This window comes from Schistocerca cancellata, chromosome 9, assembly GCF_023864275.1.
Source record: "Schistocerca cancellata isolate TAMUIC-IGC-003103 chromosome 9, iqSchCanc2.1, whole genome shotgun sequence".
Classification (NCBI taxonomy): Eukaryota; Metazoa; Arthropoda; class Insecta; order Orthoptera; family Acrididae; genus Schistocerca; species Schistocerca cancellata.
In genome coordinates this window covers 449,274,582-449,346,670 of record NC_064634.1, presented here as the reverse complement: position 1 = coordinate 449,346,670, position 72,089 = coordinate 449,274,582, and positions in this window count along the sequence as shown.

Sequence of the window (72,089 nt, the reverse complement as noted above, 5' to 3'; positions counted from 1 at the left end):
ATTATCGACAATACGCAACCGTATGTTTCGTGACTGAAAATTAAAATATCTTTCAATTTAAATACATGGCACCTAGGTCATGTGTAACAAGGAGGGTGCAGACTCCCTGGACACCCCCCCCCCCTCCCCCGCCTTTGGCTACATCGTAGTGCCTTTATTGCTCGCTACCTAACGGGTCTTATAATACTCTAGTTTTCCGTTTACCTGGATATTTTTTCCGTAAATGCATTGTTTATCCAGCAACTGTGGACTTGATATCCGGTTGCTGTCCGTTACGAAGTGCAAGTACACGAAGTCAGCCATTTTTCATGCAAGGACTTTTGCCCTTAAAGTTGTAGTACCGCCTTTAGCATCTTTCATTTACTTTTTCATAATATGCGTGTGGAAATAACGAGTGAGACAGACTCATTGCCCTTTGTGCTACATGATGTGACCACGCGGCGAGTGGTTGGCCCTCTACTCAAATTAACGCATAGCTATTGCTTGTATCCGTGGTGGTTTAATCTACACTCCTGGAAATGGGAAAAAGAACACATTGACACCGGTGTGTCAGACCCACCATACTTGCTCCGGACTCTGCGAGAGGGCTGTACAAGCAATGATCACACGCACGGCACAGCGGACACACCAGGAACCGCGGTGTTGGCCGTCGAATGGCGCTAGCTGCGCAGCATTTGTGCACCGCCGCCGTCAGTGTCAGCCAGTTTGCCGTGGCATACGGAGCTCCATCGCAGTCTTTAACACTGGTAGCATGCCGCGACAGCGTGGACGTGAACCGTATGTGCAGTTGACGGACTTTGAGCGAGGGCGTATAGTGGGCATGCGGGAGGCCGGGTGGACGTACCGCCGAATTGCTCAACACGTGGGGCGTGAGGTCTCCACGGTACATCGATGTTGTCGCCAGTGGTCGGCGGAAGGTGCACGTGCCCGTCGACCTGCGACCGGACCGCAGCGACGCACGGATGCACGCCAAGACCGTAGGATCCTACGCAGTGCCGTAGGGGACCGCACCGCCACTTCCCAGCAAATTAGGGACACTGTTGCTCCTGGGGTATCGGCGAGGACTATTCGCAACCGTCTCCATGAAGCTGGGCTACGGTCCCGCACACCGTTAGGCCGTCTTCCGCTCACGCCCCAACATCGTGCAGCCCGCCTCCAGTGGTGTCGCGACAGGCGTGAATGGAGGGACGAATGGAGACGTGTCGTCTTCAGCGATGAGAGTCGCTTCTGCCTTGGTGCCAATGATGGTCGTATGCGTGTTTGGCGCCGTGCAGGTGAGCGCCACAATCAGGACTGCATACGACCGAGGCACACAGGGCCAACACCCGGCATCATGGTGTGGGGAGCGATCTCCTACACTGGCCGTACACCACTGGTGATCGTCGAGGGGACACTGAATAGTGCACGGTACATCCAAACCGTCATCGAACCCATCGTTCTACCATTCCTAGACCGGCAAGGGAACTTGCTGTTCCAACAGGACAATGCACGTCCGCATGTATCCCGTGCCACCCAACGTGCTCTAGAAGGTGTAAGTCAACTACCCTGGCCAGCAAGATCTCCGGATCTGTCCCCCATTGAGCATGTTTGGGACTGGATGAAGCGTCGTCTCACGCGGTCTGCACGTCCAGCACGAACGCTGGTCCAACTGAGGCGCCAGGTGGAAATGGCATGGCAAGCCGTTCCACAGGACTACATCCAGCATCTCTACGATCGTCTCCATTGGAGAATAGCAGCCTGCATTGCTGCGAAAGGTGGATATACACTGTACTAGTGCCGACATTGTGCATGCTCTGTTGCCTGTGTCTATGTGCCTGTGTCTATGTGCCTGTGGTTCTGTCAGTGTGATCATGTGATGTATCTGACCCCAGAAATGTATCAATAAAGTTTCCCCTTCCTGGGACAATGAATTCACGGTGTTCTTATTTCAATTTCCAGGAGTGTGTATTGTTCACTGAAGGTATATGCGATGGATGTTTTTGAGTTTCTCTTAGTTTTCGGATGGGAGGCCCCTTTGCTTATTTTTTGTTCTGGCACAGACCTCTTCCAGTGTTTAAACTTCATCGGTGATATTTTAATTATCATGCTGATCTATAATTTAACCACAACGATCACATCCCTTGCTCCCTTCTCCTGTTACTTCTCCAATGCCACTGTGGAAACGCCGGGCTGCTGATATACAGTTGGGTTTGGTATATGCAGGAAAATTGTTATGAGGACAGCAATGAGTACCATGCTAATACGATGTCTTTATAGGATTACGCTTCTCATTGTAACGAACTCGTATCAGTTCCGACTGTAAGAGGGCACGTATGAATTCCTATTTAACTACGGGCCTGTTTTAGATTATGTCTTTCTTCAATTACAAGTAATAAAATTTAATATTGATCTGCATTCATTATTTCACTGAGAACTCTTATATAGGGTGATTCATAAAGATGTGCAAATATTTTAGTATGTTATTCTACAACTAAAACTAAAGAAGAAAGTTAATATAAACATTGGTCCGCAAATGTTTAGTTACGGAGTTACGGCCAATAGAAGATTTTGCCTGAAATTTAGCAACTTCGGTAATATGAAGCCATCGCAAAACTGTACGAGGTTAAAGTAAAGCACGATTTCGATTCATTTTGTTACTGATCTGGTGAATCTAATAAAGCATGTCCGAGACGTGTATCTGCAGTAGTTTTCCAAAATTAATTTTTTTGTATTTTCCTTAATTTTTGTTTTCTTGGGGGATATACACAACCCTGACATTTGTCTTACAGCTGAGGGAAACCCCCTAAAACCTCAGCCAGTGTTGCATGTCTTTCCTGTTACGATTTCTTCTTTAGTATTGTATGTTGTTACTTTGTAGGTGCTCCGGTAGGTGTTTTCCTCTTGTGATTGTCTCTAACTCCTTGGTTTTCCGGGGTGTACTTTCTCTGTTGCTACTGCTGTGACTTGCGGTGGGTATGGATATTTGTATCTTGGTAGATTTAGGTGGAACTGTGGTTTGATGATTAGGTCCTTGATGTTTTGGTTCGTAGTCAGTCTGTTGTCTCCGCATGTGGGTATCTGTTTTATTAGGCTGTCTCCCATGGAGTCCGTTTCGCGTGGTTTTTTCGCTATTGTTCATCCTTCTGTCGGTGGATTTAACCCGTAACTGGTAATAATGGGGCTTCAAAGATTTAGCTGGGTATCTGACACCCAACATCACCAGATTGTCGTGAGTATATCATTTTCGGTTCCTATACCTTCAAGTCAGTTTGTTGCAAGTCGGCCTGAAGCGCGGTACTCAACAGAGCGGTGAGTTGTTTGGGTTAAAAATGCCCAGTAACTTTAAAAAATCGCGTATAAAATCAACCTCACCAGTTGCGGAACTTTTTTTGGAATATTATCGTATTCTATTTTATAGGTAGTATGGCATCTAGCAGGTTTCCTGTGATAACTAATAACCCTGGATGCAATTCTCATCAAAGCAGTGAGTTTCTTTGATTCGTTATTACTAGAAACTCGGCTTATTGATAATCACGTTAGTTACCCTGAGATTTTCTCGTTTTCCGATTTTCAGCTGACATCCCATTTAGAAAGTGGTCTATGAAACCTAGTGATCCTGGATTTGGTGACTGGGTGAGATCTATACTGGATGGGTCAGAGTGAATGTAGTGGGGATGAAAATGTTATAGAACAAGGTTTCGAGAGTGCCCATGAAACCGAATCAGAGCAAGAAGTATGTGAAGCTGAGAATGAAGCAAAGATGGCCTCCCGTGCTACACGCACCCCTCCGAGCCGCTCAAACTTCTGAAGGTGGTATTCCGCCACCTTCCCCTCAAGTTTGGTGGGGACTACCTTCGAGAGGAGCTAGAGGACATGGGCTTCGGCGTTCGGTCCACCGGACTGATGAAGTCTCCACGCACGCACCGCGACATGCCGCTGTACCAGGTTGTCCTCGCTGACAACCTGGAAAACCGGAAGATTTTCCAGATGCAGCGGGTCGGCCGGGTCAAGGTCGCGGTGGAACCTCTCCGGGCCAAAGGCAAGAGGGCCCAGTGCTTTTCCTGCCAGAGGCTCGACCACGTCTCCCGCTACTGCTCCATGTTGCCCCGCTGCGTCAAGTGCGCGGGACAGCACGAGATCAAGTCCTGCTGGCTTGCTAGGGAAGAAAAGCCGACGTGCTGCAACTGCGGCGGCACGCACGTTGCCAGCTACAGAGGCTGTTCGGCCTTTAAAAGGGGCCGAAATTGACAGAGGGGAGGGGCTGCTCCTTCTCGTAAGGTGCACCCGTCCACCAGCTTTGCTGCCGCCACCACAATCAGCCTCCACCACCCGAAGTTCGGAACAGGTGGCGGGCGAGACGCAGCACCCGACCGCGCCGTCCACGGCTTCGCCCGTGGGGGTGGCAACCCCCGCGCCCACGCAGAGCGCGCGAGTTGCCGCCACGCGCAGGCGTCGCCGGCGCGCGGGCCGGGCCACCCCTGCCGCTGCACAGCGGACTGCCGACGACACTCTGCCGCAGCAGAGGACGGCACCTCGTGCTGCGCCGCAGCCGCGACCGGCTGCCGATGCTCCACGGCAGTCGCAACCGGCCGCCCCAGCGGCCCCCACCGCCCCCTCGGCCACCGACGCAGCCGAGCTCCGATCGCTCTCTCGGTCGTTGTGCCAGCTGCTCGAGCAACTCCCGGTGCTCGTCACCGCGGTCACGTCGGCCCTTCAGGCCGGCGCTGCAACTCCACCGTGCCATGGATAATCGCCATATCCATGGCCTCACCGTTTGCGCTTTCAATGCATACAGTTTGGTCCCCCAGCAAGGGAAATTCAGGGAGTTCTTGCGCGACGAGGCAATTGACATCTACCTCGTGTGCGAGACCTTCCTGAAGCCAGGAATACATGTCAAGGTGGTCAACTATCGGTGTTACAGCACCGACAGGTTGATCCACGGCGGCGGGACGGTTATTTATATCAAGGCGTAACTGCAACATCATGAAGTTCAGCTACCGCCCCTCGCTGCAGTGGAGGCCACTGGGGTGGCTGTCACCACGACGGCGGGGGTCATCACCTTCGTTGCGGCCTACAGGCCGCCGAGGGGACTGCTTCAGGAGGCTGACTTCGACGCCCTGCTGGCACTGCGCGGGAAAGTCTTCATTGCGTGTGACTTGAACGCCAAGCAACCGCAATGGAACTCCCGCATCACCAACGCCAGCGGCCGCCGCCTCCTTCGTGCCACACAACGGCATGGCGCGATAGTACTGGAGCCTTACGATCACACCGTCTTCCCCCATCGCCGCCAGTCTGATGTGCTCGACATCGCCGTGCTCAAAGGTGTTGGGCACTTCACATCTGCCACCGTTAGATGCGCCATGTCGTCCGACCACCTCCCGGTGGTCTTCGACATGGACGTCATCGGTGTATTTATGCCGTCCGACCGCCACAACTTCCGTGGCATAGACGAGGCACGCTTTCGTGTCGAGGTCCTAGACCGCCTCGAGGGCGCGCCCGATCCCGCTGTGCAAGGGGCTGACGAAGCGTTGGCCTTCTTCACGCGGCACACACTGGCTGCAGCGGAGGCGGCCACCCCCAGGCGGCCAGGACGGCCGCGAGAGATGTCGCGCCAACTCCTGCCGCACATCCTAGAGGCGATCACAAACAAGAATCGCCTCTTCCGGGAGTGGCAGCTCACACGGCTGCCAGAGACGAAGCGCCGCCTCAACAGGGCGCGGCGCGAGATTCGGGCCGCCGTCGACGACGACCATCGACATCGGGACTGGGCGGGCCTTGTGGCCACCCTAACAACGACAGATGGTAGCGCTTGGCGGACCGCCAGCGAGTTCCGCCTCTCCATACGGGTGCGAACGTTGTCTGCGAGCCAGATGCGAACACGTTCGCGGAAAATTTTCAACCAGCTGATGAATGTGGTCGATCCCGACCACGTCCGTCCGTCTGGTGGCGGACCGCCTGCCGGTTTTCCTCGCTGCACGGGAGGAAGACGACTCGATCGAGCACATCACAGCTGAGGAAGTGGACCTGCAGCTCCGTCGACCCAACCCGAAGGAGGCGGGTGGCACGGATGGTGTCACCAACTGCCTGTTGAGGATGCTACCGCCGGAGGTACACCAATCTCTGGCGGAGATCTTTAACAGCATCCTCCGCTCTGGGACCTTCCCTTCCGCGTGCCATCCCCAAGAGCGGCAAGGATCGACGCCAGGCAGCTCCCGTCCCTCTCAAAAGTGTTGAGAGGTTGTACGTGGAGCGGCTGCTGCGCCACGTGACGGAACAGCAACTCATTCCCGAGGAGCAGTTTGGGTTCCGGAGCGGCCACTCTACCACGCAGCAGCTGTTGCGTCTCGTGGAGCAGGCGATGCGAGCGCTGGAGACGCGGGAGTACCTAGGCGCGGTGCTTCTCGACGTCTCCGAGGCCTTCGACTGCGTGTGGCACGACGGCTTCGTGTACAAACATTTTGCGCACGGGGTACCGACGTCGCACGTGGTCCTGCTGCGCTCGTATCTCTCGGGACGCACATTCCACGTCCGAGCAGATGGAGGCACTTCCACCGACCGGCAGATTCGAGCGGGAGTGCCGCAGGGGTCGGTCCTCGGCCCCCTGATGTACTCCCTGTACACCGCCGACGCCCCGCGGGTGGCACTTGCGGAGTTGGCGACGACGCGGCGTTGTTCACCCGCAGCATGATCGCGGCCGAGATGCGCCGTCGCCTCCAGCTCGGATGCGACGTCCTGGGCGCATGGTCCACGTAATGGCGCTTAAAGTTCAACGCTGCTAAGTGTTAGGCTGTAATCTTCAGCAGAAAGGGGCTGCCACCGGACCTACCGCCGGTCACGATCATGCGGGGCCCCATCCCATGGTTGCGGACCGGCAAATACCTCGGGGTGACGTTGGACAGGCACCTGACGTGGCTGCCACACGTCCGAGGGAGGGCAGTGGGGCGCCTTCGTGCGCTTTACCCACTGCTCAACCCTTCATCGACACTTCCTCCACGTCACGGCCTCACCATGTATCTGTGCCTTGTCCGGCCGGTACTGGAATACGCGGCCGTGGTGTGGGGTAACGCGGCAGCGACGCACATTGCGACGTTCCAACGCGTGCAAAATAGGGCGCTGCGACTTGTGCTCCACAAGCCGCCTCGCTACCCGACGAGGCTGCTACACGAGGAAGCTGGCGTCCCCTTCCTGCGGGATCGCTTCCGGCAAATCGCCAGAGTGTTCTACAGCAATGCAGAATCTGGCAGCCGCCTGATTCGTGGTCTGGGCCAACAGGTCCACCGCAGGCCAACAACACGTTGGCCCGACCTACTGCGATAGTAGTCTTCTCTTGCAGCCCGATATAGAAACAAATGGCGTCACAATCAACGACACCCAGTGAGGACAGCTTAACACGTTAGGTCCCACTGCACCCCAAAGAGGTCAACGCAGGAACAGCAGCTCCGCTGCTTAAACTGCCCACACACCTGGCATATGTAGCCAGTTTTAGAGAGAGAGAGAGAGAGAGCACATAGTTACTGCTTTATTACGTATTTAACAGTGCTCGAAAGTGGTTCCATGCTTGTAGCTTCATTCGTGATAATGGACAGCGATATAGATGTCTTTTTAATGAAGAGGAAATTTTTCTCAGCTGAAATCACCTTATGAAAGCGGAGAATCGTTCCTGAGAGTGAGTGACTAATAAAACAATTTACTTACTGCTAGTATTCACCTTTGAGAGTTAGTAGCACCGCAAGTGTCTTATTGTGATATAAAACAGAACGCCCCCACTGCACTCGTTCTGTGCTTTATTCATTTCTGACAAAGATTTCTACACTGTCCACTTTCTTGTAGGATCTCCCGTAAATGCAGAACAAACAACAGGCGAAAAAAATCGTAACGCTGAAGTTACATTTACCGAAGAAGAATTAATTTCGTAAATGGGGTTCTCGGTTACTGATCCTGCAACATCTAATGACGCAGGTAAATTTTCTTGGGATTATTGTTAATAGTAATACTGATGCCGTCGTTCTCATGAATACATGAATTTGAGCTTCATCTTTGTCTGCTTAAATGAATATATAAATACTTTTCCGTCTAGAAACTTCAGTGGATGTATCCAACAATACGCAAAATGAAACCACAGTCACTGCTTCCACTAGAGACGTCAGTACTTCACACTCATTGCTATGCGATGGTGCTAACTGTTTGCCAAACACTCTGGATAAATTATCGGCAGATCACGGGAGCAATAATGATGCTGACAGTGAAGGCGAAGAATTTTATGGTGACGTAAGCAGTGACAGAAAACGGGAGTCTAAACCACATCCTGAAGATTGGAAGAAAAATGCCAATAAAATTCTGAGAATGCGTGGGCAGGCGAATATTGGCTACAAAAGATGTCGAATTGGTAAAATCACTAATGATACTCCAAAAGGGAGGCACGAAAATTAGACCCATTATGTGCTTCAAAGATGTGCCAGAAATCGGTTCAAAGGAAGTGTCATCAGTTTTCTGCTGATAATAGGCAGGCAGTATTTAACACATTTTGGGATACGATGTCATGGTATCAGAGAAAGGTTTACGTTATCAACCTTGTAGACGTAATTACAACCAAACGTCCAGGGAAGAACATTGGCGGATCCAAAAGAAAAGGGACGCTCATTTATTGTTTGAGAAACGAGCTGGGGAAACATAAAGTATGAAGAAAAAAATGTTCCTTAATACTCTTGGGATTAAAGAATGGACAGTCCGTCGCATTACTGCAGAAAATCCTCCTCCAAGTTGTACCTTGAGCCTATTCTACAATCCATACAACAGCTGTATGGACTCTACGTGGAAAAATGTCATGCAGAGAAGATTTCACCATTAAGTCGGGCTACCTTTAACTTGATTTTAGATGATGGTAATATTAGCTTATTTTCCCCCAAGAAAGGCCAGTGCGACTCGTGTTGTAGTTAACAGGCTTGGTAACTTGAGTGAAGACGTGTGGAAGCAACACACAGAACGGCAAGAGCAGGCAAGGAGCAAAAAGATGCTGACAAGAAAGAAACCCAGCAGAAGCTCTGCTCGTTGTACACCATGGACTTACAGGCCGTGAAAGTAGCTCCATTTTTAAGTGCAAGTGCAGTTTTTATAAAACAAAGTTAGCTGTTCATAACTTTACAATGTATAATTTAGAAAGTCGTGATGCGGTATGTTACTGGTTCGATGAAACGCAAGGTGCTTTAGTTGCATCATGTTTTGCCTCATGGATCGTGGACATCCAATCCAGAACGATTAAGGAAAATCCCGTTCAAGTCATTCTGTATTCTGACGGCTGCATATATCAGAACAGAAATGTGATATTATCAAATGCTCTTTTAAGATTAGCAATTGATACTGGAGTATTGATTACACAAATGTTTTTGGAGAAAGGCCATACTCAGATGGGATGTGACTCAGTTTACAGTTCCATTGAGTGCAAGCTTAAAGGACGTGAAGTTACACTTCCTAGCCAATACGCTATGATATCTAAAGAAGCGAGAAAAAAGCCACAGCCATGCGAAGTCCATTACCTAGATTATTCCTTTTTCATCAACTACGCAGAGAAAAGTTTGTGGCTATACGACTCAGACTCAATTAGGCCTGGAAGAGCTGTAAAAAATGAGCCTACAGTTACCGATCTGAGGGCGCTACAGTACCGCCCAAATGGTATTATGTATTACAAGTGCTCTCAACAAGGTATGGCAAGAATTACCGAGGCGTCCGAGGAAAATTCTTGGAAATGTTTGCTTCCCGAAATCAAGAAATCCAAAAAAATGGTTCAAATGGCTCGGAGCACTATGGGACTTAACTTTTCAGGTCATCAGTCCCCTAGAACTTAGAACTACTTAGACCTAACTAACCTAAGGACATCACACACGCCCATGCACGAGGCAGGATTCGAACCTGTGACCGTAGCGGTCGCGCGGTTCCAGACTATAGCGCCTAGAACCGCTCGGCCACCCCGGCCGGCCAAGAAATCCAAATGGAATCATTTACAACAACTTAAATCTGTTCTTCCTAAAGATTGCCATAGCTATTATGACAACAGTCCTTATGAATGAAAATTATCTCGGAGGTAACAGTGTGACGAGTATCAGTGCAGGGTAATTCTCTGTTGCTGTTTTGAGTGACGTTTACGATTTTTCTTGAAGAAATGTGCAGACATTATTGCAACTATGTAAACAATCACTTTTATTGAAAGACTTCATAGAAACATTTTAAATAAATATACTAATACTCTAAAACGTGTTCTTACTAGCTTTCTCAGCACCAAATACCAACGTAAATGTGCCAAGTCGTGCTGGGAGACTGACAAACAAATACTGCGTAAGTAGCAGATCATGGCATAAATACCAAGACAATTCCGCGTATCTGCCGTAATTAAGCTTTCTAAAGCGTATTTTTTTTGTTTCACATTTTTATTTGATTCAATATTTCCTTGTAGTGCTACGATTTAAATTTAGCGCCGCTGTGAAATGTACCGGGTGATCAAAAAGTCAGTATAAATTTGAAAACTGAATAAACCACGGAATAATGTAGATAGAGAGGTAAAAATTGACACACATGCATGGAATGACATGGGGTTTTATTAGAACAAAAAAAAAGTATTGCTAGACGCGTGAAGGATCTCTTGAGCACGTCGTTTGGTGATGATCGTGTGCTCAGCTGCCACTTTCGTCATGCTTGGCCTCCCAGGTCCCCAGATCTCAGTCCGTGCGTTTATTGGCTTTGGGGTTACCTGAAGTCGCAAGTGTATCGCGATCGACCGACATCTCTAGGGATACTGAAAGACAATATCCGACGCCAATGCCTCACCATAACTCCGGACATGCTTTACAGTGCTGTTCACAACATTATTCCTCGACTACAGCTATTGTTGAGGAATGATGGTGGACATATTGAGCATTTCCTGTAAAGAACATCATCTTTGCTTTATCTTACTTTGTTATGCTAATTATTGCTATTCTGATTAGATGAAGCGCCACCTGTCGGGCATTTTTTGAACTTTTGTATTTTTTGGTTCTAATAAAACCCCATGTCATTCCAAGCATGTGTGTCAATTTGTACTTCTCTATCTACATTATTCCGTGATTTATTCAGTTTACAAATTTATACTGACTGTTTGATCACCCGGTATTAGGCATATTAGACAGTTTTTTGTCTCTCGTGTAAAATTCTTATTTTGCTACTTACGCGGTATTGTTTCTTCTCCGACGATATTCTAGATTAGATTAGAATAGTACTTGTTCCATAGATGGTGTCAGGTGAATAAAAGGTGTCTATACAAAGTCGGGACAAGTCGGGACGGAAGGGGGGACAGGCGCGAATGCACCGCGCAAATTACGCAAATATCTGGAAGCACGGCGTGTGTCAGCCAGGTGAGAAAGCTTCCGTCGGTCCAGCAGGACACTGCCACATCCCGCGCAGTCCCCCCGCCGCCCGGCCGCGCGCAAGCCCTGCGCCGGATAACAGGAACAAGGTGACAAGATATTACATGACTTTTTTGCGGGGTGGGGGGAATTACCTACTTAACTATATCCAAAATCTCCCCCCATGAACCATGGACCTTGCCGTTGGTGGGGAGGCTCGCGTGCCTCAACGATACAGATAGCCGTACCGTAGGTGCAACCACAACGGAGGGGTATCTGTTGAGAGGCCAGACACACGTGTCGTTCCTGAAGAGGGGCAGCAGCCTTTTCAGTAGTTGCAGGGGCAACAGTCTGGATGATTGACTGATCTGGCCTTGTAACCCTAACCAAAACGGCCTTGCTGTGCTGGTACTGCGAACGGCTGAAAGCAATGGGAAACTACAGCCGTAATTTTTCACGAGGGCATGCAGCTTTACTGTATGACTAAATGATGATGGCGTCCTCTTGGGTAAAATATTCCGGAGGTAAAATAGTCCCCCATTCGGATCTCCGGGCGGGGACTACTCAAGAGGATGTTGTTATCAGGAGAAAGAAAACTGGTGTTCTATGGATCGGAGCGTGGAATGTCAGATCCCTTAATCGGGTAGGTAGGTTAGAAAATTTAAAAAGGGAAATGGATAGGTTAAAGTTAGATATAGTGGGAATTAGTGAAGTTCGGTGGCAGGAGGAACAAGACTTTCGGTCAGGTGAATACAGGTTTATAAATACAAAATCAAATAGCGGTAATGCAGGAGTAGGTTTAATAATGAACAAAAAAATAGGAGTACGGGTAAGCTACTACAAACAGCATAGTGAACGCATTATTGTGGCCAAGATAGACACGAAGCCCACGCCTACTACAGTAGTACAAGTTTATATGCCAACTAGCTCTGCAGATGATGATGAAATTGATGAAATGTATGATGAGGTAAAAGAAATTATTCAGGTAGTAAAGGGAGACGAAAATTTAATAGTCATGGGTGACTGGAATTCGAGAGTAGGAAAAGGGAGAGAAGGAAACATAGTAGGTGAATATGGATTGGGGGACAGAAATGAAAGAGGAAGCCGCCTGGTAGAATTTTGTGCAGAGCATAACTTAATCATAGATAACACTTGGTTCAAGAATCATGAAAGAAGGTTGTATACATGGAAGAACCCTGGAGATACTAAAAGGTATCAGATTGATTATATAATGGTAAGACAGAGATTTAGTAACCAGGTTTTAAATTGTAGGACATTTCCAAGGGCAGATGTGGACTCTGACCACAATCTATTGGTTATGAACTGTAGATTAAAACTGAAGAAAATGCAAAAAGGTGGGAATTTAAGGAGATGGGACCTGGATAAACTGAAAGAACCAGAGGTTGTACAGAGTTTCAAGGAGAGCATAAGGGAACAATTGACAGGAATGGGGGAAAGAAATACAGTAGAAGAGGAATGGGTAGCATTGAGGGATGAAATAGCGAAGTTACCGGAGGATCAAATAGGTAAAAAGACGAGGGCTGGTAGAAACCCTTAGGTAACAGAAGAAATATTGGATTTAATTGATGAAAGGAAGTGCAAAATGGCTAAACAGGCATGGCTAGAGGGCAAATGTAAGGATGTGGAGGCTTACCTCACTAGGGGTAAGATAGATACTGCCTACAGGAAAATTAAAGAGACCTTTGGAGAAAGGAGAACCACTTGCATGAATATCAAGAGCTTTGATGAAAACCCAGTTCTAAGCAAAGAAGGGAAAGCAGAAAGGTGGAAGGAGTATATAGAGGATCTATACAAGGGCGATGTACTTGAGGACAATATTATGGAAATGCAAGAGGATGTAGATGAAGATGAAATGGGAGATATGATACTGCGTGAAGAGTTTGACAGAGCACTGAATGACCTGGTTCGAAACAAGGCCCCCGCAGTAGACAACATTCCATTAGAACTACTGACAGCCTTGGGAGAGCCATTCCTGACAAAACTCTACCATCTGGTGAGCAAGATGTGTGGGACAGGTGAAATACCCTCAGACTTCAAGAAGAATATAATAATTCCAATCCCAAAGAAAGCAAGTGTTGACAGATGTGAAAATTACCGAACTATCAGTTTAATAAGTCACAGCTGCAAAATACTAACGCGAATTCTTTACAGACGAATGGAAAAACTGATAGAAGCCAACCTCGGGGAAGATAAATTTGGATTCCGTAGAAATGTTGGAACACGTGAAGCAATACTGACCCTACGATTTATCTTAGAAAAATGATTAAGGAAAGACAAACCTCCGTTTCTAGCATTTGTAGACTTAGAGAAAGCATTTGACAACGTTGATTGGAATACTCTATTTCAAATTCTTAAGGTGGCAGGGGTAAAATACAGGGAGCGAAAGGCTATTTACAATTTGTACAGAAAGCAGATGGCAGTTATAAGAGTCGAGGGGTATGAAAGGCAAGCAGTCGTTGGGAACGGAGTGAGACAGGGTTGTAGCCTACCCCCGATGTTATTCAATTTGTATATTGAGCAAGAAATAAAGGAAACAAAAGAGAAGTTCGGAGTAGGTATTAAAATCCATGGAGAAGAAATAAAAACTTTGAGGTTCGCCGATGACATTGTAATTCTGTCAGCGACAGCAAAGGACTTGGAAGAGCAGCTGAACGGAATGGACAGTGTCTTGAAAAGAGGGTATAAGATGAACATCAACAAAAGCAAAACGAGGATAATGGAATGTAATCGAATTAAGTCGGGTGATGCTGAGGAAATTAGATTAGGAAATGAGGCACTTATAGTAGTAAAGGAGTTTTGCTATTTGGGGAGCAAAATAACTGATGATGGTCGAAGCAGAGAGGATATAAAATGTAGACTGGCAATGGGAAGGAAAGCATTTCTGAAGAAGAAAAATTTGTTAACATCGAGTATAGATTTAAATGTCAGGAAGTCGTTTCTGAAAGTATTTGTATGGAGTGTAGCCATGTATGGAAGTGAAACGTGGACGATAAATAGTTTGGACAAGAAGAGAATAGAAGCTTTCGAAATGTGGTACTACAGAAGAATGCTGAAGATTAGATGGGTAGATCACATAACTAATGAGGAGGTATTGAATAGAATTGGGGAGAAGAGGAGCTTGTGGCACAACTTGACTAGAAGAAGGGACCGGTTGGTAGGACATGTTCTGAGACATCGAGGGATCACCAATTTAGTATTGGAGGGCAGCGTGGAGGGTAAAAATCGTAGAGGGAGACCAAGAGATGAATACACTAAGCAGATTCAGAAGGATGTAGGCTGTAGTAGGTACTGGGAGATGAAGAAGCTTGCACAGGATAGAGTAGCATGGAGAGCTGCATCAAACCAATCTCAGGACTGAAGACCACAACAACATATCCAAAAATTCATCAAATGAGTAGAAGGCGTTGCTATTCAGAAATTATTTTAATTTCCTTTTACATGCTATTATGGCTATCTGTCAGACTTCTGATGCTATTAGGTAAGTGGCCAAAGACTTTGGGTCAGAAGGGGGTAAATTATGCTGCCACAAAAGTTAGATTTAACCTTGAGAAGTAAAGATCATCCTTTCTCCTAGTGTTGTAGTCATGTACACTGCTGTTAGTTTTGAAGTCGTTCGGATTGTTAATAACAAATTTTGTAAGTATATATATATATATATATATATATATATATATATATATATATAGTGAGCCTACAGTGATGATCCCCAGCTCTTTAAATGAGTGTCTGCAGGATGATCTTGGATGAGCTCCAGCAATTATTCTGATTACACGCTTTTGTGCAATGAACACTGTTTTATTCAATGATGAGTTACCCTAGAATATAATGCTATACGAAATGAAAATAGGCGTGGTAAGCTAGAATCGGCCTTACGAACATTTTATACGAGTATACATAGGGTACTACTGGTGTCGCGGATCCTCCGTTTCTGTGGTGTAGTAGTTTAACTTCAGCCAGTTTTGTGCTTGCAATACCTATTTTTTGTGTTGTATTGGTCTTCTAGTTTAGGAGGTTGACGAACTCTAGACCTAAGTATTTAGCCGTCTTTTTTGGTTCGACTCTTTGTCCCCAAAGTGTTATTTTCACGTCGGCCGGGTTTTGACGTCTGTGTTGGGTGAGGTACCTGTGGTGTATAATTAGTAGTTGTGACTTCGCCGGGTTTGGTCGGATTCTCCATGTGAACATCCAATTTTCTAATGATTTTATGAAGCTGTTGGTTTTTGTTGAGTCCAGTTCCGTTGTCGGGGCGTGGCACCCGAAGGCCGTGTCATCGGCATATAGGGCGAGTTCTTCGTTTAGACCATTTGGTTTTGGGATATCTGATGTATAAATATTGTAGAGGAGTGTTGATATAATTGCCCCTTGTGCTACTCCGGCTAGTGGTCTGAATGTGTGTGAAAGTTTGTCCCCTACTTTTACCTTTATGTTTCTTTCTGTGATAATGTTTTGTATTAATTTTACTGTCTCTACTGGAGTGTCGTTTTTGAGTAGCTTATTCATGAGTCCTAGATGCCGAACTTTATCGAATGCCCTTTCGATATAGAGTAGCAGCGCTGCTTCTACTACGCTTCCTGTGTTGATCGCTTCTGTGCTATTACTGGTCAAGCGGAAAACGGGGTCTACTGTGCTTCTATTTTTCCTGAATCCGCTTTGTTCTTCAGGTAGTCTTTGGCGTTTGCCTGTTAACTTTTGTAGTCGGCTGGTGAGTACTGCTTCGAACGTTTTGCCTATTACCGGTAGCAATGTTATCGGACGGTATGATCTCGGGTCCTGCTTAGGTTTTTGCGGCTTCGGCAACGTCTTAATTTGTGCGTCTTTCCATTCCTGTGGAGTTCTTCGTAGTTTGAGCGCGTCGTCGAAGAGGTTTTTTAGTCGTGGTGATATGATCTGTTGTAGTATCAGCCTGGGGTGATGGCGCGTAAATCCGCCTGCGCCGTGTGCTGTTACCTTTCCGCATTCTATTGCAATTTCTATCTCGTTCGACGTCATGTCTTTGACGAGTGCGGTTTTGTCTTCGTCGTATGCTGTGTGTCGTGGTTCCTCTAGTATTTTCTTGGTGTCATTTTCTATTTATTTTTCTATTTCGTCGTTGAATTACTCGTCCCGAGGGTGGGTGTATACTTCTTTCAGTAATCTCATGAACTCATTGGCTTTTTTCTCCTCGAATGTTGTGATATTTGAATTGATGATGACTTGTGACTCCTGATTTTGGTTTTCCTGTGTTATTCGTTTAAATTTTCTCCAGAAGTCAGCTGGATTTTTTGGGTCTAAATTCTGTATTTTGCTGTTGAGTATTCGGGCTCTGTGTTCTCTAAGGAGGTTTTTGACCTGATGATTTATCCGGTTCCATTGGTTTTTTATCGTTGGATCGCGGTTTTGTTTGAATGGTGCATATACTTTTCTCTTTTGTTTTATGAGCACAAGTATGTTCGCTGGAATTCATTGAACTCCCTCCGCAATTCTACGTGTTTGCGATGCTATCGAAGCTAGTGCCCAAATTCCGGTCGTAATGTGTTCATTTAATTCCTCCATTTCCTGCTGGTCCGTAATTCCTTCCTTTGCTGCCGTTAGCTTTTCCTTGATGTGGGCGACGTATTTGTTTTTATGTATGTTCTTCCTGTCCTTATATGTCTTTGTTACCGGTTTTGTCTGTTCTGGGTTTATTGCTGTGCTAGTTGTGAGGAGCGGGAGGTGGTCGCTTCCTGTGCTGTCTCCTGTTTCCTATGTGCCTTGCTAGGTCTGCTGTGTGTAGTATATGGTCCGGTGTCGAACCTATTTGATTTATTAAATTGGGTTTGGTGTTGGGCATTCGCAGAATGTGTGTGTCTTCCTCCATTAGTTCTTCCAATTGTTTGCCATTTCTGTTTGTCCGTTTTCTCCGAAATTTATTGACCTTGCATTAAAGTCTCCGAGGATGATGCTTGATCCTAAATTGCAGATATGTTTTGTAAGATCTTTTGGTATTTCCTCTGTAGGGGGACGTATGTAACGGCGTTGTGAATTATTCTAAATGTCTTCGCTGCTACTTTTATTGCTAGTACTGTATGTTTGTCGAAGCGCTGTGGAAGTTCGAATTGAACGGTCGCTAGCTTTTTGTGGTGTAGTATAGCTATGCCGCCATGTGCCCACCCTGTGTGTCTCGTCTTCACGGCAGCATGAGTAATCCAATATGTTCATCGGAGCTTGCCCCACCCCGGTTTCTGTCATTCCTAGGATTTGAATCTCTTCCCTCTTGATTAGGTGTTCCATTATTGGCTTTTTTTTTGTATTGCAGCCATTCGCATTTCTATTTCTGTGTTCATCTTGTTTATACTGGTGAACTTGCTAGCTTTTTTCAGTCTGATTGCTATCTTCCCTTATGTCATTTTGGTTGCTGTCTGCCCGGCAGATACTGAAGTGGATGCAGTTACATGCTTGCGAGACATCCAAAACCTTTTCCAGTCGCGAAATGAATATGTCCTTCATCGCGGTTAGAACGAGGGGTTCCCTGTCCGGTAATATATTTAGGAGTGACAGCGTTGTTGCTCTGAGAAAGTCCTCACACGCTATCGTTTGCACTCTTTCGTTGTCGTCTGTTTGTCTGCACAGATGAACCAATGGACGAAAAATCTTAGCTGTGGCGTCTATCGATATCGGTGCTTTTGGTCGTTTTTTACAGTTCATGTCCATCGAGAAGTGCTCCCCGCTGCAGTTGACGCAGAATGGTTTGTTTGTGTCCTGTTGGCAGGTGTGGTCCCCTCCACATCTGTTGCATAACGGCTTGTTTTTACAGTTTTCCGTAGCATGCTCGAACGTGTGACATCTTACGCACTGTGCCGACTGCGGTGGTGGTACGTGTCATTGTTCCACTGGGTGGAACTTGTGGATAATCCTGAAGCAGTTGTTTAATAGTTGGTCTATTGTTTCTTTCCTACGGGAGATGACCCTTACTTTCGAATGCGTTTTCCGTATTCTCTTGAGGTGATTCTATTCACTTTCGTGAACTCAAGCCCTAGTTTGATTAGTTCGTCCTCTGTGTCTTTTTCGGTGACGTCATTAGTTACTTTCGTTATCACCACGTTCTGGGAGCTGCCTGGCTTGTGTTTGTCTGTTGGGCTGTGTCATTTCGAGACCTTGGTTTCTGGCCTGTAGTTTGTGGAGATTGTGTTGCGTATTATTGTTTCTATGTGCGGGTGCAGACTTGTAATTATGGCTGTCTGGTTTCTGTAGACTTCCATTTTTGTACGTGTTGAAGCATATTTAGTCTTTTTAGTTGTTCACACAGTGAAAATGTGGTGCCTGCTTGCACGATCTCAAGGCTCGCGCAGGGAGGCATATACACTCCTGGAAATTGAAATAAGAACACCGTGAATTCATTGTCCCAGGAAGGGGAAACTTTATTGACACATTCCTGGGGTCAGATACGTCACATGATCACACTGACAGAACCACAGGCACATAGACACAGGCAACAGAGCATGCACAATGTCGGCACTAGTACAGTGTATATCCTCCTTTCGCAGCAATGCAGGCTGCTATTCTCCCATGGAGACGATCGTAGAGATGCTGGATGTAGTCCTGTGGAACGGCTTGCCATGCCATTTCCACCTGGCGCCTCAGTTGGACCAGCGTTCATGCTGGACGTGCAGACCGCGTGAGACGACGCTTCATCCAGTCCCAAACATGCTCAATGGGGGACAGATCCGGAGATCTTGCTGGCCAGGGTAGTTGACTTACACCTTCTAGAGCACGTTGGGTGGCACGGGATACATGCGGACGTGCATTGTCCTGTTGGAACAGCAAGTTCCCTTGCCGGTCTAGGAATGGTAGAACGATGGGTTCGATGACGGTTTGGATGTACCGTGCACTATTCAGTGTCCCCTCGACGATCACCAGTGGTGTACGGCCAGTGTAGGAGATCGCTCCCCACACCATGATGCCGGGTGTTGGCCCTGTGTGCCTCGGTCGTATGCAGTCCTGATTGTGGCGCTCACCTGCACGGCGCCAAACACGCATACGACCATCATTGGCACCAAGGCAGAAGCGACTCTCATCGCTGAAGACGACACGTCTCCATTCGTCCCTCCATTCACGCCTGTCGCGACACCACTGGAGGCGGGCTGCACGATGTTGGGGCGTGAGCGGAAGACGGCCTAACGGTGTGCGGGACCGTAGCCCAGCTTCGTGGAGACGGTTGCGAATGGTCCTCGCCGATACCCCAGGAGCAACAGTGTCCCTAATTTGCTGGGAAGTGGCGGTGCGGTCCCCTACGGCACTGCGTAGGATCCTACGGTCTTGGCGTGCATCCGTGCGTCGCTGCGGTCCGGCCCAGGTCGACGGGCACGTGCACCTTCCGCCGACCACTGGCGACAACATCGATGTACTGTGGAGACCTCACGCCCCACGTGTTGAGCAATTCGGCGGTACGTCCACCCGGCCTCCCGCATGCCCACTATACGCCCTCGCTCAAAGTCCGTCAACTGCACATACGGTTCACGTCCACGCTGTCGCGGCATGCTACCAGTGTTAAAGACTGCGATGGAGCTCCGTATGCCACGGCAAACTGGCTGACACTGACGGCGGCGGTGCACAAATGCTGCGCAGCTAGCGCCATTCGACGGCCAACACCGCGGTTCCTGGTGTGTCCGCTGTGCCGTGCGTGTGATCATTGCTTGTACAGCCCTCTCGCAGTGTCCGGAGCAAGTATGGTGGGTCTGACACACCGGTGTCAATGTGTTCTTTTTTCCATTTCCAGGAGTGTAGTTTGCCGGTAAACGCTTAAGAGCGAGCTAGCGAGCCCCCACTCTGCCTAATCAGGTACGTCACGAGGCGCTTCTACAGGCTGTTTCACAACGCACTGCCGACCCTGCCGCGGCGCGCACTTCAAATCTGTGGCGACGCCGTCTATAGATACGTCCCGGTAGCGTTTATTTTTAGACAAATGCGTTAAGACCATAAGGAATATAAAAAACGATAGCTTCTTCCGAAACAACGTTACAGAGTAAATAATATTAATATAGGAACGTAAGTCAGGTTGTACTATAAACAGAGAACCGAATGCCTGTTCATGTGAATGCACATTCCTCTGCAGCTATTCGTAAAACGAACCCGGTATCGTGCAATCCATCTGTAGAATTTAAAGCTTATTCTTACTTTGTTTCTCTATGAAAAGGTATAAATTTTCTTTGAAGTGCGAGAAATTTATAATTTCGCGTGTTTGTATTAATCTGATCCGCACTACTTTTTTGTCACTGTCTTCGTAAACATGCGTGAAAAGAATCTGTACAATGTTATGCATATTGGGTATTTAGTCTTTTCAGCTGTCAAAAAGATTACATGTGTTTCCGTAGTATCAATAATTATTTGTTTTGTATGTAAATTTTGTTATAAGAATGGAATGAAGTATAAAATTTTTAGAAATGTTAAATATTGCTTTTGGTGGGTCTGCTACGAGTAAAACAAGGACACAAAACAAACATTTCAAAGCAGGTCTTAAAGGGCAGCGGTTTTACATGCATGGAGGAAATTAAAAATGGATAGTTAAGAGATCTGTAATCTATCCCCAAGAAACAGTTCCAAAAGTGTTTCGGGAATTGGAAAAAGTACTGGCATAAGTGTATAGTATGTAATGGTGATTGTTAATCTACAGCAATGTTATTCACTTAAAAATAAAGTTCTTACTATAAAATAAAAATGAATATGAGAACGCACATCGTATGTCAAGCTTTTTACATAGAAGTTTATAATCGGTTTACATGTTTCGAAGAAAATTTCAGCAGAGTTTAGGACAGCTATTACGTACATGTTTTATGCAATATGTCTTAGAATCAGGTGAATAGTAACCGACATAGAGATTTAGGGACAGAATACATTCAAGTGCTGCTGTTCCATAAACATCAGAGGTTTTACGCGATTGAGTCACATTCTACTAGCGAAAAATTAATTAATTTTACCACGAAGTTCTTAAATTATTGCTGGTTTTGTACTACTACAGATAAAGGTATTTATTGCTTTGGATTACATTTTACCTCCTTTATCTTGGAAAGCTATTTAATACTTTTACTTACATGTAGTACGTTTCTACTAAACGAAACTTTACAGTGTATGAACACAGTCGGGTTTGAAAGCATACACAATGTATTTTTTAAGAAATTAAAATGCGATGTATGTAAATAGTGAATAGAGGTCATCATCAACAGTGTCACTGACCTTATTGTCCTCCTCCTCCTCGTCGTCGTCGCTTTCTAAATTAATAACTATGGCGTCTAGTATGTCTTGAGAGTACTGGGTTAAGGACGGTATTACTGACGTTTCTCTACGTGAAGGCAGAATCCACTCCAGTCTTCTTGACTTTTCGTTTCAAAAACTGTAAGAACTGGGACAAGTGTTTGTATATGCTGTTTTCGGTTAGTTTGGAATTAAAAAACGGAAACTCAGAAAATGCAGCTTATGTTGTATAATTAAATCAAATAATTTTGTTTTCCTCACTGATAAATCAGCGTCCTCCTTATTCTTTAATAGTCACTCAATCATTTCTCTTTTATTCGAGGACCTAGTTGGAGCTTTGTTACACTCCTTATTGTGACATGAAGCGTTGTCCGTAACAATAACACAGTTCGATGGCAGATTCGGAATTACTTTAGTCGATATCCGATTTGAAAAATGTTTGTAGTTTATTTGCCCGTGGTAGTTCTCTGCTGCATATTCCGCTTTGTAAATGCGTTGGGTAAAAACCCATCTTTTGATCCAATATTGACCACCATAATCCCATTGTTTCCACAAACATTGTCCATAATGCCATCAGCGCCAGGATCATGCTAATATTTTCTATAAATAATGGTACTATCCACTCGAGTTTTATCAGAATAAAAGACGTTTCTGCCTAGCTCCCTTAATTCCCTCAATTGGATCAGGAACTACCATCGTCAGTCAATTATATCCGTTTTCGCTACAAGAATCTTTCGTTTACTTACAGATCTTTCCTAGGTAAATCTCATTTCACACACAGCGTCTCGTGTAAAACAACTTGCTGCCAAGGAAAAATGAGAAAATTTACTTTTTGGCGTAAAACAAAAATAATTTCCGTAATGACGGCATTATTTATTGATTTATGTAAAAGCCCTCTATCATTTGACCACAGACCGATTTTGTGAAACTGTCTGTAACGATGGGTTCCCTCCGAAAATTACTTGTTTTCCTTCGTCGCGATCCCAATAAACTATGGGATTTAGTTTCGCTTTCGTTGGTTTGTGTCCTATTGTGGCGAGACTGACATGTGCATAACTGCAGCCCTTTCATTGGGACAGGTAATATTAGCCAGCAGTTCTTTTTGTTTCGCCTCTTTAACGCACGCTGTAATAACATCAGACACGATCGAACCCTCGTTACTCCGCAAATGCCTCCTGTTCTTCATATTCTGCTATTTTTCTTGCAATGCAGGGCGATTATCTATTACTTCCGGATATCGAAGTATATCAGTAAGTATATGAAGTTAATTGACTGACGCTTCCAACTAAGATGCCACGAATAGAAACGACGTGTATCACCGCACCCCGACATACACCGCTGGAAAGGCAACAGATAACTGACCTTGGGTGGCCCTGTAGGCCAATGGCAGGGTCTTTCTGGGAAAGGCCACCTTGCACCACCCAAAGCGCTTCTCGCTCTTGAGTTCAGAGATAGACTATACCAGGACTCTTGATATTTTTTAAAATATCGGGAATCCGATATATTGATATTTAAAATAGTGTCACTATCGGCCCACGGTACGTCGAAGTAAGTATCGATATATCGACGGAAAAGCATCAGCGTACCGGCCTATAAAAATATCTGCTGCACATTGTAAATATACTGCCGGTTTTAGAGCTGTATATTTAAATATTGATAAATTATTAGATACTCTGCACATCAACAAGCTAGCACCCTGCCTACCTCCCTTGGTTTTCCTTCCAATTCTTGCTCTATGTTCTACAGATCGACCACGGCAATTTAGCCCGGAAGTGTTTACTGATGAAGACGACGGCCGTGGAAGCCTACATGGGATGAAAACTATGCACGTTCACGCTTTGGCGATCTCCACTTTGCTGACAATGGTAACTGCATGTCTGTCGGCAACACTTCATGTCGACTTTCCTGTTTTTTCATTTCTGCAAACGTCAGCGAACTAGCAGTTGTAGTGTCAAGATTGCGCGTTGGAGTTAAACGTTGCAGTTTCTGTTGGTAGCACCGAGCGCCGATTACGTCAGCATTTCCCCGCACACGTCTCCACCCACCGTGAAGACCAATCTTCTCATTTAGATTTTTCGTCATCATTTTCAGCAACTGCTTTTGAAGAATGACAATGTGAAACAATAGCACACTACTTGGGTTCAAAATTGTTTTTTTAAAAATGAACTAGTGTGCTATTTCTTCACATTAGAAGTCTTGTCATTCCATCAGCCACTCCAACCGGGCTACTACTTGGTGCCACCTATATACTTGCTTCACAGAGTCAAAGGAAAGATTGAACGCGATGAAAGTTCAAAAAGGAGTAAGACTCCTTCAAACAATGAAAGTAAAATTATGTTCAACTACAATTTCAAAAGAACAATTTCAAATATTTATCGAAAATTGCGATAAAATATAATATAAAAAATAAACATATCGTTACTCGATATTTACATTTTGATATCGATATGTCGGTTAAAAGTATACCGGCGACGTAGTCGATATTTTTTGAAAAGTAACGATATATTATCAACAGCCCTAGCGGGAACAGAGGTAGAACCCACAACCGCCGGTGACGCACTTTCTGGTTCGAATGGCAACGTCTGCCTTCGACCTGTCGGCGTTGCAAGCTATACTTGGAGATGAACTGAATGTTACTAAAGATGAAATAAAATAAAAGACTACTAGGGACTATTAAAGACTGGTTGTGCGAACCACGAAGCTGCAAGCTGGAAGCTCGAAACTGTGAGTTCGCAGCTAGAAAAGAAGACAGATGAACATAATACTCTGCTAGACACCTTTATAGCGGAGACGCTGGGCCGGCCGCGGTGGTCTAGCGGTTGTGGCGCTGCAGTCCGGAACCGCGGGACTGCTACGGTCGCAGGTTCGAATCCTGCCTCGGGCATGGGTGTGTGTGATGTCCTTAGGTTAGTTAGGTTTAAGTAGTTCTAAGTTCTAGGGGACTTATGACCTAAGATGTTGAGTCCCATAGTGCTCAGAGCCATTTGGAGACGCTGGAGATAGTAGCTGAATTCGGCAAATAGAGGAGGTAAAGATGGGACTCGAAGCCACTGAATCCTAGGAGGAGGATATTTGCAATCATATAGGCGACATTGTAGAAGGTCAAATTAGTGTTAATTAGCGTCTGGAAGAACGGATAAACGCTGCCGTATCGAAACTGGTGCAGTAGGTGATTCTGCTGCAACCACAGCTGCGACGGAAAAGGTCAGCGGTGTGTTAACCGATGTCAATAAGGAACAAGTTGCGCAGGTTCACTAAGTGTGTCAGACGGTCTCTCGTAGTGAGGAAGAGGCAAATAGAGTCACCGAACAGCTGGAAACTTCGGCTACAGTAATAAATGAATACACAGCTCTCTGCAATGGAACTCTGTTCTCTGCCTTCAAAGAATTGTGAGATAACACCACCTACAGAACATTCCTGCCGCCCACCCCCCCCCCCACAGAATTAATTAACTTCAGATATAGCCATAACAGTTGCCAAATCGTAATTTTTGCTTAAATAATGCCTACAATAAGTTGTACATGGTTGCAGATGACAAACTGTGAAAGAAAACATAATACCTCAGGAACACCACACCATGTGGTAAAAAGGTATAACGTTGTGTGTTCTTTAATAATTTGTAATTACGATTTTAAAAACTAATATTTACCTGTGTACAAACAGTAAAGAACATTCTTTGTTTAACATCCATAAAATAAAACTAATGATGGTGCAACTGCAGTGAAACATGTCTGGGATAAAAAACAAAGTTGTGTTTTGCAAAAGGCGAACCCCATCCAAAAACATTTTGACTACAGCAGTGGAGCAGCTGCCAGCTAGGAGTGGCGGGACTGCTGACTGAACTCAACTGAGAGTTTTGTGTGTGTGTGTGTGTGTGTGTGTGTGTGTGTGTGTGTGTGTGTGGTGCGATGGCTAGGGCTCTACCTTTGGAGGAGGTTGGTCCCTCAAGTGTGCGGAGTAAGGTAACTTATTGGGGACACCATTTATTTGAAAAAATAGGGCACCTTGTATTCATTTCAGAGCCTTTGGGCACGGTTTTTTGGTCCTTGAGGCCCACAGTCATGGTATTTTTATATATTCTTGTTGTTTCTTCGTTGTTGTTTGTTGTGATCTTGCCAGTTTTTGAGTTGCTTCTTGGTTCTTAATTGTACTGTAATATGGATAGCGGAACACGTATTTTATGCAAATGGGCTGGTTCTACTGTTGCCAATTCTTGTAGTTGCTGTCGAGTAGGTCTGAGCCGTTCTATTTTGTCAAAGAGTCTTCTTGCGGTGGTGTTGATCTGGCTGTCTACTGTCGGCATGTTGAGTTCTGCATGGATTTGATTTGTACTGGTCCACCATGGGGCGGTAAGTATGAGTTTGAAGCATTTGTCTTGTAGAATCTGTAATGGTTTTCTATTGGATTTGCTGGTTATGCCCCACAACGAGCAGTCGTAGAGCATCATTGGTTGGACTATCGCTTTATAGATGTTTAGTTTACTTCTATGGTAAACTTCTTTACTGGCCGAGAGAGGATAAATTGAGTGGCTTGTTTTTGATATTCGTTGTCGTTTGTCTTCGATGTGTTGTTTGAATATCATCTTGCTATCTATTATTACTCCAAGGTACTTTACTGATGTGGTCCATGGGAGTTGTCTGCCGTTCAGTTCGATTCCGCCATGGAGTTGTGGTCGGCGTCGTGTGAATATGATAGCGGCTGTCTTTTCTGGGTTGTTTTTTATCCTGTTGAATTTTGCCCACTTTTCCGTGCAGTCAACTTGTTTCTGTAACCTGTTTATTGTAGTTGAGGGTCGTCTGTGAGTGGCCAGAAGTGCTGTGTCGTCCGCGAATTGTGCAATTATAGAAGTTTCTGTGCTCGGGATATCACTGACATATATGGTAAAAAGAGTCGGCGAGAGTACCGAACCTTGTGGGATACCATCTTGCAGTACTGCTGTCGATAAGTCGGGTATGTCGCTGTGATCTCGGAGTTTGGTGATGAGATTATCTTTCCAGACTTTGTCATAAGCTTTCTCGACATCCAAAAAAACTGTGGCTGTGTATTTGGAAAGATTCATATTATTAGTGACATATTCTGTTATTCGAAGTACCTCTAGGTCTGCTGACAATCTCTTGGAAGGCGAACTGCCCCTGTCGAATTATATTACCGTCTAGTAGCGGTTGCCGGATTCGTGGAAGTAGGATACGTTCAAGGAGCTTTTGACATGGTCGGGAGCAGGCTAATTGGTCTATAGTTTTGTGGCTTTTTTAGATCTTTCCCAGGTTTGGGAATGGGTACAATTTTGTAGATCTTCCATGCTTGCGGAAAATAATTGTTAGTCAAACAGGCGTTGATAATGCTGGTCAGTAGGACGATGCCGAGTCGGTTGATTATTGTTTTGACTTCAGCAGGCGTGGTTAATTCCGGTCGGTCGCGAGTTGCTGTCTGTCATATATTTTGTGCTGTAGCTGTAACGTGTTGTTGAAATTGGAGTATGTCTTGCTGTGGGCGTTCTTAAAGTTCTATTGTGTTTTGCTGTTCGTAGGTGGCTGCGAACAGTTCCGCCTGGGAGAAAGCGGTCAAAGATGAGGTGGTAGTTGTGAAGTAGTGCCGGTTTATGGGTTTTTGTACGTCGGAGGTTCTTAATGACTTTCCAGTCATCTTTGTTCCGAAGTTGAAGTGTACTCATTCGATCTTCCGAAACTTCGGCTCTCCATTCTTGCACGCGGTGATGTATTTCTTTTTTAAGTCGGTTTAGTTCTCTTCTGTCTTCTGGACTGCGTGTTTGAAGCCATCGGCGTCTAGCGCCATTTTTGAGATATTTAAGGTCTTGTATAAGTGGTGGGAGAGTGTGGAAGTTTGTGCCCGGAAATATGGTTGTTGTAGATGCTTTCTTGTAGGCTGTTTTGATTTTATCTCTTAGAGTACCGATGGCTTCTATTTTTAGAGTTGACGTTAGGTCCAGTGTGGGGCGGATGTTATTGTTAAGCCATCTTTGGTATTGTTCCCAGTTAACTGTAGTTATGTGTCGTGGTTGAGGCGCTTCGGTAGGGTTTCCGATATGTCCAATTACCGGTAGGTGATCGGAGGTGAGGTCTTGAAGGGTTCGGAGGTGAAGGTCAGGATCGAGGTTCCTGGTAATAAATATGTGGTGGACGTCCGGTGGGTGGCGATGGTTAAAAGGAATGCAGGTGACTTCTTCAGGGGCGGTGATAGTAGCATGTAGTCATCATCATCATCATCATCATCATCATCATCATCATCATTTAAGCTTTTCAGCGTTCAGTCTGGAGCATAGCCTGTGTATAATGTGTTCCCGCCTGCGCTTTTCCGTCGAGCGTTCCACGTCGTGTTTTTCGCGTTAAGGTCGCCGGCAAGTAAGATACGGTTGTGGTTGTTAAATATTTCTAACAGGTCGTTCACGTCGAATGCTGCCCTGGGGCTAAGATATGCGGCCACCAGGGTTATTTTGTCTTGTGCTGTTTCTATTGTGACTATTGTTGCTTCTAAGATTGTCATTGGCGGTGTAATTTCTGGATTATGTCGGATGTGTGAACGAATGAAATGGCTGTTCCGCCTCCCTGTCGGTTGATACGGTCGGTTCGGTGACAAACCATGTTTCGGAGTTTGACTACTTTTCGTCACAGAAACTCACCTACGTCCAACAGAATCCTTCAATTTTGTTATCTTCTAAGAATTCGTTGAGGAGGTCCTTTTTGTTGTGTAGTCCAGAGGCACTGAAATTGCAAAAACGTAGGTTGTGTGTTTTGGTTGGTCTCATTTCCATTGGTTGTTCCAGAAAATTTCTTGACTCCACCTACAATTGCCATTATTTTTTATAATAAGTCCATAGCTGTCCTAAATTGCTGAATTGTAGTAGTAATGATGGATATGCTGTTCGTCCACTGACTGTTTTTCCATATGTTTTTGATGTGGCTGAGGATGGCAAAGAATGAAGCCGGTCCAGTAGTTGTCTGGTTGGAGGTAGAGCTTTGTGATTGTTGTGACTGAGTGGTTGAAGATGAGGCTTGGTTGGGTTGAATATTTGCCCATGTTATCCGTCCCCTGTGGTAGGCCTCAGCTGGAGTAGGCATTGGTGTAGTCTTTATACTTGGTTGGAGTGGTGGTCTTTGGTCGTTGGGCGTGGTAGGTGCGTACCGCTGTTTGAAATGCTGTACGTAGCTCGCCTGCAAGCGCACATGGGAGAGGGGACCCTACCAAACGAGCAGTTTGATTTTCGGCGACAACATGCGACGACACCCCAGCTGCTACGCCTGACAGAGGAAGAGTTTGGTGCCATGGACCGACGCAAGTATTTCGGCGCTGTCTTACTCGACATGTCTCGTGCAATCGACTCCGTGTGGCATGACGGCCTTCTGTTCAAGTTAATTGACCTGGGGGGCACCTGCATCGCACGTGAAGCTCATCAAGAGCTATCTCGAAGGCAGAACGTTTCACTTTCGAGTAGATAGAGGAATTTCCACACAGCTTCGTGTACGTGCGGATGTATCTCAAGGTTCGGTCCTTGGGCCAATGCTTTACTCCCTCTACACCGCCGATCTACCGCATACGGACAACGAGGAGCTAGCACTATATGCGGATGATACGGCGGTCTTCAGCCCCAGCAGGTGTGTCGACACACTCCAGCAGCGCTTACAGTCCGCCACAGACGCTCTCACTGAGTGGGCAACGAAGTTGCGACTAGCTTACAACGGTGACAAATCGCAAGCAATAATCGTAACAACGCGCCACTACCGTCAAGACGCTCCCACAGTCACCATATGTGAAGTCCGAGTGCAGTGGAGTGCAACGGCAAAGTACCTGGGGGTCACTCTGGATCGTCGCCTTTACCCCTCACCCAACTCGTCATTCACGCTTCCTGACCATGTCGGCCTCACCCTGTACAAGACCAGCCACAAATCCACAGCTATGGTATGGGGAAACACAGCCGATACCAACTTAAGGCGGCTCCAGACACATCAAAACAGGGCACTTAAGTTAGCACTCCACCTCCCCTGGGACTTCCCAATGGAGGAGCTACACAGGATCGGCGACGAACTTCCACTTGGTCGCCATATGTATATACCACTCAACTTCTATGAAAAGGCCGAGCATTCGACGAACCCTCTGATGCGCGAGCTCGGCAACAGACCGCACTGGCGAGCAACGTTCCGCTGGACTGACCAGCTACGCCGAACAACGCTGGAGATCAAGCTATGCAGAAAGCAGCAACCACGCAAACCCGACGCACATACTATTACGCGGCAACCGTCATAATAAAAGAAGCTCACGAAGCAGAACAGCAAAGAAAATCAAGAGCACTATAACGTATACGAACCCGCAACCTGTTGAAGGCAAGGTTACGAAATGAAACCAGATCTTCAAGAACAAAGCTGAGGAATCGTACTCATATCGAAGGTTCAAACATGATTCCCTCACAATTACGAAGCACGCCGTTTCAGTCGACTGCTCTCCAGCAGCAAGGGACGCCGTTCGGCGTTTTCGACGAGCTGTGTCAACTGTTTGCAGCCTAGCAAATCATCTCCTCACAGTTCGGAACACCATGGCGTGCGTGCGGGCCGCGCCTTATGGCGTAAGTAAATTCATGGCCCTCGCTGAGGGAGTGATTATATTATTTGAGAAATTTAATAAACCCCCATAGGTACACAAATCTCAAAATCTTAACCTCTAACGCCAATGGCATAAAAACGGAAAAACAAGTGCTGGAAGCATTTCTAGACCGGCATGCAATCGATTTTTTTTTTTTTGTGTTATGGTTTTAGGGTGCAAAACTGCTACGGTCATTAGCGCCCGGTCTGTGACTTAGGAAAAGGTAAAAAAACTAAACTGGAAACCAGCAGCAATGGGAACGAAACTCAAAATTGGAGAAACTAAAAACAGAAGAAAAAGCTTAAAAACCACTATAGAAGGGGGTTGGTTGTCCCCAAAAAGAGCTTCAAATGACTGACGTCATCTCACTGGCACTAATAAACTCGAGAACGTAATCGGCTGAGCACGTGTCATCTGCTAAAATGGAATATGTATCAGGCGACAGCTGTAGACGGGCGCGTAACGGAGTAAAATAGGGGCACTCCAGTAAAAGGTGTCTTACCGTCCACAGCTGAGAGCAGTGGGGACAGAGTGGGGGAGGATCGCCACTTAAAAGATGTCGATGGCTAAAAAGAGAGTGCCCTATCCGGAGTATAGTTAAAATTACCTCCTCCTGACGACGCGTTCGGGAGGAAGAGGTCCAAGCACAGGGAAGAGCTTTTACGTACCGCAATTTATTATTGGGAAGTGTCGACCAATGTGCGTGCCATAAAAGAGCAACACGACGACATAAAACACTCCGTAGATCGGCGAGGGGAATCATGCGAATAGCTGGCCGAAGAAGAGACTGCAGCCTTGGCCGCTATATCGGCCGCCTCATGTCCAACGATACCAACATTTCCTGGGATCCAGAGGAACGCCACAGAGACGCCTCTCAAGTGGAGCAAGTGGAGGCAGTCCTGAATCCGGTGGACCAGAGGGTGGACGGGGTAGAGAGCTTGGAGACTGAGGAGAGCTGAGAGAGTCTGAGCAGATAACATACTGTACCCGCTGATGGCGACGGATGTATTGGACAGCCTGGAGGACAGCGTAAAGCTCCGCAGTATAAACCGAACACTGGTTGGTAAGCCGAAATCGATTTGGGATGTTGCCAACAATATAGGCACTTCCAACGCCAAACGATGTTTTTGAGCCATCAGTGTAAATAAATGTGGCATCCTTCATTTGTGCGCAGAAAGCAGCAAATGCCCGACGATAAACAAGAGAAGGGGTACCATCCTTGGAAAACTGACAAAGGTCACGGAGCAGGCAGGTCAGGAGCCAAGGCGGTGCTGTACCCCCAGTTGTCAAGAAAGTTGGAGGAAAGTGGAAGGAAAGAGAATGGAGCCAGCATACCCTATACCCAAGGAGGCGTCGAAAAAAATGTCATGGGCCGGATTTGCAGGCATGAAAGACAGATGGCTAGCATAACGACTCAGAAGGACGGCTTGCCTATTGGACAGCGGAGGTTCAGCAGTCTCAGCATAAAGGCTTTCCACAGGGCTGGTGTAAAAAGCTCCACACACTAAACGTAATCCACTGTGGTGGATAGAGTAGAGATGCCGCAGAATAGACGGCCGAGCAGAGGAGTAAACTATGCTTCCATAGTCCAATTACGAGCGCACTAAGGCGCGATAGAGACGGAGAAGGACCACCCGGTCCGCTCCCCAGGAGGTACCATTCAGGACACGGAGGGTGTTGAGGGATCGCAGACAGCGAGCCGAAAGATAGGAAACGTGGGAGGACCAGCACAGTTTCCTGTCAAACATAAGACCCAAGAATTTAGCGACGTCTGAAAACGGAAGGTTGACAGGTCCTAGATGTAAGGAAGGTGGAAGAAACTCCATACGACGCCAAAAATCAACACAAACGGTCTTACGGGGAGAAAAGCGGAAGCCCGTTTCGATGCTCCAAGAGTGGAGGCGATCGAGATAGCCTTGAAGACGTCGTTAAAGGAGGCTGGTCCGTAGATCGCAAAATCGTCCACAAAGAGGGAGCCCGAGACATCAGGAAGGAGACAATCCATAATGGGATTTATAGCAATGGCAAACAGTACAACACTTAGCACGGAGCCCCCTTTTCTTGGGGGAAAGTACGGGAGAGGGTAGTGTTCAACCGCACTCTAAATGTGCGCTCTGCCATAAATTCGTGAAGAAAAAGGGGCAGCCGACCTCGAAAGCCCCAAGAGAACAGTGTGCGGGTGATGCCTGTCCTCCAACAGGTATCGTATGCTCTCTCCAGATCAAAAAATATTGCTACTGTTTGGCGTTTCCGGAGAAAATTGTTCATGATATAAGTGGAGAGAGCAACAAGATGGTCAACTGCGGAACGATGCTTTCGGAAACCGCATTGGGCAGGTGTTAAAAGACTGCGGGACTCCAGCCACCAAGCTAAACGGCAATTCACCATATGCTCCAAAACCTTACATACACTACTCGTGAGAGAAATGGGGCGATAGCTAGAGGGGAGATGTTTGTCCTTTCCAGGTTTCGGAACAGGAACGACGATAGTTTCCCGCCATCGTCAGGGAAAAGTACTGTCGGTCCAAATTCGATTGTAAAGGCGAAGGAGGTAACGCAGACTGTGGTATGGAAATGCAGCAACATTTGGATGTGGATACCATCCGGTCTTGGGGCGGAGGAGCGAAAAGAAGAGAGTGCATGTTGGAGTTCCCGCATGGAGAAAACAGTATTATAGCTTTCGCGATTTTGAGAGGAGAAAGCAAGAGGTTGCACTTCCGCTGCACGTTTCTTCGGAGAAACGCTGGCGGGTAATTTGAAGAGCTCGAAATCTCAGCAAAGTGTTGACCCAATGCGTTAGAAATTGCGACGGGGTCCACTAATGTATCATGCGCGACAGTGGGCCCAGAGACGGGAAGAAACTAGGCGCGCCAGATAACTGTCGAATCCGACTCCAAACTTCCGAGGGGGGAGTGAAGGTGTTAAATGAGCTAGTAAAGAATTTCCAGCTTGCTATCGCGGATGACGCGACGGCATCGCGCGCGGAACTGCTTATACCGGATACAGTTGGCCAAAGTAGGATGGTGTCTGAAAACGCGAAGAGCACGTCGCCGCTCACGTATTGCGTCACGGCGTGCCTCGTTCCACCAAGGAACTGGGGGGCGCCGGGGCAATTCGGAGGTGCGAGGTATTGAACGTTCCGCAGCTGTAAGAATAACGTCTGTAATATGTGTGACCTCATCATCGACGCTAGGAAAGTGACGGTCATCGAATGTCGCTAGAGACGAAAAAAGTGCGCCTGCGACACTGGAAGTTTGCCCAAGCCGATTGGACATATATGGCAGTTGTGGCTGCAATCGAAGGACACATGGAAAGTGGTCACTCGAGTGTGTATCAGCAAGGGCGAATCATTCGAAGCGCCGAGCTAGCGGAACAGTACCGACCGAAAGGTCCAAATGCGAAGAGAGGCAAGGACAGTGCTGTATTTACCTGTCTGAGGCACAGTGGGCTTTCGACTGGCGAATAATTTTCGAGCAGCAAAGGTCGACACCTTTTCCTTCACTCTGATTTCCTGAATGAGCTTTTCGTCTTTAAAAATGGGGCAATCTCTAGAGGAAGCAGCGTGGTCACCCATACAGTTGATGCAACGAGGGGATGGAGGTGGACAAGCACCCTCGTGGGCATCCTTGCCACATGTAACACATTTGGCCGGATTGGAACAGGACTGGCTGGTATGACTGAACCGCTGACACTGATAGCAACGCGTAGGGTTTGGGATGTAAGGGCGTACGGAAATTATCTCATAGTCCGCTTTTATGTTCGATGGGAGTTGAACTCTGTCAAATGTCAAGAAGACAGTACGGGTTGGAACGATGTTCGTTTCAAGCCTTTTCATGACTCGATGAACAGCCGTTACGCCCTGGTCAGACAGGTAGTGTTGAATTTCCTCGTCGGACAATCCGTCGAGGGAGCGTGTATAAACGACCCCACGTGAGGAATTTAAAGTGCGCTGCGCTTCCACCCGGACAGGGAAGGTGTGTAGCAGTGAAGTACGCACCAATTTTTGTGCCTGGAGGGCACTGACTGTTTCTAACAACAAGGTGCCATTTCGTAATCTGGAACAAGACTTTACAGGACCTGCACTTGCGTCGACACCTTTCTGAATAATAAAAGGGTTGACCGTGGAGAAGTCGTGACCTTCGTCAGACCGGCAACTATGGAAGAACTGTTTGTGGTTGAGACTCATTGAACTTATGCTTGTGAGCAGACAGAGTAGAAGATGAGGAAACCATTGCAGAAGTATCCCCCATGATTACCGGCGTCTCCGATGGCGCGCTCCTTCCTTGTGGGGGCCCTCTCTGAGGGCACTCCCGCCTTAGGTTGTTCACACCTCAGGTCACACCTCCCGAGAAACGGACGGAGGGACCAATCGGCACTTTCGGAAGGTATCAGCTCGGGTAATCACCCCTCCCTGGGCCTGGCCGTTAGCAGGGGATACGTACGTGTCCTACCTGTCTACCTGGGGCGGGGAATTACGCGTTACCCCGTCACCAGCTATGCATGGAAATGCATGGGTTGGCCTTTAGACACGCACAGGGAGGAAAAAAGAGAAAGGGAAAAACAAAGAAATGGAAAGGAAAGAAGAGAGGTCTGGAACGCCGCAAGGAAAAGCGAAGGAAAAAGGAAGGACGAAGACTTGCAAGCAGAGAAATCGAAGAATGTGTTACATTTTCGAGCGTCCGTCTCCGGACGTAGGCACAAAACATACTCCCAGAGGGGGAGAAATGGAAGGAAAGAGGCGGAGGAAAGGGGGGGGACGAAGATGGGGGATACGGAAAAGGAAGGTATGCAGCCCGGAAAGGAAGGAGGGCCACATTAGCTCGGGGTCCCGTGCTCGCTACGCACGTATCCACAAGAGTTGCGGACCCCCTGGGGGGGCAAACGATATTGTGTGTCTGACGCAAACTCATCTTTAGCCCAAGGACAGCTTTTTCATATGAAACTAAACGCTGCAATGAGTTGACCGTGTAGGTCGCGAAAGGGGCAGAGTAGCGATCCTCGCAAAAGGCAGATGTTTCCGCTCGATGGACTTATCGCGCGCGCACGGTATCGGGGCAGACGGTGTGAGACCAAAATTTTAAATAACACCTGGACTATAATTTCTGCTTACCATCCCCCAGGCACCGTTATCTTGCAACAGGACCATCATGCTCTGGTACGTACTGGCGTTCGTGTAACTGTGGGAGGGGGACCTAAATTCGAAGCTTAGGGCCTTTGGCTGCCGTGCCGAGAACAGAAGTGGCGAGAGATCGCATAGACTCGTCGAGGTGTGTGCCGCCTTCAGCATTATCGCACCGGACGAGCCTACGATTATCCCCTTGGACCCGACAAAAACCCAAATATCCTGGATATTTTTTGATAAAAAACTTTGCTCTTGACGCGACAGTAAATGTGCACCACGAGCTGAACTCTGATCACAGCCCGGTCGTTTTTGCCATTCTCCCGGCATCGTTTTCGACACTGGCTATGTCCAAAACAGAAGTAATAACAGACTGGAAGGTGGTGCTGGGAAGAAATCTTACGCACCGTGATAACAGATAACAGCAAATGCAACATCTGGCATATAGCTCGGCAGCGGAAAGCACCCACCAGAGGAAACGTGCCACCTCACAGCGACTATGGGCTTGAGTATCACGAGCAAAACAAGCTGGAAGTAATGGCACAGTCATTTGAGTCACAATTCCGAACACACGTTATCGATGATCAGGAGAGTGATAGGTAGGCGAGAATAGTTGTCGGACGAGTCACTCAGATAAGAAATATGTGCCCAAACAAAGAATTCGTACTCGTTAATGAGGCGACAATAAATGCGCTTCTCAAGCGACAGGGAAACTTCAAGGTTCCTGGCCCTGACTGCATCCACACCCCTCTCCCGAAACACCTCCCACCATAACATATGTGGCAAGGGTCTTTCCTACTCACCAGGCTGAGTAAATCCTCTCACCCCCTTCCACAATTCCTTACCGAGAACAACATCCTCATGGCTGAACAGTTTGGATTCCGTGCTGAGAACTCCACAATCCAACAATGCCTGCGCTTCGTAGACCAGAGCAAAGAGAGAATGTGCAGGAGCAGTATTCCTGGATATAGAGGAGGCATTTGACCGCATCTGGCACGATGGCCTAATATGCCAGCTATATCAAATAGGGTGCCCAGAACATCTAATAAATATCATTCATTCATTTCTTGCAGAGCGTCAATTCTTTGTAAGGAGTGGATCAAGATCGAGCCACATGCGACCGATTGCGGCTGGAGTTCCGGAAGATTCTGTTTTTGTTACCGTCCTGTACTCAATCTACATAAACGACATACCCAAGCAGGTCGTCGGAGAGATCGCTCTCTACACTGACGACACAGCAATACATAGGAGTTGCCGCAACCTTATGTTCATCTGTTGTAAACTGCCAGAACAACTGGATCCAATAATCCAGTGGTGTAAATTATGGAAAATTAAAATTAACCCCACCAAGTGTTTAGGAATATTCTTTACGACCAGACTGAAGCTCCCAGACCAGCAACTAACCATTGATGGTCGGGACTTAGCCTGGCGTAACTGTATTGCTTACCTTGGCCTAGAGATCGACAGGCACCTTACATGGCAACAGTGTATCACAAAGCCGCAAATAAAGGCTCGCTCTCCTATAGCAGGTCCACCCCCTTCCGAATGGCAAAGAAGTCACAGTGAACTGTAAAATGCTTCTATGGCGCCAGCTCACGCTTCCACTCATCCCGTATGGCTCTGAAGTATGGTCGATGGCGTCAGACACTACACTCATTCGGCTACAACGGTTGCAGAACAAAACTCTCCGTGTCATTACATGTGCTGACAGACACACACACACACACACACACACACACACACACACACACACACAGAGAGAGAGAGAGAGAGAGAGAGAGAGAGAGAGAGACAGCCGAAAAGGCCGTGCGGTTCTAGGCGCTGCAGTCTGGAACCGCGAGACCACTACGATCGCAGGTTCGAATCCTGCCTCGGGCATGGATGTGTGTGATGTCCTTAAGTTGGTTAGGTTTAACTAGTTCTTCGTTCTAGGGGACTAATGACCTCAGAGGTTGAGTTCATAGTGCTCAGAGCCATTTGAACCATTTTTTTTAGAGATAGAGAGAGAGAGAGAGAGAGAGAGAGAGAGAACGAACATCTACATAAAAACACGCACACACACCATACCATCATCTTCATGAACCCCGAAGCACATTTCTTTGAAGTAAGATGGGCACAACCCAGTGGCACTTGGTCACAACAGGACAATCAAAAAGCCCGTGCCAAGCGCTAATCATTAGAAGAAAAAGAGTTGGTGCTGACCTCCAGCCGGTGCGGATAACTGGAGGCCCCATCAAATCTTCGCACACGGGGTAAAATACTTAGTTGTCATCGTAGACAGGAACCGCAAGTGGGGCCCACATATAAAGGAAGCCTGGCCCAAAGCGCACGGCAGGCCGAAAACCCTTTACCCAGTATTAAACCCCGAAACCACTGCCACACTGCGGCATCATGCTGTATCTGGTGCTGACTCGCCCTGTGATGGAATACGCGGCCGTAGTGTGGGGAAATGCAGCCGACTGCCACTTAACCCTTTCAGACCCGATACGCACAATTGTGTGGGTGCGGTTTATTTGCGTTGTAGCATCATATTATTCCGCTATGCAGTTGAGTCCCAAGTCACACGAGTGTGCAGGAATCGCTGTTTCGTATACAACTCTATTTATATAAAAACACACAAAACCCAGAAAAATAATAACACAACTAAAACCCACACAAAAACTCTTAAAAATACAAATACATAATAAAAAATAAAACAGACAAAAATCAGAAAACCAGCACCCTGCCCCATAGGATGTACAAATTGTGTTCACTACATACACAGGGAATACCTCAAATAGGCTAATAAAAGAAAAAGAGAAACAAAAACCCACTCTAAGCAGGAGGAAATGTCAACAGACAACATCCTCCGCAATAAACTGGCTCTCATGTCAGAGGCCAAAAATTAGTGAAAGCACCAGGCCGGGCAACCAGCGATAGTCAGAAAGACTATCGATTCTCAAACTCGATGACCACAGTTCGTGGCAAGCCACGACACAGTTCACGAGAAGACGTGCAAAAATGCCGCCTCTACATGGCGAACGTGGACTGCAGTTCAGCACTGAAGATAAAGCAAATACACTAGCCGACGTATTCGAAAAAAAAATTTATGCCCGCAGAGGCACAGGACAGGGAACACGTCGAAACCGTCCGCAGACAAACTGTCCATCTTTTTAGAGGCAGACAACGAAGATGAATACACGCCACCCTTCAGTCCCGAAGACGTGGCAGGTGCCATCAAATCGCTGTCAACAAAAACGGCACCAGACCAAGATAAGTTCACCAATGAATTACTAACAGACATCTCGCCAATAGCAATGACCCACCTAGCTGACATCTTCAATGAAATTACTCGATCGCAGAAATTCCCGACACAGTGGAAACACGCAGAGGTTGTCGCGATCGCAAAACCAGGAAAAGAGCTGGTGTTCCCGCAACACAACAGACCTATTAGTCTACTGCCTAGCCTGAGTAAACTACGAATGTTGTAACTTAACAGTGGCTACTATTTATTCACAACCGATTCAAAAGAGTTACATGTTTGCACCTGTTACTGTCCTTCAAAGTGGTCACCAGCGTTGTGTAGAACCCGTTGCCAGCGATTTGGAAGGCGTAGTATACCGTTAGCAGAGCCTGTTCTGTTGATAGAGCGAATGGAACGGTCTACTGGCTGTCGAATCTCTGGAACAGTTCTGAAGCGATAGTCACGAAGTGTTTCCTTCAAGACCGAAATCAAATCGAAGTAACAAGGACTTAAGTCGGGGGAGTATGGTGGATGGTACAGTACTTCCCAGTCCCATCGACCGAACAGAACAGCCACAGCTTGCGCTGTATGCGCCCGCGCATTGTCGTACAAAATGATGGATGGGTTGCGCAGAAAGTGTCGCCGCTTATTTCGCAAAGCTGGTTGCAGGTAATGCTCCAAAAACGAACAGTAATACTGTGCATTGACGGTCTGCCGTGGAGGAAAGTAATGCGTTAGAATAACACCATCATAGTCGTACACGAGAATCACCATAACTTTCACCATACTGGGGCTCTGACGCACTTTCGACTTTCGCGGCGACCCATAATGACGCCATTCCTTGGACTGGCGTTTCGGTTTTGGCTCGTACGATGTGGTCCGTGTCTCATCCAGTGTTAGGATATGGCGTAAGAAAGCCTTTCCTTCGCGCTCATAGCGCTCCAAGTGCGTCTGAGCAACGCCGTAACGCATCCATTTCTGCATTTCCGTCAAGTCTTGCGGAACCCATCGTGATGCAATTTTTCGCATGCCCAGACGTTCCTTCAGGACACGAGTCACAATCCTATGCGCTAATCCGGTTTCGTGGGCGAGCTCACGAATCCGATGGCGTAGATCACTATCGACTAACTCGGCAGCAGCTTGCACTACTACTTCAGAGACGTTAGTGCAGCCTGCCTCTTGAAGACCTTGATGACATTGTCGTGTTGTACTACCTCTGGCACATTCAATCTTGATCCAACTCCGTTGTTTTTGTTTCGAAAACTGAGTGACGCCGTTACGTTAGACGGCTCGTTCACAAGTGACTGTTTTTCCCTCGACAGTGTGCTCGCCAGTGACTCGGGACGGGCGATTCCACTTGCTCGGAGGTAAGGTAGGTATGTCAACAACGTGTGCTATCAGCGACAATAATAGATTCCATTGCATAGTGTCTCCACAGCAGTGTTGCCACTATTTAAGTTCCAACCTACGTGTATGAGCGCCTCCTCTTAGTAGCGCTACAGGATCATATTAGAATAGAGCAAATCTTGCCCAAATTCCAGTTTGGATTCCGGCAACAAAGTTGAGCCCCCCCAATGAGGATGATCGAAGCAGCCACAGGAAGCTTTAAACAGCAAAGGCTACTGCGGGGTCTTATTAGCCGTGTCGAAAGCCTTTCACTCAGTTTTGCACAACGGGCTACTCCACGAAATGTATACCCAGGGCTTCCCCAGAAAGATCGTGAAACTTGTGAAAAACTATCTCTCCAGTAGGACATTCTCCGTCAAGGTAGATACTTCGCCCTTGGCAGGATGCAGATTCTTAACGCAATCCTCAACAGCACTAGTTCCGTCGACCCAAGCACCGGAGTAACCGTCTATCGAAGTCTAATTAGATCGATAGTAGAGTACGCGTGCGCTGCATAGGGTTACGCTGCCAGATCGACGATAGAACGACTACAAAACATACTAAACAGGGCGCTCCGACGAGACCTACACACACCACCGCGTTTCCCTACGGAAGACCTTCACATAGTCGCAGATATAAAGTAAATGCACACGCGATTTCGTACTCTGGCAGAACACTTCTATGCCAATGAGGAAAAGTCACAAAACGAACTGATCAACACGCTAGGTCAGTACGACCAAGCCCAAAACAGGTACAAAAGAGCCAAATCGCTACTCACCGAGTAGCAGAAAATAACAACATTACTCTACAAGAAAAGTAAACACGGAAGACAAGTACATCCACACACCCCACGCAAAATTGAGGGAAATGTCCGGAAGAGACAACAGCCTTCGCAAGAATCAACCTCTAAAGCTAGAGGAAGAATTTAGAGCCACAGAAACAATTTAGAGTCAGAGAAAGAATTTAGAGTCAGAGAGAGCCGCGCCAACATTCGCTGAGTGGCAATCTGGCGTTGAGCATCGCCTCCGTCAGTCTGTGACAGGAAGCCATAGGCCCCCGCTTGTATGGGAGACAAAACAGGTGTGTTCTCGGATGCATTTTTATTAAAATGTACACGAGCGCTCACAACAAATTGGCACTGGCAGCTAACACAGCAGCAGTTGGGCAAAATTGTCGTTGCGTTTTGCGGGCTGTGGGTTGTGCGTCGGCGCAGTTTGGTGCGCGCCTTCTTGCTGGCGCGGACCGCTTTTACAGCCACGTCGAGCATCTCGGCTTACACAGGTGACGCAGAGACTAGCTCTACTCCTCCGAAGTTAGGGAAAACTGCACGCCAGGTACTGGTCGATGGCCAGTTACCCGCGCGTGATAGCGTCAGATCCGCCTGCTGGAGAGCTAACGTTGCCAACCGAGGCAGCGACTGAAATTCCTTTGGCAGTCTCCCTTTTCCGTCCGGACACGGAGCAGTCATCGCAGTCACCAGTCGTCCTTACGATCACAAGAAACACAGTAACACCTGAGAGTTACGCGGTCCAAAGGACAGACCAAACGGACAGCCAGGTTGAAATTAGCCTGAGGTCCAAACTCTTGCTCGCAAATGCAATTGCGGGACTTACTGGCAAAGGTAGGGAAAAGTACGAGCGACGACTCGAAAGAGCGCTAAGCCGAAACAAGTGAAGGAGAAATCACCAACCCTCACGAGACATCCGAAATGGAGCAGCGGACCGCGACACAGGAAAACTCCAACTCACGCGGCTGTCCGACACAGACAAATCAAACAAAAATACGCAAACGTAAGACGTCGCAGCAGCCGGCAGACCTGAGTTGGCGCAGCCGACTGCACGAGCGCGGGCCGAATCACACCAGACACGGGCGGCCGCGCACTTCGGAAGCGGAGAGATCGCCCCCTCACACGAACAATGCACCCAGGTGTGCGGCCGGCCGCGTCAACCGACCACGTGCAGGGCAGGAGCCGCACAGAACGCGGGCCGCTTGACGAGGCGCCCGCCGGGACGCGCGGAGCGGCCGCGTGCGTTAGGCGCTGGCAGCGGTCACACTGCGGGAGACCTTCCTTGGGACGGTAGGTTTCTACCGTCACCTTTGTGTGAAGGATGTACCGCACCACAGAGTCTGTCTGTGACCGCACGTAGTATATCCTCTCACCGCCCGAGCCCCTAGGAAGGGTAACTTTGTAAGTTAGCTCTCTGATGAGACTTCGTGACTTTCGTGCTCGCTTATTGAATTGGTGGACGTATGAAGGTCTGAAACCTTCCTATACGAGGGCCTCTCTTAGTTCCTCCTCTAGGACCTGGGCGGGGAGGCCGTGAATGACTACGTTTAGTTCCTTTTTCTCGGGCGGTTGGTGGTTAAAGTGCGGTACATCCCTTTCTCTTAGAAAGGCTGCCGCGGCATAATAGTCTCTTAGGGACTCAAAAGTGGTATTTAACCGAGTTCCCACGGAAGATGGCCTTTAAGGGGCCTGATATTCTACTTTTAATCTCTCTGTTCAGTTTGGTGTACCCCTCTAACTGGTACACAACTATTGGTGGTAGAGATGGGCAAAACTGTTCTTTTCAGAGATTGGATCAGAACTGTTCACTCCCTGAAATGAATTAGCTCTTTTTCATGACTCACCACTCATTTACAATATAAAATAAATGGAAGGCACATTGCCCTTTAAACTTGGTTTATTCCAGTACTATACCTGTATTTTGATCTTATTTGATCCTATTTTGAAGTAACACAGATAATGAGTAAGAATTTTGTATTGTTTATTGAAATTTCCACGATATGACAAAGTTTTTGATTATTGATTTATTTTGCACTATCGTGGTTTTTTGGGTGATCGGAAAATGTTGTAACTTGAGATTTACATTAACAATATATTTGGCTATAACGTATTAAAATTGCATTAACCTCATACAAATACATTTTTAAAGTGAACGTTTCCTTTCGAAGATGCCCAAAATTGCAAAATCCGTACCAGAATAAGAAAAAAATATATAAAGTTGACTGTAAAACGAAAGTGCTGCATATAGCCTAACGCAGAATAAAACAAGGAAAATATTGGTGTATCACATTTTGCGATACGTTTATCGGTTCGCTCGTAATTAAAGCGTAAATTCGAGTGTCTATAATAAAAATCCTATAGTAAGAGGAGTCATCAGGAACCTAATCTAATCAGTTTAAACAAATAAAAATAAAATAAAAACAATTGATGTATACATAACATAATAATGTAATATACATAGCGGCATTACTACGAAGAACAATATCCAGTGGGGACGAACTCCGATGCAGAGGCGCTGAGTCGAGCAGGTCGAGCCGCGAGCTATATTACTGCGTGAGCTGAGACCGCAGAGACCGCAGTGACACCTGAGTCGCTTTGCTCGACGCTCTGGCTAGAGTCGAGACGGTGGGGCGAGCGTTGAGCGGGCGAGTTCCGAGGGAGGGGGTAGCGGTGAACTCATCCGCTCCGAGACAAATAGTTCGTTCCCTTGCGAGCGGGTTTTTGCAAGTAGTTCCTATGTTATCCGCTAGGTGGCTCTTTGTCCTGTTGCTCGCATCAACTGCCCAGAGGGCAGGACGTGCGACTGAAACGATCGCCGACAGAGTGCGATGCGAAGTTACGCTGCGCCAGACACTGCGCGGCAGACGACGCACAGAGACGCCACGGCATATGTGAAATACAAAATCCAATGGGGCACTGCACAATGCAGGCAGCCAAGGTAGAAGCAGGGCAGAGGCTGGCGCTGGCTGTGTTGTGTGGCGTGCAGTGTGCTCTGACCAGCAGAGGCGCTGCTGATATGCTCCATCTCTCTCTCTCTCTCTCTCTCTCTCTCTCTCTCTCTCTCTCTCTCTCTCTCTGCCGTGGGAAACGTTTGGAGCTACCGTTCTTTTTTTCTGAATCACTGATTGTTCACTCCTTTGAAAGATTGAACTCTATGAATTAGTTCAAGAGCGGATCCCCCATCTCTAATTGGTGGTACGTTTCTGGGGTTGGTTTCGTCCTCTCCGCTGTCTGTGGGCTGTTGTTGACCCTCGACGGCGGGAGTCGAGTTGTCGTCGTGTGACGTAGCGGTGTCCTCGGTGAGGACTGCTGGTTTATCCCCTGGTGGTGTTGGTTGTGGTGGCGGTGACGGGTTGTCATCCAGGGGGACGGTTGTCTCACCGTCCTCATCCGAGTCCCCTAAGGCGTCGAATCTGTTGGGGCTCTCGAAGCTGTGTTGTTGTATTCTTGTGGCGATTTGGGACTTTCGTTTCCCTGCCCCTTGCTGGTGTCGTGTTTTCTGGTGCGTTTGTCGGTCTGCTCGCACTTGCGGAGGTCGACGCGACGCGGTTGGTCGGGCTTTTTTGCATGACTTTGGAGATGCCGGCGCGGGTGCCGCGAGTGCTCTTTTGTGGCGCGGACAGAGCGCGATTTTGGCGGCTCTGTCGGGTTGTGTTGTATTTCGCTGTCGCCGATTTGGCGATTTTCTTTTTAGCCATTTCTTTTTCTAGTATTTCACTCACCTTTTCTCGTCCCCGCCGCTCAGCGGGGGAGAGGAGTCGTGGTGGTGTGTGGGAGGGTTGGGAAGGGGGGAGGAGTGTCTGCCGCGCCGTCGGAAATAGGCGCAAACTGGTTTTGCATCGGGACGGTCACCGGCGCGGTAATAAGGCGGCGGGATGCTGTCTTGCAGCGGATGGTGAATCCCTCAACGTCAGATGCTGCTTTCTGCTTCTTGCCCCATGCAGCGGCGGTGGGGGCGGCTTCGGAGTCGGAAGAGGCCACAGCAGGCTTCCTCTTGCAGGACTCCTGCTCGACCTGCATGGTGTCGTCTGCGTCGTCGGCGGCAGCGGCGTGAGGGTACAGAAACCGCCGAGCCCCCAAAGTGGGGTCAAACGGGTACTCTCCCTCCTCCGCAGCATCACGAAGGGCGGTGAGATGTTCCTCCAGGCCCTCCGCTGTCGTCCAGGAAGCCATCAAGGGAGTCGCAGTTCGACTGTTCGGAGACATTGACGCCGTCGGAAATGTCCGGCATGTCTAGGGCGGACTAGGGACGGGGGAAAGACGCGGAATCCTGCCTTACCTCGGCGCGCGCGGGCTGGTCCCACGTGAAGGGAGCCCTGACGCGCCATGTGCCCTACCTACTCGCCGAAGGGTGGTGGCATCGATTCCTGAATCGATGCCACATCGCCCAGAAGTGTCAGCAGGAGAGAACGTAGACGCCGGCAAGCCGCCAGCGGAAGAGGCAGCACTCGCAGGCGAAGGTCGAGAGTCCAAGGGGCGAGCCTTCTCACAATCCGGTTGGATAGGCCGGGTTGTCGTTGGTGGGGAGCCGGATGGGGCCGCTGAGGAAGCTAGCTCCGCTTGGCGGATCCGCCACACCCTCAGCTCCAAAACACGCATCAGTCGCACTTGACATCGCATCTCGGAATGGGGAGTGGCCAGGGCGCCAGGCCCAGCCAGCGTCGCGGGCGATCGCGGACGGCAGAGAGAGCGGCCGCCAGTCTGCGCGCCGCCGCGCCGCGCCTCCCGCGCTTGCTACCACTCGAAATCGTGATGTCAGAGGGTGAGGACGTGCGATATCGTGCTCGTGAGACTGGTGCTCATACACCAGGAACGCCTGTGCCGGCCGGCCGCGGTTTGACGGGGCTTGCTCCGTCGACCGCTCCGCCATCAGCCGGCACTCCTACGATGACTCGACCCGGCGCGAGGGGAAGTAATAGTACCCTCGCGTCGGAGATGAATATGGACCAGGATATGGACTTTACGCCGGCTCTTCCTGAAGATGACGAACCCGCAGAGACTCCTGTAGCCTCGAAAGACGCGAAAAACCATCGACGAGGCGACCGCAGCCACTCATCAGACGGCCGAGGAGATCGCGGAAGCACAGCTGGAGCAGACTTTCAGATCCCGCCGCGAAAGAAGCAGGCGCGGCACCAGCAGCTCATAGTGGCCCGAGAACTAGATGTGGCGAACCGGTATGAGCCCCTAAGAGGGACGGGGGTCTCATTGGACACCGCAACTGAAGATTTAGCTGCGAAACAACGACATCGAGACGAAGAACACCGGCGGCAAAACACGCCCGCAGAATCTGGAAACAGTGATAATATGGAAGCAGACGCTCTACCAACACCACCTGCCGGACCGAAGAGAATTCCGCCAATAACTTTGCGTTATAAAGAGTCTTACAAGCAGCTGCACACATGGCTCAAGACTACCTGCAAGGCGGCCTTTACAGTGCGACAGACGGGCGGAGAGACGTTGAAGCTGCTATTAAACACCACTGAAGATTATGTCAACGTCGTGGGAAAGCTTGGGGAAGAAGGGATTCCCATGTACACGACGCCAGCGGTCCGTCCACCAACGATAAAAACGCTGATCAAGGGCGTACCAACGACTGTGACGCACTCCGAACTTAAAGAAGAGCTAGAAGATCTAGGATTTATTGCTACACTGATTGAGAATCACAAGATGCCGGGCACTAATCAACTGACTGGGCACCGCGTTGTGATACTGCCGGATACGACCGAACATCGAGGCATCTTCCAGCTCACCAGAATTTACGACCTTTCGGTGAAAGTTGAGCGACTCCGAAGATCACGAGGGCATATACAGTGCTACAGATGTCAAGGTTTCAACCATGTCGCCCGCTATTGCACCATGCCACCAGTGTGCGTAAAATGCGGCGCGGGACACGACAGCAAAGAATGTACAAGGTCAAGAGAAGAAGCGCCAACGTGCGGGCTCTGTGGCGGGGCTCATCCTGCTAATTACAGGACGTGCCCAAAGCACAAGGAAGCGAGTCGGAGATTCCGGGGACTACCACCTCTGAAGCCATCTGCGCGCCGACAACGACCGCCGCCACCGCCGACCGTGGACCAGAGCAGCTGGCCCACGCTGATGCAGCACCTCGCCAACAGGCTGCGCGCAGAGCTTGCGGCAGCGGAAGCTCTAAAACAGGGCCTCCAGCCGCGCACGACTGCGTCAATTCAGGCGTCACAGCGCCAAACTGTGCCGCCAGCCTACGGAACACAGCCTGCAAATGCACGCAGACAGCCGTCGCCACCACCGCGGACGGAACAACCTGACATACAGGTGCTGCTTGCGCAGATTGCATCTACCCTAGCAGAGGTGAGTAGAGCGCTTGCGCAGCTGCCACAAACCATCGCCGCCACCATTGAGGCGATGCTCAGAAGACCGCAAACGGCAGCTAATGATGTGAGTATGCAGCATGCCTAGACTGCCACGACTTGACAATTTACGTATAATGACGTACAACGCGGACAATCTGACTAATGACATGTCTGAGCTGCAGCAGTTCATTACAGACTATAATATTGACATTTGTTTAGTGAACGAGACTTTTCTGAAGCCAGGAATTCGAGCAAATATTCCAAATTATAAGTGCTATAGGACGGACAGATTGACGCACGGCGGCGGCACCGCTATTTTCATTCGACGTTGAATTACTCATCATGAAGCGCCTCCACCAATCACGCGCCACATCGAAGCGACAGCTATCATTGTACAGACTCAGAACGGACCAATCACATTCATCTCCGTGTATCGAAGCCCACGTAACATTCTTGACATTGATGACGCAAGAGAATTGTTAAGAACGCCAGGCCGATATTTTATCGCCGGCGATCTGAATTCAAAACATGCCGCCTGGAATTCTATCGTAACTAACATGAGTGGCCGCCTTCTATTGCAGGCAACGGAAGAAGCAAATGCGTACGTTTGTGGCCCCGACGAGCCGACGTGCTATCCATCACGCGGCCGACCCGACATTATTGACATTGCCATCACAAAAGGAATCCCACAGTTCATGACAGCAGAAGTAGTGCATGCTCTAAATTCCAATCATCTACTCGTCATTTTCAGCCTACATATCACACCAGTACAGCACCCAGGCCGTCTAAATCTCCGCCGCACTAACTGGGACCTATTCCGTGAACACATGACATTCTCCATAGATGTACTGCAAGCTGATGACGAAATTACGGAACAATCAATTACTACCTTCACTGACACCATCACAGAAGCACTAAACCTTTCAACGCCGCCGCCTAAGCCGCCGCACGTACCGACGCCCGGGCTGCCGCAACACATTCTTGACTCTATAAGACGACGCAACCGATTATGCCGAGAATGGCGACTTACAAGAAACCCGCAGCTCAAGAGACAAATTAACCAATTATGACGTGATATTAAAGCAGCACTCATCGACCACAGAAATCAGCAGTGGGCAGCTAAACTACGCGCCTTCACTCCCGATCCTATGCATTGGCACGTGATAAAATTCTTCACAAACCGCAGGACAACAATACCGCCGCTCCAGACACAAGACAGGACTGCATACAGACCGGAAGACAAGGCAAACATGCTTGCTGACACTTTTGAACGTAACTTTCAACCACAAAACGACAGAGTTGACCAACAGAGAGTCGAACGCATAGAAAGAGAGGCAGACGAGTTACTCCACGAGTCCGAGGAAGACGACGATGAAGACGAAGAAAACCAAATCACGCCTACCACCGCAAGAGAAGTTCAGGCTGCAATAAAGATGCTACCGCCGAACAAAGCCCCCGGTGTTGACGACATACAAGGACGTGTTCTTAAACAACTTCCGTGGACAGCGATCGTACGACTTGCAGCCATCTTTAACTGGATTTTCACCACATCAACATACCCATCACAGTGGAAGCATTCAATAGTAGTCGACGTACCTAAACCTGGAAAAGACAGACGTCATCCACAAAATTATCGACCAATCAGCTTGTTACCGCACATCAGTAAACTGTTCGAACGCATATTCCTCGCCAGACTACAAAACATCATAACCAGGACAGACGCTCTACCAAGGGAACAGTTTGGATTTCGAAGTGGCCACAGCACAACCCAGCAAATACTCCGAGTCGTACATTACATCATTGAAGCATTCAATCGGAAGGAATTTTGTGGCGCAGTTCTTCTCGACGTAACGAAAGCTTTTGACACCGTTTGGCACAAAGGACTCATCTGGAAATTACATCATCTTCACTTTCCGAAGCCATTCATTCGCCTCCTCGCTTCATATCTACAAGCTCGTACCTTCGCTGTCCGCATGGATGACGCCCTATCAACACCAAGACAAATCAACGCCGGGGTGCCCCAAGGATCGGTCCTTGGGCCGATCCTCTACTCACTATTCACGACCGACATACCGACGCAACCGAGGGTAGAAAAAGCAATCTACGCAGACGATACTGTCATACACACACGCAGCCGCTGGAGAGAAGTATTAGTGCCGCGGTTGCAGAGTGCACTAAATTCACTTGAACAATGGGCAGCAAAATGGCGCATCACATTCAACCCGACGAAGACACAGGCGGTGATTTTCACTAGAAAAAAGACAATGCCAGCTCGCCACCTCCGACTTTACAATACGCAGCTACCGTGGGACACATCAGCACGGTATCTCGGCGTCATTCTCGACAAACGACTGACATGGAAACTGCAAATTGACGACGTCAGAGCGAAGATCAACCAACGCATAGGCGCATTGTATCCACTAATTAATGAGACGTCTGACCTATCTATTGAAAACGGCATCTTAATCTTCAGGATGTACATCAGACCGGTAATGGATTATGCCTGCGAAGTATGGGGATGCGCGGCAAAGACGCACATATAACGACTACAGTCGCTGCAGAACAAAATTCTACGACGAGTATTTCATGTACATTCACAATTTCCACATCGATTTCTCCAAGACGCGGCGGACGAAAAAGAAGTATTACAGCGACACAAGGACCAAGCACGAAGATTTTACGACCGGGCACATGACGCTGACAACCCGCTAATACGAGCATTGACGGAACCACAACCGGCGAGGGACAAATACAGAAGACCAGTTGCATTACTCGACCGCTGACGAAGAAAGAAGACTCATAATGACTACACCCAGCCTGGCCAAACAGGCTCTGAAGTAAAAAAGCTCCAAAAAGTAAAAATAGAAAACCCCTAAAGATGAACAAAATTGCAATACATGTTTCCCAGAAGAAGCAGGCAATGCTTCCAAGTAAATCCTGCAAATATAGCTATAGATTTAGCCATAAGAAGGTGGACGGAGCGCTTGCTACCAGTGCCGACTGAGATGTCGCACAGTACGGACGGGGAGTTAACGCGCGCTAGAAGCGAGCGACCACGTGCCGGCCGGCCGCGGTCCGATGGGGCTTGCCCCGTCGGCCGCCCCGCCATCAGCCGGCACACCTATGACGACTGGACCCGCGGTGGGGGGAAGCATTAGTACCCCTGCCGCGGAGCTGCCCCTGGATGACGAAATGGATTATTCTACGGACTCCGGCGCCGCCTCCGTCGCCGATCCCGCCGAGCAGACAACGCAGCGCAGAAGAACTCGCCGCGATCGCGCTTCTGAACGGCGTCAACATCGACGTGAAGCAACCGTCGACGGCTTCCAGCAGCCGCCGTTAAAGAAACAAGCACGGCCCCAACGCATAGTTGCCAGAGAGCTTGACGTGTCAAACCGCTATCAACCTCTCCAGGGGGAGGGAGCGACGCTTCATGAAGCCGCGTCGTCACTAGCGGAACAGCAGCAGCGCCGAGCAGCGGCACAACAACGAGCGGGAGAAGAGGCCCCGCCCCCCATGGACGACCAACAGCCGTCATCGCAGGACCGCTCACAGGCTCCGACATCGGCCCCGCATAGGAGGGTGCCACCTATTGTCCTCCGCTTCAAGGAATCTTACAAGAAGCTGCATACATGGCTGAAGACGCACTGCAAGCAGCCATTCACGGTAAAGCAGGCAGGCGACGACACACTGAAACTACAATTGTCGTCAACAGATGACTACACCCTCACGGTCGACGAACTCGGACGATCAGGCATCGCTATGTATACATTCCCGGCGGTTCGCCCTCCGGTCATCAAGACGCTTGTCAAGGGCATTCCAATGTCCTTGACGCATGAAGACGTCAAGGAAGAGCTGCGCGACCTCGGTTTCGCCGCCTCCCTCGTCGAACATCATCGAATGCCTGGTACGAATCAGCACACAGGACATCGTATCATCATCTTACCTGATATCCCAGCGCATCGAGATATTTTCCAGCTCGACCGGTTTTATGACTTGTTCATCACCGTAGAAAGATTACGGAAGACGCGTGGCCCTGTACAGTGTTACAGGTGCCAAGGATTTCGTCATGTCGCACGTCTGTGTACTATGGACTGGGTCTGCGTAAAATGCGGCGGCCCACATGACAGTCGAACGTGCACCAAGGCCAAGGAACAGCCTCCTACATGTGGACTTTGCGGCGGACCTCATCCCGCCAACTTTCGCTCCTGCCCCAAACACAAGGAGGCGAGTCGACGGCAACGTGGCCTGCCTCCTGTTCCACCGAAGAGGACCACTGCTACGGGACGACGCCGCCAACAGCCACCGCCGCCGCCGCCGCCTGTACAGCCCAGCCGCGCTCAAGCTTGGCCCACACTAATGGACCGCCGGGCGGCCAAGATACGTGCCGATCTCACGGTTGCAGACGCTCTCAAGCGGTCGCTACAGCCAGATGTCACTCCAGCAGCACCTGCCCGTCCGGCAGCGCCACAACGCCGGTGTGACCCGGCACCTCCAGCGGCTTCCCCGCCTCTCCAGCCAGACTTGCAAGGAGTCTTCGCACTCCTCACACAAATTACTGCCTCTCTTGCTGAAGTCTCCAAAGCCATGTCGCAACTTCCAACCACCGTCGCCGCCGCCGTTGAGGCGACCATCAGCCGCGCCTTCCAGGCCCAAAAAGATGCTGCACCTACTCGACATGAGTAGAGCACTTCACCTCGAAGACTTACGCATTGTGGCATACAACGCCAACAATCTCACGCATGATGTGCCGGAATTACACCAATTTCTTGTGGACAACAACGTGGACATCTGTATGCTTTCCGAGACGTTCCTCAAGCCAGGAATTCGCAGCAATATTGCGAATTATTGCTGCTACCGCACTGACCGACTGACGCATGGAGGCGGCACAGCAATATACATACGACGAACCATCCGACATCATGAAATTCAGCCACCTGCTACTAGGACTTTCGAAACGACTGCGGTTGTAGTGGAAACCAGAACCGGACCAGTGACGTTTCTAGCAGCCTACCGCAGCCCACGCCGACTCCTGGATCTTGACGACGCCCGACTCCTGCTACGAACACCTGGCAAACTATTCATCGCGGGCGATCTGAATTGTAAACATGCCGCCTGGAACTCTCAGGTCACCAATATGAGTGGACGTCTTCTTCTCCAGGCTGTGGAAGAAGCGCAGGCCTATGTTTGCGGCCCTGACGAGCCTACATGTTATCCCTCTCGCGGCAGACCTGATGTTATTGACGTGGCCATAACCAAGGGCATCCCGCAATTTATGAATGCGGAAACCCTAAATGCTCTTAATTCCGACCACCTGCCAGTACTGTTTGACTTGCACGTCGCTCCGGACCAATATGCCGGCCGTCTCAATTTGAAACACACCAACTGGGAACATTTTCGAGAGTGTGTTACCTTCTCCGTTGACGTCATCAATGCAGATGAGGAAGTCTCTGAGGCCTCCGTGGAGACGCTCACCACCGCTATTACCGATGCCTTGGAGCTGGCTACACCACCACCCAAGCCTCCGCAACTCTCGCCGCCTGGACTGCCACAGCACATCTTAGACAGCATCAGGACACGGAACAGGCTCTGCAGGGAGTGGCGCCTAACTCGAAATGTCGACCTTAAGAAGCGGATTAATCAGCTACGCCGCGATATTAAGGCTGCCATCATTGCTCACAAGAACCAACAGTGGGCCGCCAAACTTCGATCGTTCACGCCCGACCCCGCTAACTGGCAGGCCATCCGTTTCTTCACCAACCGTCGGACGCGCATCCCGCCGCTCGAGACTCCCGATCGAACTGCCTATCGTCCCACAGACAAGGCAAACCTGCTGGCTGACTCATTTGAAGTCAACTTTCGTCCGCTGAATGAGGGAGTGGACCCCCAGCGTGTCAATAACATCGATCAAGAGGCGGAAGCGCTGCTGCAAGAAGATGCAGATGACGACGGTGGCGACCCCATTCCACCTGTTACCCCCGCAGAAGTGCAACATGGGATTCGAGCACTCCCATCGAACAAGGCTCCAGAATCTGACGACATAACTGGGCGGGTCCTAAAACAGTTACCTTGGACTGCAATAGTGCGGCTAGCCACTATTTTTAACTGGATACTCACCACTGCGACCTACCCAGCGGCGTGGAAGCACTCTGTTGTGGTACCTGTACCGAAACCCGGCAAAAACCGACGCCTCCCGACGAGTTATCGCCCGATAAGCCTGCTGCCACACGTCAGTAAACTGTTTGAGCGGCTTCTTCTACAACGACTTCAACACATCATCTCTCTCCGCAACATCTTACCCAATGAACAGTTTGGATTTCGGAAAGGACATTCTACCAGTCACCAAATCATCCGCGTCGTCAACGACATCACAACCGCATTCAACAGGAAGGAGTTTTGTGGAGCAGTTCTCCTGGACATTACGAAAGCCTTTGACAGCGTGTGGCATCAGGGGCTCATCTGGAAACTTAACTCGTTCGGCCTTCCACGAGCCTACGTCAAGCTGGTTGCCTCATACCTTCACCATCGCACTTTTGCAGTTCGAGTGGACGACGCCCTCTCCACGGCACGGCCGATCTGCGCGGGAGTGCCCCAAGGATCGGTACTTGGACCGGTGCTCTACACCCTGTATACGTCTGATCTCCCCACACCGCCGAGGGTCGAGAAAGCTATATACGCGGATGATACGATGCTGTTCACACGAAGCCGATGGCGCGACGTGATGAGGCCACGTCTTCAGAGTGCCTGCAACTTGTTGGAAGAATGGGCAACGAAATGGCGCATCCGATTCAATCCGGCCAAGACGCAAACGATCGTCTTCACGAAGCGAAGAACCATGCCAACCCGACGACTACGACTGTACAATACGGAACTGGAGTGGCAAGACACAGTGCGCTATCTCGGGGTGATCCTCGATAAGAAACTAACATGGAAACCGCATGTGGACGACATCCGGAACAAAGTATCACAGCGCATGGGAGCGCTGTATCCTATAATCAACGAGGGCTCCGATCTTTCCGTCGAAAATGGCCTATTAATTTATCGCATGTACATTCGCCCCCTCATCGACTACGCGTGCGAAGTTTGGGGTAATGCTGCGAGGACTCATCTACAGAGACTCCAATCCCTTCAGAATAAAATACTTCGGCGGGTATTCCACGTTCACCCGCAATTTCCGCACAAATACCTGCACGAAGCAGCTGAAGAACCAGAAGTGCTCCAGCGTCACCAGGAGATAGCGAGACGTTTCTACGAGAAAGCAACGATGTCCACTAACCCCCTCATCAGAGGCTTGGGGGAAGAACCTGATCCACACGACAGATACAGACGGCCGATCGCACTGCTCGCGAGATAATGCAGCGGTGCCCTTCAAAGTAAATTAGCTCCCTACCACATCATGCACACACCCCGTGTCCGCACACACACAAGCCACACTGCAAATAAAGATGAACAAATTTAACACAACCCTCTCAAGCTGTAGGAAATGCCCAAAGGTAAAACCTACGCCAGACAGTTAGCAGATAACCTCAAGAAGCGGGCGGAGCGCTTGCTACCAGTGCCGACTGAGATGTCGCATAGTACGGAAGGGGTGTTAGCGCGCGCGCGAGAAGCGAGCGATCACGTGTCGGCAGGCCGCGGTCCGGCGGGGCTTGCCCCGTCGGCCGCCCCGCCATCAGCCGACACACCGATGATGAACCGACCCGCAGCGGGGGGAAGTAATAGTACCCACGCTGCGGAGCAGCCACAGGACGCCGAAATGGATTTCAACTCTGATTTGGATGCCGATAACGCCGCAGACGAACGCATTGCGCGTCGTCGTGAAGAAGAGCGGGAGAGACGATCTCGCCCACGCGCTACTGACAGACTATTTGCGCGGGACGAGCCGTCCGCTGACGGATTTCAACAACCTCCGGCTAAGAAGCAAGCGCGACCTAGACCGGTCATCGTGGCTCGAGAACTACCGATTTCCAACCGCTACCAGCCGCTACAAGGAACGGGGGCAAATTTAAACGAAGCCATCGCATCCTTGGCAGCACACCAGCGCGTCCGCGACGAACAGCAACAGCGCTCTGAGGACACCGAACAATACCATGAAGCAGACATCGGCGAAAACACCGATCAAGCACCGCCGACTGTAGCCTCAAGAAAAGTGCCACCAATCATCCTGAAATTCAACCAGGACTACAAGAAGCTACGAAACTGGCTGAAAGATAACTGCAAACAGCCATTTACAGTAAAGCAAATCGGAGATGACTTACTAAAGCTGCTATTGTCATCCACGGAGGATTACGTCCTAGTAATGGATGTACTCGGGAAGCAAGGAATCCCGAATTACACTTTTCAGGCGGACAGACCGCCCACCATCAAGGCACTGATAAAAGGAATTCCAAAGCGACTACCACATGAAGATGTGAAAGAAGAGCTAGAAGAGATGGGTTACGTCGCTACCAAAGTAGACTACCACCACATGCCGGGGACCAATCAACTCTCGGGCCATAGGGTCGTCATCTTACAGGATACTCCGCAACATCGCAGTATCTTCAACGTCACGCGATTTTACAATCTATCTGTCACAGTAGAAAAACTGCGGAAGACGCGGGGCACAATCCAGTGCTTCCGCTGCCAGGGCTTCGGTCACGTCGCCCGCCTCTGCACGATGCCCATCATGTGCGTCAAATGCGGCGGCGCTCACGATAGCCGCACCTGCACACTCCAAGAGGGCAAAACACCCACATGCGGACTTTGCGGCGGACCTCATACAGCCAACTTCCGGTCCTGCCCGAAGCACAAGGAGGACAACAGGAGGAGAAGAGGGCTCCCACCACTGAAGAACAAGAACACTTCTGCAACACAGCGACGGCAACCACCGCCACCACCGCCGCCTCCTGCTGCTGACGGACGCTCCTGGCCTGCTTTACGAAACCGTACCCCGGCCCAGGCACGACTGACAACGGCCTACGCTGCTGCAGCCTCTGCCCAGCAACCAGAAGCTGCACCTACAGTACCATCACGCATACCCGCCTCACAAAGACCACGCCAACAGCCTCAGACAGCACCGCAGAACGATGCAGACATCGTAAAACTGCTGACAAGCATCGTCACCACGTTGGCTGATGTTACCAAGCAGCTAACACAGCTGCCCACCACCATCGCCGCCGCAGTCGACACGGCGGTCTCAAGAGCCGTCACGGCAGCTATTGAAGCCTCAAGACCAACTCAGCATGCCTAGAGCAGCAAGGCTTGAAGACCTAAGGATTGTTGCATACAATGCAAACAATCTTACACAAGACATTACCGAACTGCAGCAGTTTCTACATGACCACAACGTTGACGTCTGCCTCGTTAATGAGACGTTTCGGAAACCAGGCATTCGAAGCAACATTGCAAACTATCGCTGTTACCGAAGAGATCGCCTGACGCACGGAGGGGCACCGCCATCTTCATTCGCAACACCATCCAGCACCATGAAGTTCATCCACCCATCACTCAGCATATCGAAGCTTCAGCAGTTCTTCTTGAAACGCATACAGGACCCATCACATTCATCTCAGTCTACCGAAGCCCACGCAGAATCATCGCCCTCGAAGACGCCAGATCGCTCCTCCGAGCGCCAGGCAAACTCTTTATCGCAGGGGACTTAAATTGCAAACATGCAGCATGGAACTCGTCAGTCACCAACTGGAGTGGACGAATCCTTCTTCAGGCACTCGAAGAAGCTCACGCTCATGCATGCGGCCCTGAAGAGCCCACATGCTATCCCTCAAGAGGCGTACCAGATGTCATCGACATTGCAATAACAAAAGGAATACCACAATTCCTTGACGCCGATGTCATTCATGGACTCAATTCAGACCACCTCCCGGTCCTCTTCAGCTTACGAGTGACAGCGGAACATGTGCCAGGACGACTAAACTTAAGACGAACGAACTGGGACCGCTTTCGCGAGCACGTCGACTCTGCATTCACCGACATTGACGAAGACGACGACATCACGGAAGAATCATTCACGCACCTCACCACCATCATCACCGACGCCCTTCACGATGCCACACCGCCACCGCAGCCGCATCGCCCAGTGGCGCCCAGCCTGCCGCAGGACATCCTCGCCTCCATCCGGACGCGGAATCGACTGTGCAGAGAGTGGCGCATTACGCGCAATGCAGCTCTCAAACGTCGCATTAATCAACTTCGAAGAGAAATCCGAGCTGGTATTGCTGCACACCGCAACGAGAGATGGGCAGATAAGCTCCGCAGCTTCACACCCGATCCACTAGGATGGCAAACTGTGAGCCACTTCACGAACCGGAAGACTAGAACGCCACCACTGACGACAGATGACCGCACAGCTTACCGACCCGAAGAAAAAGCTGATATGCTTGCAGACGTATTCGAAGCTAACTTCCAGCCGTTAGAAGACCGAGCCGACTTACAACGTACTGCTGACATCGAACGAGACGTCACCGCATTACTACAAGAGGACGTTGAAGAAGAAGAACCTATCACCCCAATTACACCTGAAGAAGTACAAGTGGGCATCAAGCAGCTTCCCAACAACAAGGCGCCAGGATCGGACGACATCGCCGGCAGAGTACTCAAGCAACTACCCTGGTCGGCGATCGTCTATCTTGCTGCGCTGTTCAACTGGATTCTCACGACAGCTACGTTCCCTGCTGCATGGAAGCACTCAGTCATCGTAGCAGTACCGAAACCGGGCAAAAACAAGAAATACCCCACCAGCTACCGATCCGTCAGCCTGCTTCCTCACGTCAGCAAGCTTTTCGAGAGACTACTTCTTCAACGCCTTCAACGACTAGCGACACAACTGGACATCCTACCGCCGGAACAATTCGGTTTCCGAAGTGGGCACTCGACTACGCAGCAAATTCTACGAGCGGTTGAATTCATTAAAGAAGCCTTCAACCGGCGGGAATTCTGTGGCGCAGTCCTACTAGACGTCACTAAGGCGTTCGACAGCGTCTGGCACCACGGCCTACTCTGGAAACTCCACACACTCCGACTGCCGAGAATCTATGTGAAACTGATAGCGTCTTACCTCGAGCATCGGACGTTTGTGGTACGACTCGACAATTCAGTCTCTCGCGCGCGCAATATCAACGCCGGCGTGCCCCAAGGATCGGTCCTTGGACCGGTTCTGTACATCATGTACACATCTGACATGCCAACGGTACCCAGAGTGGAGAAGGCCATTTACGCCGATGACACCATGCTGTATTCCAGCAGCCGATGGAAAGAAGTACTCGTACCAAGACTGCAGAGCGCCCTCAACAGACTGGAAGACTGGGCGGCTCGCTGGAAGATCAGCTTCAACCCGACGAAGACGCAGACAATCATCTTTACATGGAAACGGACTATGCCACAACGACAACTACGACTTTATGGGACGCAACTACCCTGGCTGTCATCAGTAAGATACTTGGGGGTCATCATGGACAAGAAGCTTACGTGGCACCAGCACATCACAGACCTTCGAAAGAAGATTCACCAGCGTTTAGGGGCTTTATACCCTATTCTCAACGAGCGGTCAGAACTATCCATCTCGAACGGCCTCCTCATTTATCGGATGTACCTCCGCCCTTTGTCTGACTACGCTTGTGAAGTCTGGGGCGTTGCTGCTAAGACACATATTCAACGACTACAGTCGTTACAAAATAAAATTTTACGCAGAGTGTTTCACGTCAACTGCCAGATCACACATCAATACCTTCATGAAGCTGCAGAAGAATTGGAAGTCCTCGACAGACATAAGAAGATCGCAAGACACTTTTACGAGAAGACGCGGACATCGACAAATCATCTCATCAGGGAACTTGGAGCACCACCACGACCACGAGAACGACACAGACGACCAGTTGCAATGCTAGATAGATGAGGCACTGCAACCTTAGGAAAACAACGAGATAAAGTAAGGAGAAAACAAACTAAATTAAGATCCTAACACAGCCCACGCCCTTCCCGCAAAACACACAAAAATAAAGATGACAAATTTCCCCAACACCTTAAGATGAAGGCAATGCCTACTGGTAAATCCTTCGTAAATAGCTGCCATCAGCCTTCAGAAGTGGAAGTAGCGCTTGCTACCACTCGAAATCGTGATGTCGGAGGGTGAGGACGTGCGATATCGTGCTCGTGAGTCTGGTGCTCATGTACCAGGAACGCCTGTGCCGGCCGGCCGCGGTTTGACGGGGCTTGCTCCGTCGACCGCTCCGCCATCAGCCGGCACTCCTACGATGACTCGAACCGGCGCGAGGGGAAGTAATAGTACCCTCGCGTCGGAGATGAATATGGACCAGGATATGGACTTTACACCGGCTTTGCCTGAGGATGAAGAACCCGCAGAGACTCCTGTAGCCTCGAAAGAAGTGAAAAATCATCGACGAGGCGACCGCAGCCACTCATCAGACGGCCGAGAAGATCGCGGCAGCACAGCCGCAGCGGACTTTCAGATCCCGCCGCGTAAGAAGTAGGCGCGGCACCAGCAGCTCATAGTGGCCAGAGAACTTGATGTGGCGAACCGGTATGAGCCCCTAAGAGGGACGGGGGTGTCACTGGACACCGCAACTGATGATTTAGTCGCGAAACAGAGACATCGAGATGAAGAACAGCGGCGGCAAAACACGCCCGCAGATCCTGGAAACAACGATAATATGGAAGCAGACGCTCAACCAACACCACCTGCCGGACCGAAGAGGTTTCCACCAATAACTTTGCGTTATAAAGAGTCTTACAAGCAGCTGCACACATGGCTCAAGACTACCTGCAAGGCGGCCTTTACAGTGCGACAGACGGGCGGAGAGACGTTGAAGCTGCTATTAAACACCACTGAAGATTATGTCAACGTCGTGGGAAAGCTTGGGGAAGAAGGTACTCCCTTGATCAGCGTTTTTATGGTTGGTGGACGGACCGCTGGCGTCGTGTACATGGGAATCCCAACGACTGTGACACACTCAGAGCTTAAAGAAGAGTTAGAAGATCTTGGATATGTTGCTACACTGATCGAGAATCACAAGATGCCGGGTACTAATCAACTGACTGGGCACCGCGTTGTGATACTACCGGATACGCCGGAACATCGAGGCATCTTTCAGCTCACCCGAATCTACGACCTTTCGGTGAAAGTTGAGCGACTGAGAAGATCACGCGGACATATACAATGTTATAGATGCCAAGGATTCAACCATGTCGCCCGCTATTGCACCATGCCACCAGTGTGTGTAAAATGCGGTGCGGGACACGACAGCCGTGAATGTACAAGGTCAAGAGAAGAAGCGCCAACGTGCGGGCTCTGTGGCGGGGCTCATCCCGCTAACTACAGGACGTGTCCAAAGCACAAGGAAGCGAGTCGTAGATTCCGGGGACTACCACCCCTGAAGCCATCTACGCGCTGGCAACGACCGCCGCCGCCACCGCCGACCGTGGACCAGAGCAGCTGGCCCACGCCGATGCAGCACCTCGCCAACAGGCTGCGCGCAGAGCTTGCGGCAGCGGAAGCTCTGAAACAGGGCCTCCAGCCGCGCACGACTGCGTCAATTCAGGCGTCACAGCGCCAAACTGTGCCGCCAGCCTACGGAACACAGCCTGCAAATGCACGCAGACAGCCGTCGCCACCACCGCGGACGGAACAACCTGACATACAGGTGCTGCTTGCGCAGATTGCATCTACCCTAGCAGAGGTGAGTAGAGCGCTTGCGCAGCTGCCACAAACCATCGCCGCCACCATTGAGGCGATGCTCAGAAGACCGCAAACGGCAGCTAATGATGTGAGTATGCAGCATGCCTAGACTGCCACGACTTGACAATTTACGTATAATGACGTACAACGCGGACAATCTGACTAATGACATGTCTGAGCTGCAGCAGTTCATTACAGACTATAATATTGACATTTGTTTAGTGAACGAGACTTTTCTGAAGCCAGGAATTCGAGCAAATATTCCAAATTATAAGTGCTATAGGACGGACAGATTGACGCACGGCGGCGGCACCGCTATTTTCATTCGACGTTGAATTACTCATCATGAAGCGCCTCCACCAATCACGCGCCACATCGAAGCGACAGCTATCATTGTACAGACTCAGAACGGACCAATCACATTCATCTCCGTGTATCGAAGCCCACGTAACATTCTTGACATTGATGACGCAAGAGAATTGTTAAGAACGCCAGGCCGATATTTTATCGCCGGCGATCTGAATTCAAAACATGCCGCCTGGAATTCTATCGTAACTAACATGAGTGGCCGCCTTCTATTGCAGGCAACGGAAGAAGCAAATGCGTACGTTTGTGGCCCCGACGAGCCGACGTGCTATCCATCACGCGGCCGACCCGACATTATTGACATTGCCATCACAAAAGGAATCCCACAGTTCATGACAGCAGAAGTAGTGCATGCTCTAAATTCCAATCATCTACTCGTCATTTTCAGCCTACATATCACACCAGTACAGCACCCAGGCCGTCTAAATCTCCGCCGCACTAACTGGGACCTATTCCGTGAACACATGACATTCTCCATAGATGTACTGCAAGCTGATGACGAAATTACGGAACAATCAATTACTACCTTCACTGACACCATCACAGAAGCACTAAACCTTTCAACGCCGCCGCCTAAGCCGCCGCACGTACCGACGCCCGGGCTGCCGCAACACATTCTTGACTCTATAAGACGACGCAACCGATTATGCCGAGAATGGCGACTTACAAGAAACCCGCAGCTCAAGAGACAAATTAACCAATTATGACGTGATATTAAAGCAGCACTCATCGACCACAGAAATCAGCAGTGGGCAGCTAAACTACGCGCCTTCACTCCCGATCCTATGCATTGGCACGTGATAAAATTCTTCACAAACCGCAGGACAACAATACCGCCGCTCCAGACACAAGACAGGACTGCATACAGACCGGAAGACAAGGCAAACATGCTTGCTGACACTTTTGAACGTAACTTTCAACCACAAAACGACAGAGTTGACCAACAGAGAGTCGAACGCATAGAAAGAGAGGCAGACGAGTTACTCCACGAGTCCGAGGAAGACGACGATGAAGACGAAGAAAACCAAATCACGCCTACCACCGCAAGAGAAGTTCAGGCTGCAATACGGATGCTACCGCCGAACAAAGCCCCCGGCGTTGATGACATACAAGGACGTGTTCTCAAGCAACTACCGTGGACAGCGATCGTACGACTTGCAGCCATTTTCAACTGGATTTTCACCACATCTACATACCCATCACAGTGGAAACATTCAATAGTAGTCGCCGTACCTAAACCTGGAAAAGACAGACGTCATCCGCAAAATTATCGACCAATCAGCCTGTTACCGCACATCAGTAAACTGTTTGAACGCATATTTCTCGCCAGACTACAGAACATCATAACCAGAACCGACGCTCTACCGCAAGAACAGTTTGGATTTAGAAGTGGCCACAGCACAACCCAACAAATTCTCAGAGTTGTACATTACATCATTGAAGCATTCAACAGGAAGGAATTTTGTGGTGCAGTTCTTCTCGACGTAACGAAAGCGTTTGACACCGTTTGGCACAAAGGACTCATCTGGAAACTTCATCATCTGCACTTTCCGAAGCCATTCATTCGCCTCCTCGCCTCATATCTGCAAGCACGTACCTTCGCTGTCCGGATGGATGACGCACTATCGACGCCAAGACAGATCAACGCCGGGGTGCCCCAAGGATCGGTCCTTGGGCCGATCCTCTACTCACTATTTACGACCGATATACCGACGCAACCAAGAGTAGAAAAGGCAATCTACGCAGATGATACTGTGATACACACACGCAGCCGCTGGAGGGAAGTCCTAGTGCCGCGGTTGCAGAGCGCGCTGAACTCACTTGAACAATGGGCAGCAAAATGGCGCATCACATTCAACCCGACGAACACACAAGCGGTGATTTTCACTAGGAAGAAGACAATGCCAGCTCGTCACCTCCGACTTTATAATACGCAGCTGCCGTGGACACATCAGCACGGTATCTCGGCGTCATTCTCGACAAACGACTAACATGGAAACTGCAAATCGACGACGTCCGAGCAAAAATTAACCAACGCATAGGCGCATTGTATCCACTAATCAATGAGACTTCCGACCTATCCATTGAAAACGGCCTCCTAATTTTTAGGATGTACATCAGACCGGTAATGGATTATGCCTGCGAGGTATGGGGATGTGCGGCAAAGACGCACATTCAACGACTACAATCGCTGCAGAACAAAATTCTACGAAGAGTTTTTCATGTACATTCACAGTTTCCACATCGTTTCCTGCAAGACGCGGCGGACGAAAAAGAAGTAATACAGCGACACAAGGACCAAGCACGAAGATTTTACGACCGGGCACATGACGCTGACAACCCGCTAATACGAGCATTGACGGAACCACAACCGGCGAGGGACAAATACAGAAGACCAATGGCATTACTCGACCGCTGACGAAGAAAGAAGACTCATAACGACTACTCCCAGCCTGGCCAAACAGGCTCTGAAGTAAAAAAGCTCCAAAAAGTAAAAATAGAAAACCCCGCAAAAGCCAGAAAGTCACACTCCCGTCCCACAAACACACAAGACACAGCTCAATAAAGATGAACAAAATTTCAATACATGTTTCCCAGAAGAAGCAGGCAATGCTTCCAAGTAAATCCTGCAAATATAGCTGTAGATTTAGCCATAAGAAGGTGGACGGAGCGCTTGCTACCAGTTCGAGTTAGTCTTCCGTAGTGAGCAGACGTGCTACGCGTGCGCTGCCATGAGTTCGGCATCTAGCTCAGCGAAGGGTGTGGCGGATCGCCGTCCGGCGGAGCTCGCTTCGTCGGCGGCCCCATCCGGCCCCCCCACCATGACGACCCGGCAAAGGCGTAAGGGCAATGATTTATTGACGACCACAGCGAGGACCCTGGACATGGCAATGGATTATTCTTCTGACGCGTCGTTCGACGACGACGCTACTCGCCCGTCGACGTCCCAGTTTCGACGGAAACGCAGCGATCCCGGACCTGGACTGCCCCATGTGGCGCCTACCGACGACGGCTTCATTCGTCCGCCAAAAAAGAAGCAGGCGAAGAACCAGGCACCGGCAGACGCACCTGTAGTGCCTCTAAGCAACAGGTTTGACGTCATCGACGATAGAGGGGCGGCGCCACAGGCTAATGCGGCACCCCAGCAGTCACAACACCACCACCAACAACAGCAGCAGCAGCAACCACAACAGCAGCAGCATAAAATTCCACCGATCGTCCTGCAATATCCGGACACCTATTTGAAATTGTACGATTGGCTGACGCAAAATCTGAAGCAGCCTTTCACAGCGAAGCAGGCTGGAAGCGATAAGTTAAAACTCACTGTCACAGCCACTGAAGACTACGTCAAGGTTATGGACATGGTGGGAACCGAGGGCATACCGTGCTACACGTTTCCCACTGTTCGACCGCCCACTCTGAAGCTGATATTTCGAGGTATCGTCGATTCTCTTCCGAACGACAGACTCAAGGACGAATTGTCTGCATTGGGATTTGCGGCGACGGTTGTCGACTACCATCGGATGCCTGGCACGCAGCAGAAATCAGGCCTACGTGTGGTGGTTCTCCCGGACACGCCAGAAAATCGTGATGTGTTTAAAATCAACAGAATTTGTGCACTCTCCGTTTCTGTCGAGAAGCTACGTAAATCCAGAGGAGTGACTCAGTGCTTCCGCTGTCAGGGCTTTAACCACGTGGCGCGGCTCTGCACAATGCCATTTGTATGTGTGAAGTGTGGCGGCCCTCATGACAGCCGCCAGTGTCCCGTACCCAAAGAACAACCTGCAAATTGCGGACTGTGTGGCGGCAAGCACCCAGCCAGCTATCGTTCCTGCCAGAAACACAAAGATGCTAGTCGCCGACAGAGGGGTTTACCACCTCTCAATGCCAAGAATAGACGTGCTGGGACCCATGTCGTCAAAAGCACACCTGCCAGCAGCAGATACACCGATGCACCGCTACAGGAGCGAGCTCCACTGATGCAAAGGGGCGCAGGTTACGTCCTCCAGTCTCCGACAGCGGCGGATGTCTTGAGGGGCAACGCCTCTACGGCGGCACCCCCACCAGCAGCATTTGAGATTGCCTCGCCGTCCTTTCCACTTCTTCGCGGCCGGCGCACCGAAGACTTCGGACGTCCCCAACCGACCACTGCGGCAGCTGACATCAACCAACTTCTGGCGCTCATGCAGACCATGATGACAGCCGTCACTGAGATGAGCCGAGCAATTCAAGCACTCCCGGCAGTTCTTGCCACGACAGTTGAAGCGGCCATTCGTAGTTCGCTTCGAGCCACCAGCGAAGTCGCACCTACTCAACATGCCTAGGCCCAGATGCTATGAAGGCCTCTGTATAGCCACCTATAATGCGGATGGCATTTACCACGACCTACTGGAGGTTCGCCAATTCCTAGAAGATGAGCATGTCGACATCTGCATGGTCGGTGAAACGCATCTGAAGCCGGACCTGAGGGCTAATATCGCAAATTATCTCTGCTATCGGAACGATCGCCCCACTCAAGGCGGCGGTACAGCCATCTACATCAAGAGGACAATCTCGCACTATGTTGTACCGACGCCTCCTTTGCGGAAGATGGAAGCGACAGCTGTGGCCGTCGAGACTTCGGTCGGCACCGTCACATTTGTGGCCGTCTACCGCCCACCTAAGCCGCACATTGACGTCGACGATGCGAAGGCATTGTTGCGCCTTCCTGGGAAGCTGTTCCTCGTCGGTGACTTTAACGCAAAGCATGCGGCGTGGAACTCACTCACCACCACTTATGACGGACGACGACTCCTCCACGTCCTCGAGCAAGCTGCTGCGCACGCTTGTGGGCCCGATGAACCGACATGCTACCCCTCCAGAGGCAATGCGGACGTCCTGGACATCGCAATCACCAAGGGCCTGAATCAGTTCATGACGGCAGAAGTGCGACATGCTCTCAATTCTAACCATCTGCATGTCATTTTCCAGCTGAACGTCCATCTTCCTCCGCAGACACCACGGTTGAATCTGCGATATACACATTGGGATGGCTAACGGGATCGGCTCCCCCCTCTGCTGGCATTCACTCCACCGGATGCGCCCGTCGATGATGCCACGGCGGAGTTCACCACTGCTGTTACCACAGCCCTCCGGCAGTCCACGCCACAGGCCGGACAGCGGCAGCCACTTCGTCCAGGGTTACCCCATGACATCCTGGACCTTATACGTCTCCGCAATCGTCTCTGCAAAGACTGGCGTCTCACCAGGGATCCAGACCTTAAGCGACGTATCAACCAACTTCGGCGCGACGTCAAGGCCGCCCTCATCGCCCACAGGAACCAGCAGTGGGCCACGAAACTCGAGGCATTTACACCGGATGCCAATCACTGGGACACAGTTCGATTCTTCACTAAACGTCGGACGACTATTCCTCCGTTGGAAGCCCCGGATGGACTCGTCTACACCCCTGAGGACAAAGGCAACGCCATCGCCGATGTATTTGAAGCTAACTTCGTCCCTGTGAACGACCCGATTGACGTCAATCACGTTCAGCGCGTGGAAGCGGAAGTCCAACAATACCTGGACCAACCTGCTGCTGCAGATGAGGACCCAATTCCGCCCGTCATGATGGAAGAAGTTCGGACCTGCAACGCTGGTCTGAACACCACCAAGGCACCGGGGGCAGATGACATACCCAACACAGCCCTGAAGGAACTTCCTCCGGCGGCCTATATCTGGCTGTCTGCAGTTTTTAACAACATATTCCGGACGCTGACATATCCAGTGGCATGGAAACGGGCTACGGTTATCCCCATTCCAAAACCGGGGAAGAACAGGAAGGAACTGGCCAACTATCGACCTATCAGCCTCCTCCCTCATATCAGTAAGGTGTTCGAACGGCTGCTGCTACGAAGAATCCGCACCATAATGGACCAACGGAGGATACTCCCGCCGGAGCAGTGGGTTCAGAAGAGGCCACTCCACTGAACAACAGGTGATCCGCGTCGTCGAAGATATCACCCTCGCCTTCAACAACCGGGAATACTGTAGGGCAGTATTCCTCGACATTTCCAAGGCGTTCGACAGCGTGTGGCTTCAGAGGCTCCTGTGGAAATTGAAGCAGCACGGATTTCCCCGATCAATGGTGCAGCTGCTCGCATCATACCTCCGAGGGCGAACTTTCTCTGTTCGCGTTGCCAACTCCTGCTCGACTCTCCGGCACATCGACGCTAGCGTACCTCAGGGATCCGTCCTTGGGCCGACCCTTTACTGCATCTTTACATCGGACATCCCCACCTCCCCCAGGGTGGAAAACGCTATGTATGCTGACGACACCGCCATCTACACGCGCAGCCTCAGGCCTCAGGCCATGCTCCGCAGGCTTCAGGAAGCCTGTTCCGACCTTGAAGGATGGTCCCGCAAATGGCGGATTCGCTTCAACGCTCAAAAGAGCCAAGCAGTCATCTTTACCAGAAGACGACCGCCGCAAGTGCCGGAAATTCGGTTATTCGGCGAATACATCGCGTGGCTGCCCTCAGCAACTTATCTCGGAGTCCTGCTGGATCGTCAGCTCATCTGGCAACAGCACGTCACGGCCACCCGCCGGAAAGTGGACCAGCGCCTGGGAGCACTTTACCCGCTGCTTAATGAAGGCTCCTCACTGTCAGTTGCAAATGGCCTCCTCTTCTACAGGCTCATCGTCCGGCCGATCATGGACTATGCCTGCGTCGCCTGGGGCAATGCTGCCACCTGCCACAATCAACTCCTACAAGCGCTGGAGAATAAGGTATTACGAAGAGTCCTACACGTGCACCCGCAGTTCCCGTCTCGTTACGTACACGAAGCTCTGCAGGAACCTGAGGTCCTTCGCAGATTTCAACAAAAAGCCAGACACCTGTATCAAAAAGCCGTGGTCTCGGAAAACCCACTCATAAGGAACATCGGAGTCCCGTCAGATGTCCGGGACACATACCAACGACCAGTCGCACTGCTCAACAGGTAATGCACCTGGCAGTGTCCAACCCACAGAAGTCCAAATAAATTTGATTCTATAATCCGCAAATAAAGATGACACATTCCTACACCTGAAGTTCCTTCTCACATACCCAGAATTAGTAGTCAATGCCTTCGGGTAAATACTACCTTACCTCAACCCCTGCCGGTAGTTTAGACGATGCGGACCGGTGCGCTTGCTACCCTACATGCCTCTACCCCACCGCCGCGGCCTCCCGCTCTTCGGACGCTTGATCTGCTGCAAGGTATCCTCGATATGATCCGCACTCACAACAGATTAAACCGGGAATGGCGGATCACTCGTGATGTTGACTTGAAGAGGCGAATCAACCAGTTACGTCGCGATATAAAGGCGGGGATCGCTGACCATCGTAACCTGCTCTGGGCGAGCGAACTTCGGTCTTTCACGCCGGATCCTTGAGGCTAGCAGTCCCTCCGGCGGCTGACGAACCGGCGCTCCAGTATGATATCACAGTCGGCTTATGAAGCCATGCAATTTGTCAATGCAAATGGCGGCAGTACTGATGCAAATGGCGGCAGCTCTTTAAGCCGCAAACGAAGCGAAGACCGTCGTCCAACAGAGATTGCTGTTGTGATGTGCGGCCGATTTCAAAACCCGCCAAGAAAACGGCAAGCTAAGCTACAAGCATCGCAACCGCCGCAAGGGCTTGAAAGAAGAAACAGATATGACGTTATCGAGGAAGAAACTTCGGCTGCGGACGAAAGCGAGACGTCACAACAGCAATGACCTTCGCTACCGGCAGAGACAATGCCGCCTATAGTAATGCAATATCCAGACACATATAAAGAATTGTACGCCTGGCTTAAAGAAAACCTGAAGCAGCCGTTTTCTGCTAAACAAGCAGGAGGAGACAAACTGAAGCTTACTGTCTCCTCTAATCAAGACTATGTACGCGTGATGGACCTAGTTTGCGCCAGCGGTATACCTATGTATCCTACGCTGAAAGTGGTACTGCGAGGCGTAGTCGCTTCCCTCACAAATGAAGACGTAAAGGAAGAACTGCAACGGATGGGCTACACGGTGCACGTCGTAGACTTCCACCGAATGCCTGGCACCAACCAGAAGTCTGGATTGAGAGTTGTCGTCCTTCCTGACTCCCTGGACAGCATGAAGATTCTACAGATCCACAGGCTCTTTGCCCTGGAAGTCTCAGCGGAAATCCTACGCAAACAACGCGGAATCACGCCGTGCTTCCGCTGTCAAGGATTCAACCATGTTGCCAGACACTGCACTATGGCTTGGGTGTGTGTCAAATGCGGCGGACCCCACGACAGCCGGCAGTGCCCGGTTCCAAAGGAACAACCAGCGAAATGTGGGCTTTGCGGGGTTAACCACCCCGCAAATTACAAGACTTGTCAGAAACATAAAGATGCCAATCGAAGGATGAGAGGACTGCCACCGCTCACATCCAGGGAAAGGAACCGAATCAGAAGAAATATTGTCGTCAGAAGCACCCCGGCCAGCCAGCGCTATGCCGAAGGACAACAAACCGGACAACCACCCCTGATGGAGCGACGCATCGTATATCTGCAGCAACAACAGTCACGGCCTGCACCTTGGGCACAGCAAGAGACTTCCACAAGGGCGAGACGTGAGGACGACTACAACCCCGATCCGTCTACCTTCCCACCACTACGTGGGCGAAGACCTCATGCAACAACCACTCCACAACCATTGCAGCAGCAAACACCACAATGCAGCTCCTGACCGGCATGATGACAGCTGTCACAGAGATGAGTCGGGCCATTCAAGCTCTACCATCGACCCTGGCAGCAACAGTCGAAGCCACGATTAAAAACGTGCTTCGACCCACTGGCAACTCAACACTCAGCGCATAATGGATAGAGTTCGCAGAATTGAAGATCTTTGCGTGGCTACTTACAACGCCAACAGCATATATCACGACCTACTCGACGTACGACAGTTCCTGATTGACGAAAACATTGACATCTGCCTCATTTCTGAGACACACCTGAAGCCGAGACTCTGAGCAAATATCGCAAATTACAGCTGCTATAGAACGGATCGGCTAACAGCGGGCGGTGGCACAGCAATATACATCAAACGATCATTAAACACTACCCTGTGCCGGTACCAGACATGGGATCAATTGAAGCCACAGCAATAGCAGTGGAAACATCAGCGGGAATAGTGACTTTCGTTGCAGTATATCGACTACCGAAACCAGTCTTAAATGAAGAGGATGCGACAGCGCTCCTACAAATGCGAGGAAAGCTCTTCATCGCTGGAGATATGAACGCGAAGCACGCCGCCTGGAATTCGCGGACCACTACCTACAGCGGACGGCGCCTCCTGCAAGTATTGGAACAGGCAAATGCCTTTGCGTGCGACCCGGATGAACCCACCTGCTATCCGTCTCATGGAAATCCGGACGTAATTGATAGAGCCATAACGAAGGGACTCAATCAGTTCCTGACAGCTGAGGTGCGGCATGCACTAAATTCAAACCATCAGCCGGTCATCTTTCGTCTGGCTGCAGAAGCGACTCATCAGCCACCCAAATTGAATTTCAGAAGAACGAACTGGATCAGTACAAGGAAATTAGCAATCAGGAACTACCACTTCATCCGGACGCTGAAGACATTGAAGCTGAGCTAGCGACACTTGACGACGTCCTGAACACGGCCATTACCACCTCGACACCGATGACTAGAAGACAGCAGACAACACGACCAGGACTTCCGCAAGAAATACTTGACCTGATACGTGAGAGGAACAGGCTCTGCAAGGATTGGCGATTGACAAGGGACCAGGCCCTGAAACGACGAATTAATCTACTGCGAAGAACCATCAAGGCTGCCATTATTAACTTCAAGAACAGTCAATGGGCAGACAAACTGCAGGAGTTTACACCCGACCCGGAAGCCTGGGACACCGTTAGATTCTTCACGAAGCGGAAGGCAACAATTCCACCACTTGAAACGCCCAATGGTATAGTCTACACACCTGCGGACAAAGCGAATGCCATTGCAGACGTTTTCCAAAACAACTTCGTACCGGTGGATGACCCGGTTGACGGGAATCATGTACATTGGATTGAACACGAAGTTGAAGAATATCTTCAAGCACCTGACAGGGCAGAAGAAGAGGACATACCACCCATCACTCCAGAAGAAGTCGATGTCTGCATTCGTGGTCTAAACAACCAAAAAGCGCCGGGACTTGATAACATCAACGGGAAGATGCTAAAGGAACTGCCACCTAACGCATTCATCTACATTGCCGCTCTATTTAACATCATCCTGCGTCTGAAGAATTACCCGACTGCCTGGAAACAAGCCATTGTTGTGCCGGTACCCAAACCAGGCAAATCCAGAAAGGACCCTCGAAGTTACCGACCGATCAGCCTCCTCTCTTATCTCGGCAAGGTTTTTGAGAGGCTCCTGCTGAAGCGTATCAAGGCTCTCATCGATCGCCATCACATGCTGCCTGATGAGCAATTTGGATTTAGAAGTTAACATTCAACCACACAACAACTGCTGCGGGTCGTGGAAGAAATTACTCAAGCGTTCAACAAGCGAGAATTCTGCGGGGCCATCTTTTTGGATGTCTCTCGTGCCTTTGATAGTGTCTGGCACACAGGACTGCTGTGGAAACTCCAACACCTACAGTTTCTCAAGCCTTATGTAGTCCTGCTTGCTTCTTACCTTCAAGGACGCTCCTTCCGAGTTAGAATCAGCGACGCCACCTCGACGCTACGACCTGTCGCTGCTGGAGTCCCGCAGGGGTCAGTGCTTGGGCCAAACCTGTACTCTTTGTACACAGCCGACCTTCCTCGGACACCGCGTGTAGAACTGGCTCTATATGCGGATGACACAGCGGTCTACACCCGGAGCAGATGGGCCATAATTCTGCACCACCGACTACGAGACGCCTGCCGAAACATCGAGAACTGGTCCCGCAAATGGAGAATGAAATTTAATGCACAGAAGAGCCAAGCTATCATCTTCACACGGAAGAGACCCACACAGATACCCGCGC